The sequence below is a fragment of the Nicotiana tomentosiformis genome, chromosome 1 (genome assembly GCF_000390325.3).
Source record: "Nicotiana tomentosiformis chromosome 1, ASM39032v3, whole genome shotgun sequence".
Lineage (NCBI taxonomy): Eukaryota > Viridiplantae > Streptophyta > Magnoliopsida > Solanales > Solanaceae > Nicotiana > Nicotiana tomentosiformis.
In genome coordinates this window covers 37,192,901-37,264,669 of record NC_090812.1, presented here as the reverse complement: position 1 = coordinate 37,264,669, position 71,769 = coordinate 37,192,901, and the positions used below count along the sequence as shown (strand labels likewise).

General features: G+C 34.3%; 6 protein-coding genes across 8 annotated transcripts; 3 read left to right on the top strand and 3 right to left on the bottom strand.

The window, feature by feature from the left end:
- The first annotated feature begins 5,815 nt into the window (after positions 1 to 5,815).
- On the top strand, positions 5,816 to 8,576 carry LOC138905803 (uncharacterized). The gene is made up of 4 exons (XM_070194322.1): positions 5,816 to 6,218; positions 6,379 to 6,690; positions 6,871 to 7,189; positions 7,286 to 8,576. The coding sequence occupies exons 1-4, from the start codon at positions 5,816 to 5,818 to the stop codon at positions 8,574 to 8,576; spliced, it is 2,325 nt and encodes a 774-aa protein (XP_070050423.1).
- Positions 8,577 to 21,874: 13,298 nt separating this feature from the next.
- Positions 21,875 to 25,562, top strand: LOC104116091 (probable serine/threonine-protein kinase WNK9). Of its 3 annotated transcripts, none has more exons than XM_009626886.4 (7): positions 21,875 to 22,203; positions 22,346 to 22,378; positions 22,606 to 22,833; positions 22,949 to 23,169; positions 23,324 to 23,481; positions 23,565 to 24,024; positions 24,114 to 25,562. In XM_009626886.4, exons 1-7 carry the CDS (start codon positions 22,133 to 22,135, stop codon positions 25,193 to 25,195), a joined length of 2,253 nt encoding a protein of 750 aa, XP_009625181.1. In that variant the 5' UTR covers positions 21,875 to 22,132; the 3' UTR covers positions 25,196 to 25,562. The 3 variants fall into 3 exon arrangements, with proteins under 3 accessions (XP_009625181.1, XP_009625180.1, XP_009625182.1); XM_009626885.4 differs by having other exon boundaries at positions 21,914 to 22,203; positions 22,341 to 22,378; XM_009626887.4 differs by lacking the exon at positions 22,346 to 22,378 and having other exon boundaries at positions 22,062 to 22,203.
- Positions 25,563 to 38,789: 13,227 nt separating this feature from the next.
- LOC104116092 (FLUCTUATING-LIGHT-ACCLIMATION protein 1, chloroplastic) lies at positions 38,790 to 46,160 on the bottom strand. The gene is made up of 6 exons (XM_009626888.4): positions 45,303 to 46,160; positions 44,542 to 44,644; positions 42,589 to 42,644; positions 40,219 to 40,383; positions 39,142 to 39,255; positions 38,790 to 39,057 (listed from the first exon to the last, which is right to left on the bottom strand). Exons 1-6 carry the CDS (start codon positions 45,954 to 45,956, stop codon positions 38,965 to 38,967), a joined length of 1,185 nt encoding a protein of 394 aa, XP_009625183.1. The 5' UTR covers positions 45,957 to 46,160; the 3' UTR covers positions 38,790 to 38,964.
- A 5,906-nt stretch (positions 46,161 to 52,066) lies between these two features.
- LOC138905793 (uncharacterized) lies at positions 52,067 to 54,361 on the bottom strand. Its single transcript, XM_070194310.1, has 3 exons — positions 54,148 to 54,361; positions 52,602 to 52,771; positions 52,067 to 52,537 (listed from the first exon to the last, which is right to left on the bottom strand). The coding sequence occupies exons 1-3, from the start codon at positions 54,359 to 54,361 to the stop codon at positions 52,067 to 52,069; spliced, it is 855 nt and encodes a 284-aa protein (XP_070050411.1).
- A 36-nt stretch (positions 54,362 to 54,397) lies between these two features.
- Positions 54,398 to 57,740, bottom strand: LOC138905788 (zinc finger BED domain-containing protein RICESLEEPER 2-like). The gene is made up of 4 exons (XM_070194306.1): positions 57,667 to 57,740; positions 55,041 to 55,540; positions 54,683 to 54,878; positions 54,398 to 54,572 (listed from the first exon to the last, which is right to left on the bottom strand). Exons 1-4 carry the CDS (start codon positions 57,738 to 57,740, stop codon positions 54,398 to 54,400), a joined length of 945 nt encoding a protein of 314 aa, XP_070050407.1.
- A 4,781-nt stretch (positions 57,741 to 62,521) lies between these two features.
- On the top strand, positions 62,522 to 64,926 carry LOC104116093 (small ribosomal subunit protein eS24z). The gene is made up of 5 exons (XM_009626889.4): positions 62,522 to 62,677; positions 63,261 to 63,302; positions 63,406 to 63,576; positions 64,438 to 64,524; positions 64,614 to 64,926. Exons 1-5 carry the CDS (start codon positions 62,606 to 62,608, stop codon positions 64,641 to 64,643), a joined length of 402 nt encoding a protein of 133 aa, XP_009625184.1. The 5' UTR covers positions 62,522 to 62,605; the 3' UTR covers positions 64,644 to 64,926.
- Positions 64,927 to 71,769: the final 6,843 nt, after the last annotated feature.

The following is a 71,769-nucleotide window of genomic DNA, read 5'->3' as shown; positions in this document are numbered from 1 at the left end:
CCCATTGTTGAATAAACGGGCAACTTCTACTCTCAATTATGCGCAATCCTCGGTCCTGTGACCATAAGTGCCGTGATACTTACACATAGAGTTAGGATCTCTTTGGGTAGGGGTTGGACTACGATGGTCAGGGCCACTTAGTCTCTTTGATATGCCTGATGGCTGACACGATACTGGCAGCATCAACGTTGAAGTTATACTCTGATAATCTCGGTGCTTCCCTGCTCCCGAGCAGCCTGTCGAAACCATTTTTTCTCATCAGACCTCTGCTACTAGGCCCTCGATCGCCTCTCTTTTCGTCCCATGTGGGGTGATGCCCGTACCCATCTCCCCTTCGGTCTACACTGTATGGTTGGTACCGATCCTGGACCGGCCTTGGCTCGTGATCAACGGCTCTCTTAGACCTGTCTTCGGCCCTGATGGGATAAACAGACCCAGAAGGGGCTCCGAGTTGGTCGTCTTTGACCCTGATCTTCGACTGGTACCTGTTGTGGACGTCGGCGCAAGTCACCGCCAGTTACTCTACCAAATTTTATTTTAGATGCTGTGAAGCCAAAGGAGGTTTGGGGGTTAAGACCCTGAGTGAATGCCTGAACGGCCCAATCATCTGCAACCGGAGGCAGGTCCATCCGTTCCATCTGGAACCTTGACACGAACTCCCTGAGCATCTAGTTGTCTCTTTGTTTGACCTTGAAAAGGTCCGACTTTCTAGTCTCAACCTTGATGGCCCCGGCATGGGCCTTCACGAAAGCATCTGCAAGCATAACAAACGAGTCAATAGAATTTGGGGGTAAGTTATGATACTATATCATCACTCTTTTAGACAAAGTTTCCCCAAGCTTCTTCAGTAACATCGACTCGATTCCATCATCTTCCAAGTCATTCCCTATGATAGCGCATGTAGGAGGTCGCATGCTCGTTAGGATCCATGATTCCGTTATATTTTGGGATATCATGCATACGAAATCTCTTTGGGATCGGCTTCGCTGCTGCGCTAAGAGGAAAAAGCTTCTGGATAAATTTCTTAGAATCCGGCCCTTTTAATATCGGGGGTGCTCTCGGGATTTGATCGACCATGGAATAGTTGTGTCCACCTTCATGTCATTGGCCTCAATTTTCTTCTCGCATGACTCTACCCGCTTCGCTAATGCTTCAAGTATTTTCATTATTTCGGGATTGACTCCGGGCTCAAGTTCACCCGATCTCTCGGTGATCTGTTCGTTTCTTTGGATGTTTTTCCGGGATTGTTCGGGCTCAACCCTGCTGGGGGCGTGGTTTTGATTTTGTAGTTGCGCTATTGCCGTCTGTTGAGCCTGCAACATTTCAAAGATTAACCGCAGGCCGACCCCATCGCCTTCGCCTTCGGGCACTTCTCGAGATGTTGGTCGGGGTCCCACGCGAATGCTGTTTTCGGGATCAATTGGGATATTGACGTCGATGGCCACCTGTGAGTTAGCATCAACCGGATCTGCAACTGGGACTCCGTTGCGATCAGCAGGAGGCACCTCATTGCTAGGAACCAGATTATTGTTTTCGCCATGATAGCCAAACTCAGCGTCAACGTTCAAGTGGGGGAGACTGAGAATTTGGCATTTTTAAGCTGACCTGAAATTAAGACTTTAAAGAACAAGCGTAAAATAGATTGTGTTATGGAGATCTATATCAAACCACCACTATTATCCTTAGCCCTACATTGGGCGCCAAACTATTTACCCTTAAATCAGATAACAATTAAATTTATACGCGATTTTAAGGATATGTAGATTGATTCAACACAAATAATCAAGAATATTAGATAAACGAGTTAAAGACAAAATGAATGATCAAACCAGTTGTTGTGAGCACCTAATTTTTGACTATATTTGAATTTTTATCACCTTCTACTATGTAAATATTTTCAGAATTTAATATATATATTTTTTAGCTTTGTTACACTTATATATATATATATATATATATAAAATTATTTAAAAGGTAGAGAAAAAATTATTAATAATTTAAAAGGTAAATTATTATTATTAGTATTATTTTTATAATTATTTTTATCTTTATTTTTAAATAATATGAATTAAAAACCGAAAATAAATAAAAAATATTATTATTATTATTATTATTATTATTATTATTATTTTTATTATTTAAAAAAACAAATTTCGGATGGGAATTAATAAATAGGAAAAGTAGAAATATAAAATTAAAAAGTAAAAGTAAAAGTAGGTAGAAATTGTTTAATAAAAAAAAGTAAAAGAAAGTGGAAAATTAAAAAAATAAAAGTAAAAGAATGTGAAAATTTAAAAAATAAAAAGTAAAATAAAGTTGGAATTAAAAAATAAAAGTAAGGGTATCTGATTTTTTTTTTTTTTAAAAAGTAAAAGTAAGTGGGAAATAAAAAAAGAAAAGTAAAATAAGTAGGAAATAAAAAAAGAAAAGTAAAAAAGTGAGATTTTAAATATATTAAAAGTAAAAAAATTGAGAAATTAAAAAATAAAACTAAAGAAAAGTGGGGAATTATTTTTTTAAAAAAATAAGAAAAATGGGAAGTGGAAATTCTTTTTAATTAAAAATAAAAAAATAAATAAAAAATAAAAAATAAAAATCTGAAATTTTCGAATTTTTTTTCTATAAATAGAAGAGAAATGTGATGAAAAAGAGGGAGAGAGAAAGGAAAAAATAGGGAGGAAGGAATTGAGAAAAAATTATTTTCTTCTTCTAGGATAAGGAAATTTCTACTCGTGTCATTCTTTCTTTGGTTTTCTTTCAAAAAATCCAGCAATTCATCACCTAAACTCCAGCTCCGAACCAACTGGAAACCAAGCTAAAAAGCACCACAAAAACGAGCCGAAAACCTAGTAAAACAGTCCCCTTTTGTATAGAAAATAACAGCTCCAAAGTTGAATCGTCGAGTTCGAACTCCATTTGTCGATTTTGGTCGAGGCTCCATTTACATCCTTGTCCATTCTCCGAGCTTCAATATAGTCTTGTAAAGGTCCATTTATCTCATCATTGTTTTATTAAGATATTATGCTTGAATATATAATTTGATCTTATTTAGATTCATGAAGATTGAAATATTTTTTTTTGGTATTAATTGTTAGGTCTCATTAGCTTTTGTTAAATTTTGCTACTTTCTTGATGATTAATATGAAGATTTATAAAAAAAATAATTTTTGGGCACGTAGTAAATGTTTGAACTTTGGGGATAAAATCTATGTCTGCTAGTTGAAATTGAAAAATGAGGTTTGGATTTTAAAAATAATAATGATTGGGCCCGGTGGTTGGGTTGTACTTAATGAAACATGTACTACTGCAATCGACTAATTGATAAGGGAGTAGCTTGATAAACTAGTATCTGGGCATACTCATTAATTGGCTTTAAAGGACAAATTATACAACGATCCAATTTAATTTATCTTGTCCAAAATAGTTTCTGTGAGGCCCAATTTAGTAAGAGCAAAAGCTGACCCATTTTCCACAATTGATTTCCATAGCTCTTGACCTTACACAGATCTCAAACCCGTAAGGAAAAACAAATCATGAACACGTGCTAGTTGCTGTAGGCGTGATTAATAAATCATCATGACTATGAGTATGGTTCCTGTGGCATGGTCACGATACGTAAACCCCAACTCAAGTGCGCGTTTCATGCGACTTGACTTCACCTTTGAATAATAATAAAAATAAACATGTTGTAAATCGCGGGTGCGTTTCATGTGACGCGATTCGCAATATGTACAAAAACAAATGAGCTTGCGATATTGCGACTTATTCAAATAAGTTCCATAAATATTAAAAAGCGATAAAAGACCAAAATGCACAATAGGTTTAAAACATGTAATAAATCAGATAATTACGCTAAGTATTAATTGTTAAGCGACCGTGCTAAAATCACAGAACTTGGGAGTGCCTCACACCTTCTCCCAGATTAACAGAATTCCTTACCCGATCTTCTGTGTTCGCGGATCAAAAATAACAGTCAAATTTTCTCGATTTGGGATTCTAAAATAAACCGGTGACTTGGGATACCATAAATTATTCCAAGTGCCGACTCTGAATAAATAAATAATCTCATTTTGAATAATATCACTTAAATTGAAAAAACTCCCTATCCCCTATCCCCTCGGAAAAAAGGAGGTGTGACAACTCTGGCGACTCTGCTGGGGAACGAACCCAGAATCTCTGGTTCAGGGTTCAGAATTCGAGTTTAGAATAACTGTTATGCTTGGCTTTCTTATGATTCTATGATATTACACGTTTGGGCCTAATGTGCTAAATGTCGCTTTTTACCGCTTTGATATTGATTGAACTGTATATAAACTATTACGAAACCCTCTTCTCTCTGAGTCTTCTGAATCTTCTGGGAAGCGTGCGCTTCGTGTAGCTTCTTTTCTGTTAGAGTCATATCCTAATTTTAGAACGCGGTACGGATAAGTTGCAAAGCCGGTGAAGCTTCTGTATTCCTGGTACGCTGCCCCCCCGGCTCGAGTTGTCCGCTCGGGTAAGCCAGGTCTAGAACAACACACCTAGGATCTAAACCTAGAATAACATAGACTCATGCCGGATCCCTAGTAGGAACGTTTATTTGCATCACGTGCATTTGACTTTGGGGACTCAACATAGGGGTTGGGTCCGTCTAGGATAGGTATACCCAAATCAAAAGACCATCTTGATGCATTGTTACGTGCTACTTGTACATTTATTTGTTTCGACTTGCATGTTGACCGTCTTCTATAAAAGGGAAAGAAAATCAAGAAAAACCAAGAGTGAGGCAAGAGAGAGAAATTTATCCGATTTTCGAAAATCCAGGTATTTGAAAATCCCCAAACTCTGCCAACATTTTGAAAAAAATAATCATTTCCAAATATGCCAAATATTTTCAAAAATAAAAGGTCATGCTTTGCTTACCGAACTACGCGGGTCTGATTCTCACCGGATGTGAGATACGTAGGCAAACCTCATCGGTTCCGGCCCCAATTTTCAAAAATTTAAAAATATTTTCCTTTAATTCTTTCTTTATAAGTTTTTCTTTGACACATAAAATCCAAAAAATTTCCTTCTTTTGGAGAAGTTTTTCTTTTGGAAATTTAAAAAAAAAGTCAAAATCAAAAAAAATATTTTTCTTTAATTTATTCTTTAGAAGTTTTTCCTTAGAAAATCCCAAATAAAAAAAATTTTAAAACCAAAAAAATAATAATATTTCTTTATAGAAGTCTTTCATTTGAAAAAAGAAACAAATCAATTCAAAATCCAAAAATATTTTCTACCTTTTTTTTAGAAGTCTTTCTCCCAAAATATTTAAAACAAAAATCCAAAATAATATTTTCTTTCTTTTCAAAAATTCTCAAAAAAAAAAATCAATATATAAAAAAAATTCTTTCTTCTTTATAAGTCTTTCGAAAATTAAAAAAAAAAAAAAGAAAGAAAAACAAAATTTAAAATCAAGAAAAAAGAGTTAGTTTGTTTACTTTATTCCTGATCTTTTATGAACTACGCAAGATCTGATTCATGCGACGTCATGATACGTAGGCAATCCCCATCGGATTCGATCCTTGACATCAAATAAGCTGAGTGAAAAAAAAGAGAAGAAAGCAAAAGAAAGAAAAGAATGACAAAAATAACGCAAAAAAAAAAAAGCGAAAAATAAACAAAGAGCGAAAAAAAAACTAAAAAAAAAGGAAAAAAAAAACAAGAGTGATAAATCCAAAAAGAGAACTCTTTGTCCAGATTGACAAAGAAAACCGCGGAATATTTTTGTGAATATGTTGTCATATGGCGCGAGCAAGCCGCCAAGGGAAAGCCTCCAAAGGACGAAACAGAAATGGTTACGGTCTTCCTACAGGCCCAAGAGGTGAACTACTTCCAGAACATGATATCTGCAATGGGTAATCCGTTCGCTGAGACTATTAAAATTGGAGAGATGGTCGAAAATGGTTTAAAAACGGGCCAAATCTTGAGTCATGCTGCCTTTAAGGCCACATCACAGGCCGTTCAGAGTGGTTCGGAGGGTTTGATGAACAGAAATTGGATAGATGAGGAATTTGATACGGCACTGAAGGCCCTTACAGCCCTTGCCGAGACAGAGGAAAAGCCAAAAATGGTCGCCAAGCTTGAAAGTTCCCTATCAGACGGGAGTCTTAGTAGCCAGTCTTGCTATCCATTCTGCGTCTGGATTATCTCAGGGTGTGATCCGGATGTTTTACTTTATTGTCTTACTTTCCGGTGTAAATCCTTCTATTTTTAAAATTCAAAAAAAAAAAATCAATCGAAATCAAAAAAAAAAAAGAACAAAATCAAATGAAATTAATATTTCATTGTCGAGGAATGTCTTTTTTCTTAATTTTGTCACTTCTCTTATTCTTTTTTTAATTCTGCTAAATGCAGATTTCAATAATATGGCATGCTTGCGGACTTCGTGCCTCGATCCTAAAACGATGTCTAACTGTGAAATAATGAATCAAGATCCAGAATATGATGAAGATGAGGCTTTTAAGGAAATAAATCAAGAATTGGAACAATTTGAGAATAAGCCTAAGCCAAACTTAAATGAAACCGAGCCAGTTAATTTGGGCAGTCCAGAAGAGGTCCGAGAAACCATGATAAGCATTCACGCCGATGACAGAACTAGGGATGTATTGATCCAACTTTTGTTTGAATTCAAGGATGTGTTTGCATGGTCCTGTGATGATATGCCAGGTTTGAGCGTTGATTTAGTAGTACATAAATTGCCAACTTATCCCGGTTACCCACCCGTACAATAAAAGCAAAGAAAGTTTAAAACGGAAATTAGTGATAAGATCAAAGAAAAGGTCTCCAAACAATTAAAAATTGGTGTGATTCGTGTGGTCCGATAAACCACGTGGTTGGCTAATGTAGTCCCAGTGCCAAAGAAAGATGGGAAAACCCGAGTGTGTGTTGATTATCGGGATTTGAACAAAGCAAGTCCCAAGGACAACTTTCCACCGCCAAACATTCATATTCTTGTTGACAACTGTGCCAAACATGAGATACAGTCTTTCGTGGATTGTTATGCTGGGTATCACCAGGTTCTGATGGATGAGGACGACGCAGAAAAGACGGCTTTCACCACGCCGTGGGGCACTTATTGTTACAGAGTCATGCTATTCGGTTTAAAAAATACCGGGGCAACTTACATGAGAGCCATGACTGCCATCTTCCATGACATGATGCACCAGTAAATTGAGGTGTATGTGGATGATGTGATCATTAAATCCAGAACACAAGAAGGCCATGTGCAAGATCTGAGAAAGTTCTTTGAGCGTCTGCGCAGGTATGATTTGAAATTGAATCCAACCAAATGTGCATTCGGAGTTCCATCTGGGAAACTTCTGGGGTTTATAGTCATCCGGAGGGGTATTGAGTTAGATCCGACAAAGATAAAGTCCATTCGGGATTTGCCACCTCTGAGAACTAAGAAAGAGGTCATGAGTCTGCTAGGGAGATTGAATTACATCAGCAGGTTCATTGCTCAGCTTACTACCACGTGTGATCCTATATTTAAGTTGCTGAAGAAAGATGCAGTGATCAAATGGACAGATGAATGTCAAGAGGCTTTTGATAAGATCAAAGAATATCTGTCAAATCCGCCAGTGTTGGTTCCACCCGAGCCAGGAAGACCTTTGTTCTTGTATCTAACAGTCTTGGAAAATTCCTTTGGGTGTGTCCTGGGGCAACATGATGTGACCGGGAAGAGAGAGAAGGCCATATACTACTTGAGCAAGAAGTTTACCATTTATGAAGCCAAGTATACTTTGTTGGAAAGAACTTGTTGTGCCCTAACTTGGGTCGCCCAGAAGCTCAGACATTATCTTTTGGCCTACACCACATATCTCATAACTAGAATGGATCCTCTGAAGTACATATTCCAGAAACCAATGCCCACGGGAAGGTTAGCAAAATGGCAAATCCTGCTCACTGAGTTCGACATTGTCTATGTCACCCATACAGCGATGAAAGCTCAAGCCTTGGCAGATCATCTAGCTGAGAACCCGGTTGATGATGAATACCAAACCCTAAGTACTTACTTTCCGGACAAGGAAGTAAATTCAGTTGAAGTAATTCCAGAAGACACCAATTCTTGGAAAATGTTCTTTGATAGAGCTGTAAATGCAAAAGGTGTCGGGATTGGGGCAATTTTGGTTTCACCCACCGGTCAGCACTACCCGGCCACAGCCCGGCTTCGGTTCTTCTGTACCAACAACACCGCTGAGTATGAAGCCTGTATTATGGGCATGAATATGGCAGTTGATCTGGATGTGGAAGAATTGTTAATCATGGGAGATTCAGATTTGATCATTCGACAAGCCCAAGGTGAATGGGAAACTCGAGATATCAAGTTTATCCCATATAGGCAACATGTGGAAGATCTTAGCAAACGATTCAAGTCCGTCAAGTTCAAGTATATTCCTCGATTCCACAACGAGTTAGCTGATGCATTAGCTACTTTGGCCTCAATGTTGCCGTATCCGGGCAATATCCATATTGACCCGCTGGAAATCCAAATTCGAGAGAGGCATGGTTATTGTAATACAATTGAAATAGAACCAGATGTTCAGCCATGATATCATGATATCAAAAGGTTTATGAAAATAAAGAAATATCCCGAACATGCTAGTGGAGACCAAAAGAGAACCATTAGAAGGCTTGCCAGCGGTTTCTTCTTGAGCGGAGAAATCTTGTACAAAAGAACTCCAGATCTGAATCTCTTGAGGTGTGTAGATACCCTAGAAGCTGAAAAGATCATGAATGAAGTGCATTCGGGAGTATGTGGACCTCACATGAACGGATATGTCCTTGCAAAGAAAATCCTTCGGGCAGGTTATTACTGGATGACCATGGAAAAGGATTGCTTCAGTTTTGTCCGGAAGTGTCATCAGTGTCAGATACACGGTGACCGGATTCATGCACTGCCTTTAGAGTTACATCCTATGTCAGCACCTTGGCCGTTCGTTGCTTGGGGTATGGATGTCATTGGGCCAATCGAGCCGAAAGCTTCAAATGGGCACAGATTCATCTTGGTTGCCATTGATTATTTCACAAAGTGGGTTGAAGCAGTCACTTTTAAAGCCGTCACCAAGAAAGCGGTGGTGGACTTCGTGCATTCCAACATTATTTGTCGTTTTGGTATTCCTAAAACTATCATTACAGACAATGCTACAAATCTGAACAGCCACTTGATGAGGGAGGTATGCGAACAATTTAAGATTATGCATCGTAATTCTACCCCTTATCGGCCCAAAGCTAATGGCGTTGTTGAAGATACAAACAAGAATATCAAGAAGATCCTCAAGAAAATGATTCAAAGTTCTAGACAGTGGCATGAAAAGCTGCCTTTTGCATTATTGGGATATCGCACAACCGTGCGCACATCAGTTGGTGCTACGCCTTACTTATTGGTTTATGGCACTGAAGCCGTAATACCTGCAGAATTTGAAATTCCCTCTCTTCGAATCATTGTTGAAGCCGAGATCGAGGATGATGAATGGATCAAGGACCGATTGGAAAAATTAACTTTGATTGATGAAAAGCAATTGGCCGCAGTTTGCCACGGGCAGTTGTACCAACAAAGAATGGCCTGTGCCTACAACAAGAAAGTGCGACCCAGGAAATTCGAAGTGAGGCAACTCGTTCTGAGACGTATTCTCCCGCATCATGAGGAAGCAAAAGGAAAATTTGCTCCAAATTGGAAAGGTCCGTACATTATAAGAAAACTGTTGTCGAAAGGAGTGTTGTACTTAGGAGACACTAAAGGAAATGACCCCGAAATAGCTGTCAATGCAGATGCAGTCAAGAGATATTATGTTTGACCTTTTTTTTTTGTTTCTTTGATCACCTCTTTGGAACCTGGAAGTTACTACAAAAAAAAAAAAAAAAGTTTCTTGAACTACGTTTGACTTGATTCCGAAAGGATACGTAGGCAGCCTCTCTCTAGGGTTCAGTGACACCAAAATAAAAATCCAAATTCCCTCAAAAGTGAAACCGGGGCAAATGTTATAATGGTTTGGCGATGGTTTTTGTCTCAAAGGTTCCAAAGTTGTAATTCAATCCAAATCCTTTTCAAGTCCTTTCGATCAATCGACAAAGAGATTCAAAATGGGAGGATACAGTTACTCGGATCTGATACAACAAAATAAGAGAAATAAAATGAGAGAGTCTTATTGGTGAAAACCTCACGGGCATCATAAGGCGATGGTAAGCAGAGAAATTCGAAAATGAGAGAGTCTTGTTAGTGAAAACTCACAAAGAGCACTAGAAGGCGATGGTGAGAAGAGAAATGAGAGAGGCCAGCTGGTAAAAACTCGCAAAGGGCGCCACTAATCGAAAAGAGAATCCTCACAGTCACTGGCATCGACACAGTCCTAGGCAAAGTTTCTCAGTCTCAAAGCAAGAGTTGTGATGAATTTCTGAGAGTTGGACGATTTACACAGATCAGGCATCTAGTCCAAGAGGCATGTCATATTTATTGAAGTCTATATATACTCCAGATAAGTCCTTCTTTCTTTTCCCCGAAAGGGATACCTCTTGTCTAAATTCATTTGTCTATTCCATTGTTTGCTTTTCTTTGAATCCTTTTCGGTTTAACTCTGTTATGAAACTAAGACAAAGAAGGGAAGGCAGGACTAATTTACAGGGTTTTCACTTGATACAAGCCAATATGCAAAAGAAAAGGCACCCAATCTCGGCAAGGGCATCAAGTTGACTCCAACTGTCCATGTTGGCCGATGTTTCGAAATCAAAAACTATTGAAAGAGGAAATTCAAAGTCAAATGCCCATAAGGGCAAAATAAAAGTTGAAAAAGTTAAGTCCCACGTGACTAACCATCATGGCAAAATTCGAAAAAGCCAGAGGTTCTCCGAGGTTAGAAATGCAATCGATATTCAGGAAACAACCAGTTGCAACTGAAAGGACCGAGACCAAGTGACTGAAACAATCAAGGCCACAAAACCAACCACCGTTTTAAACTGACAAATTATTTTTTATTTGAAAAAAAAATAGGGAAACAGGTGCAATCCAAAAGAAACCTTGCAAGAAGCAGGTGCAACCAAAACGAAATTACGCAAAGGCTAGAAATAGTTTTGCAGCAACTACTACAAAAGGGAAGTCTTCTCCAAACTCTTTCTCGCATCTTACTCATTATCTTAAAAAAAATATATATGAAATTAAAAAGAAAGAAAAAAAAATCATAGTAGTATACGGTCTCCAATCCCTAGCTGTGTTTTCTAACATAGGGTCTCCACTCCCTAGTTGATAATTTTTAGACATAGGGTCTCCACTCCCTAGTCTCTTTTCCAACATAGGGTCTCCAATCCTTAGTTGATGATTTTTAGGCATAGGGTCTCCACTCCCTAGTCACTTTTCCAACATAGGGTCTCCACTCTCTAGTTGATTTTATTTTTATACATAGGGTCTCCACTCCCTAGTCGTCTTTTCAAACATAGGGTCTCCACTCCCTAGTTGATTTTATTTTAGACATAGGGTCTCCACTCCCTAGTCGTTTTTCCAACATAGAGTATCCACTCCCTAGTTGATTGATATTTTAGACATAGGGTCTCCACTCCCTAGTCTCTTTTCCAACATAGGGTTTCCACTCCCTAGTTGATAATTTTCCAACATAGGGTATCCACTCCCTAGTTGATTGATATTTTAGATATAGGGTCTTCACTCCCTAGTCTCTTTTCCAACATAGGGTCTCCACTCCCTAGTTGATGATTTTCCAACATAGGGTATCCACTACCTAGTTGATTGATATTTTAGACATAGGGTCTCCACTCCCTAGTCTCTTTTCCAACATAGGGTCTCCACTCCCTAGTTGATGATTTTCCAACATAGGGTATCCACTCCCTAGTTGATGATATTTTAGACATAAGGTCTCCACTCCCTAGTCTCTTTTCAAACATAGGGTCTCCACTCCCTAGTTGATGATTTTCCAACATAGGGTCCTCACTCCCTAGTTGATGATTTTTAGATATAGGGTCTCCACTCCCTAGTTTATTTTCCAACATAGAGTCTCCACTCCCTAGTTGATGTTTTTAGACATAGGGTCTCCACTCCCTAATCACTTTTGCAACATAGGGTCTCCACTCCTTAGTTGATATTATTGTAGACATAGGGGCTCCACTCCCTAGTCGTCTTTTCCAACATAAGGTCTCCACTCCCTAGTTGATTTTATTTTTGACATAGGGTCTCCACTACCTAGTCGCTTTTTCCAACATAGGGTCTCCACTCCCTAGTTGATTTGATCTTAAATGCAGGGTACGCCATTCCCCGATATCTTTGCCAATATAGGGTATCCTATTCCCTAGCCATATTTTCCCAACATAAGGTACACCAATCCTTAGTTGAGACATCTTTTTGACAATAAAAGAACACAATCCAAAAAAAAAAAAACATGACATTTTCAGGGTACACCACTCCCGACCTTTTATTGCTTTCAATAAAGAAGTAGTTTAGAATTTTGTTACAATAACCCACGAAATTTTTCTAGTGCAAACTGGGGCAGAAAAATTTCGTTCGATTGTTTGTTTTGGTGTCTGAGTAGGTTTTACCTCGAGGCACAGGGTTCGAGATGACCAAAAGAAGAAGTCTCAATTCAGAATAAAATAAAAGAAAAAAAATAAGTGAATCCAAAAGGCAAAAGCAATTGAAAAGATGTGGAATTCTAAGACATGACTGAAGCCATGAACATTGGAATTCCGTTTGATTAGAAGAAGCTATAGAACAATGAACTAGAACCTACAGCTAGTGAGCATCAAGGTTTAGATCAGAGTCTGCATGAAGAACCATTCAAGACTCAAGATCAAGTTTCTAAAGACTCATGGATAGGAATCTTGTAACTCATAATTGATAGGCTTGTTTAGTTTTTATTTTTATTTTTGATATAATAGCAGGACTGCGGATCGGAGCCTCGACGGAACCTCACTCGACTCCTCAACTCATCATTCCACCATTCTCCTAGAACTACACGCGACCTGATTCCCCTATAACCCGGGATATGTAGGCTGTCCAAAACCAAGACTCGGTTGCACCCTATCTTTTATTTCTTTTCCTTTTGAATAATGGTTTGGTCAAAAATTAGTCACGTGGCTCACCTAGTCTTTGCCTGAAAACTCTTCATGTTTCCAAGCAAAGAAGGGCAGCTGTGAGCACCTAATTTTTGACTATATTTGAATTTTTATCACCTTCTATTATGTAAATATTTTCAGAATTTAATATATATATTTTTTAGCTTTTTTACACTTACACACACACACACACACACATATATATATATATATATATATAGAGAGAGAGAAAAAATTATTAATAATTTAAAAGGTAAATTATTACTATTAGTATTATTTTTATAATTATTTTTTATCTTTATTTTTAAATAAAATGAATTAAAAACTGAAAATAAATAAAAATTATTATTATTATTATTTTTATTTTTAAAAAAAAACAAATTTCGGATGGGAATTAAAAAATAGAAAAAGTAGAAATATAAAATTAAAAAGTAAAAGTAAAAGTAGGTAGAAATTGTTTAATAAAAAAAAGTAAAAGAAAGTGGAAAATTAAAAAAATAAAAGTAAAAGAATGTAAAAATTTAAAAAATAAAAAGTAAAATAAAGTTGGAATTAAAAAATAAAATAAAGAGTATCTGATTTTTTTTTTTAAAAAGTAAAAGTAAGTGGGAAATAAAAAAAAATAAGTGGGAAATAAAAAAGAAAAGTAAAAAAGTGGGATTTTAAATATATTAAAAGTAAAAAAAAAAAGTGAGAAATTAAAAAATAAAACTAAAGGAAAGTGGGGAATTATTTTTAAAAAAAAAAAGAAAAATGGGAAGTGGAAATTCTTTTTAATTAAAAATAAAAAATAAAAAATAAAAAATAAAAATCTGAAATTTTCAAAAATAAATTTCTATAAATAGAAGAGAAATGTGATGAAAAAGAGGAGAGAGAAAGGAAAAATAGGGAGGAAGGAATTGAGAAAAAATTATTTTCTTCTTTTAGGATAAGAAAATTTCTACTCGTGTCATTCTTTCTTCGGCTTTCTTTCAAAAAATCCAGCAATTCATCACCTAAACTCCAGCCCCGAACCAACTGGAAACCAAGCTAAAAAGCACCACAAAACGAGCCGAAAACCCAGTGAAACAATCCTCTTTTGTATAAAAAATAACAGCTCCAAAGTTGAGTCGTCGAGTTCGAGCTCCATTTGTCGATTTTGGTCGAGGCTCCATTTACATCCTTGTCCATTCTCCGAGCTTCAAAACAGTCTTGTAAAGGTTCATTTATCTCATCATTGTTTTATTAAGATATTATGCTTGAATATATAATTTGATCTTATTTAGATTCATGAAGATTGAAATATTTTTTTTTGTATTAATTGTTAGGTCTCATTAGCTTTTGTTAAATTTTGCTACTTTCTTGATGATTAACATGAAGATTTATAAAAAAAAAATAATTTTTGGGCACGTAGTGAATGTTTGAACTTTGGGGATAAAATCTATGTCTGCTAGTTGAAATTGAAAAATGAGGTTTGGATTTAAAAAAAAATAATGATTGGGCCCGGTGGTTGGGTTGTACTTAATGAAACATGTACTACTGCAATCGACTAATTGATAAGGGAGTAGCTTGATAAACTAGTATCTGGGCATACTCATTAATTGGCTTTAAAGGACAAATTATACAACGATCCAATTTAATTTATCTTGTCCAAAATAGTTTCTGTGAGGCCCAATTTAGTAAGAGCAAAAGCTGACCCATTTTCCACAATTGATTTCCATAGCTCTTGACCTTACACAGATCTCAAACCCGTAAGGAAAAATAAATCATGAACACGTGCTAGTTGCTTTAGGCGCGATTAATAAATCATCATGACTATGGGTATGGTTCCTGTGGCATGGTCACGATACGTAAACCCCAACTCAAGTGCACGTTTCACGCGACTTGACTTCAACTTCGAATAATAATAAAAATAAATATGTTATAAATCGCGGGTGCATTTCACGTGACGTGATTCGCAATATGTACAAAAACAAATGAGCTTGCGACATCGCGACTTGTTCAAATAAGTTCCATAAATATTAAAAAGCGGTAAAAGACAAAAATGCACAATAGGTTTAAAACATGTAATAAATCAGATAATTACGCTAAGTATTAATTGTTAAGCGACCGTGCTAAAACCACCTAACTTAGGAGTGCCTCACACCTTCTCCCAGGTTAACAGAATTCCTTACCCGATCTTCTGTGTTCGCGGACCAAAAATAAGAGTCAAATTTTCTCGATTTGGGATTCTAAAATAAACCGGTGACTTGGGACACCATAAATTATTCCAAGTGGCGACTCTGAATAAATAAATAATCCCATTTCGAATAATATCACTTAAATTGAAAAAACTCCCTATCCCCTCGGAAAAAAGGAGGTGTGACAGTTGTAATGTTACGTCCTAGTATGAACTTAAATTGAACAGTAGTTTGCCTTCGATCGTACCATTGGTTCGAACCCAATCGTAAATGAAGAACAAAACAGTTAAGTAAGAACTTTTGCAGTAGCTAGAAAGCGGAAAATAAATTTGTATTCCCTTTATTCGCGTGTTACAATGTCCCTCAAAAGAAAAAACCTCCTCTTTATATAGTAGGAGAGTTTTTCCCTAGTACAAGTCTAAAACAGATAAAAATCTTCGTTTCTCGTTAATTACTGATCTGTAACCGACATCGAGCGAAATTCGGCCCTTGATATCCGATCAAGTACGAATATAACGGCCCTTTATCCGTCGTGTGTAACTGTTTACCATGTTTCCGAGGTTTTAGAACTCGTTCTGGGTCCAGGGAGCGTCACTTTATCACGCCCAGTGATGAACACATCGTTATTCTATCGTGGGTCTCGATACGAAAGGTTCCCGACCTCGATTTCAGTCTCGTGCGTCCATGCCTTTCTTCCATTTTCTTCACTGGAAAATCGGGATATGCTCTATCCCCTATTTTACCCGTATACACAATTAAAATAAATAATTAGGCTTTAAATAATAAATAAAGAATTTTATTTGGTTTAGGTGTACTCGGATAAAAGCATATATACTAAAGCACTTTGTTATAACGGAATAAGATAGTTTATTTATAGGTGAAAAGGAAAAAAGAATTTTATTAAATTTTTATAGCGTTTGAAACAACCAAAAATAAAAGAACGATAATACCAATCACTGGACTAGCTAGTAATACATGTGAAAAAATAAGAAATTTTCCAAGGGCAATTATAGTGTTTAACATGCAATTTACTTGATATATATTTCCTGCCGTTAAATATTTACAAATAAAAACACATCCGAAATATACTTCACACAAAGTTCAAATACGAAATCAGCATTTGTAGATATAAATGGACTTGATCTAAATAAAGAAAGAAAGTTCTACTACGTATTATGGCCAAATTTAAGGGGAAATTAAACTGTTGGAATGATGTCCAAGTTCATCTTATTTACACTTTGAGGCATCCAATGCACTCCATGTTAGGTTGGCTCCACTTTCTAAATAACTTCATTTGTAGTTTTCTTAGTTATATGGTACGGTATTCACGGAATCAATTGCAGTTTGTCAAATAATTGAAGTACGAAAACGAAAAACAAAGTAATTTAAGATTTTTTTAAGGCACTATAATCTTGATTACTTAAAAGTTGGTTAGAGTTTAATACTTCTTGGCTGGTTCTTTGTCTCTTCCATGAAAGACATGATGTGTTATCGATATGCCAAGGCAAAACCAAGAACTTAAGAAAAGCTATGAATTGAAACGCAAAACATTTACTATGATTTATTTCCCTTTAAAGTTCGAATCTAGTGGAACTGGTTACAAACTAAGTTAATTTTTTTTTTTACCTTTCTTCATAGAAAAGTAAATTGATTACCTTTTTTTTTGCAAATATATTTATAGTTTTTGTCGAAGTTTTCGCGCCTCAACCTATAGTGTGTCTGTCTCTAGACGAAAGGTTAGTATTTTTCTACCATTAGTTAGAAATTTCAAGATCACCCCATGAAAATAAAGAACTTTTTGATTAAGATCACTTCTACCCAATTCGAATTGAGATTAATTCAATCTAGTGAACTTCGGATGATTAAAGCAAAAAAGTATCATGAATACTTTCTTTTCACACGCATGCGCACACAGATTCACCTATATACATACGATTTGCAGGAAGTCTTTTAGCTTCTAATTTTTTTTATAAATTATGATATTTTTTCAAAATATTACCCCATTTATTAGAATGTATATTATCTCCCAATATGAAATTTGTTTATGCGAATTCAGATTTAATCTTACCTTAAAATAAAAATAAAAATAAAAATAAATATAAATGAATGACCCTACACAAACAAGTTTGCCATCCCATGTTTTGTCTTAGAGAGAGCACTGCCATATTCAAGCACACACCAATACATGTGGAATTGAAGTCTTCATTATCATTATTGTGCCCTAACTACCTCTATCTTACATGTGAGAGGTCCAATATTGCATGCTTTTTATTGACATTATTCATGTGCAGTCCCTATTTAAATAATAAAAACTATTGCTCTCATTTGTCTCCCTTGTTTTAATTTCTACCATCATTTTCCTCCTTTTTAGTAAAAGATCAACTCGCGTACACACATGCACTCACATTTATCAACTTACTATTTATAAACGTAAGTACACTTACCATTTCAATATGGCCTTGTCGATAACCATTTTAGTCTAATCATAATCAATTCATTTTTGCCAACAAGATCTTAGTTCATCTATAGATATTGTAGACATTCAGATCTTTTAGCTTGTGTCAATACAAATTTTGGCAACATTATGACTTCAAAAAATAGTGGCCCAAATGAATGCTACTGACTCTATAAAGTTCAATTAATTCTTTGATAAGTATAATTACCAAGGATTAAATCATGAACACAACTTTGTTTGGGTATATTCATCTAGTTGGGCTTTATATTCAGCCGAAGGACAAGGGAAAATCAGAAATAACCTGATTTACAACTGGTAATTGAAAAATAGCCACAATTTCAAAACTAATCGAAATTTAACCATTTTTTTATGTAAATATAAAATCTAAACAAAAATACCCTTAAAATCAGGAAAAATTCCAGCATAATAAGTTGAAGTTCGAATATTTTACATATGAGATTCTAGCATAATGTGTTGAAATTTTATAATGTGCTAGAGTTCCACTATAATAAACTGAAAGTTTATACATAGGAGCTCCACAATCTAGCATTTTATGCTGAAACTTTTTGTGTTTCAGGTAGGATATTTTTGTCCATATTTTATCTCTGCATAAAATAATGGCTATTTTTAATGACTTTGCAAATGCTGACCATTTTTCGATTGCTAGTTCAAAAATTGGCTAGTTCATGCTATTTTTACGAAGGACTATTTGATCGCTAATTGGTCCTGTAACTTAGCCTATCTCAAGAGTCAAGTGACAAGCAGGGACAAAGCTAGGGGGTCGAAAAGGTAATTCAGAATCTCTTTCGTCAAAAAATTATATTGTGGATAGTAGGTAAACTGTTGTATCGTATTATATATTAAATGTTTGAATTTCTTAAATTTTTGTTTTTACTTTTTTTTTTTTTAATTCCGTTGATGAATATCTTGACACGGCCACTAATGACAAGCCAATGTCCGGTCAAATTAAAAATCAACCAAAGTGTTTAATTGACAAGTTTCGACCAATAAAGTACTGTTTCATCACATGTTCAGTTTGATTGGTCTAATGACTCAAGCGAGTAAAATCAAGTAAAAGAGTAGTCCACAATGTGATGGTCTATCATCCACAGATAGAAATAGGATCACCCATAAACCAAAGGACATATTTGTTATTATTTTAATTTGCTTATCTTTCAAATTTCAGAGATTAAATTTTTGTTTATGTATTTTCATTAGTTATTTATTTGGGTTAGAAAAACTAGAAACCTTAAATTCTAGGAAATAAACGACCATATTTTATCTTTGTTAAAAAATAAATGGTGGAAGTTAAACAAGAATATCCTTTCATTCGTTGATTAAGAGATAGATTACGAGAAACGTTCTTCAGTACATGCCTGTCTACCAATATATAAACAGTTTAATATGGCCAGGCAAGTTTAGTGCTGTTCTTATAAGAAAAATTGGCTTCTACCTGTCACTTTCCAGATAAATAACAACTAACTTATTCATTAAAATCCAAATATTTAAAAAAGCGATCCACAAAAGGCAATGCTTATCAACTTAGTATTTGCATACTTTTGGTCAAAACTCATAAAGCATGCTTGATGCCTTTTGCCTGTTTATTTGTCAAGTTTACTAAAAGAAATCCAGCCTCTATCTAAAGATATACATTTATTTAGTAATTACTTTAATTTCAAGAAATATTGATTAATAAGCTACTAATATATGATGACGGGAGTACCAAATCCAGAAAAAAGAGTTGGTATGTGATATGTTTCACAAGCTAATTAAATTAGGATAATCGGGTAAGTGGATTCTCAAAACTAAATGGTTATACCTTCCAAGAATCCCCGAAGGAATGAGCCCATCATTATCAATAAGAGTTGTGATGAAATAATAAGTATTTCTTCATCTTTAACTAGAAATCTTGAATTCGATCATTAAGTTTGAAATCCCCTTAATTAAGAAAGCGTTTTACCTCAATATAGAATTTTTCTACACAAATTTCAGTTTAATAGTTTCAATGAAAATACCGGATACTGAGGAAAAAGTAAAATCAAAATCAATTACCAAAAGAAGTTGAGAAGATACATGGAAATTAGAGTACTTGGGGGCAAAATTAGGTAATGTAGAAAAAGGGGGTGGGGAAAAGAAGGGAAAGTGCAAAAACCGTACCAAATTCCGTACGCAAAAAACAAGTGGAAGTGTGTTGGCACGTTAGCATTAGTTTGTAAAATGCAAAAACGCTACGTTAATCAAAGCCATGCAAATGTTGCATTATGCAATTTGGTCCGCTCTCTTGACGCAACTTTTTTATTTTCACTGGGTCCTTTTCTTTCATTGTTATTATCATCATCTCTTTTCTTTTCTGTTTTTTTTTTCTCCTTTCTTTTTCTTTTCCTATTTTAAGTCTTTCAACTAATTTTAATAGGGTCTTTTATTAATCTTAAACTGAATATTTATCATCTTTTTTAACTTGATGTTAACTAGTTCTTCTATTTTTCCTCATTTTATATGAAGGTTTTTGATTAAAATATAGAATTTTAAAAATAAATTTTTAACGCATAAACTAAATGTATATAATATACTAAAAAAATTAAAAAAATGGAATCGATGGAGTAATGCTTTATACACACAGATTTACATGTTTATATTATGTTTGAAATGTTATTGGTATGGCAGATTTTTCTTTTTCTTTTTGGTCAAAGAAAAAGAATAGCGATGGAGAAAGTCAGAAAACTAAGCTCAATACTAATCAGCAAAACAGGAAATGTCAATTTGAGGTGCATTATAATGTAATAAGAATAGACTTGTTTAACATGTAAAAATAGCACGCGTTATCCAGTTTTCAAACTGGTCATTCAAAAATAACTAGCGTTTACCAAGTCATTGAAAAATAACCACTATTTTGCTGTAACAGAGACCGGTCCAACATAATATATTGGAGTTCGGTGCACATGTGTATGAACTTTCAGGATATTATGCTGGAACTCCAACACGCGGAAAGTTCCAGCATAATATACTGGAGATTCGAGCACCTCTGCATGAACTTCCAACATATTATACTGGAACTGGAACGGTATACTTTGCTGGAACTCTAATATATTATGCTGGAGTTCTAGTATACTTATGATTATGATGGAGTTCCAGTATACTTATGTTGGAACTTCAGTATAATATGTTGGAGTTCCAGTATACTTATGCTGGAACTCCAGTATAATATACTGGAGTATTTTTCGGATTTTGAATAGTATTTTCGTTCAGATTTATCTTTACATGAAAAGTGGCTAAATTTTGATTACTTTTGAAAGTGTGGCTATTTTTGAATGACCACTTGTAACTTTTTGAATTTCTCCCGTTTAACATTGTCAAATAATTATGTTAGTTAAAGAATTGACAACAAAAAATATGCTAATTTTAATAATTTTTAAAATGTTACATGAATCTAAAAAAGTTCATATTATCATATACATACTTGGAAATGTTTAAATTAGGTACTTGGAAATTTCATAATTTCATAAAACAGACACAACTGATTAAGTACTGATTGTACTCAATATTTAGATATCTAGAGACGCCTGCAAATTCTCCTCTTTTCTTTTTTTTTTCGTTTTAAGCATCATTAGGCAGTTAAGAGGAAAATAAATTACTATTTTATGAATCGAGAAAGTAACCAGAATTGTTTCGAACTCGATATATAAAGTATCGAACTCTAAATAAGTTGTTAATCACTACACCTTAAACCCTTCGTATTTTCTTAAGAGAATCTATAAATAAATATTACTCACAATTTTGGTCCCTCTCTTATATCTTATTCGTACTTTCCAGACTTAATTTGTGCAATAAACAGAGCATTCATTTATCAGATTAGTTTAATCTTAATTAAAACTAAGTAATTGACACTAATGTTTTATAGTAGTACACTTCATATGTCATGCCATCTGAGAAAATGTCATGCACAAGTTCGTAGGCACTCTCACAAACTAATTACTGTAATAATTAAACTTGATAAAATCTTTGACTATATTACCTCTTTTTTCTATTTCCCCTTTTCTTGTTCTTTTGTTTAGCTGGCTTGCTTTTTTCATACAGTTTGATGATTTCTCTATTGATAAGAAGCAAGAGATACCCCCCCCCCCCCCCCCCAAAAGCCAACTTTCTTTTTTTCCTCTTAATTTTGTGTTGAGTCACGTTTATTGTGGATACCCTTCAAGAAGTGTGGTTCCTTCAATAAAAACTCACTTTCCCATATTTTTATATCTCTCTGTCAAGAAAAGCTCCAAAACAAAAAGAAGAGTTTGCAGCTGCAAATACAGATATATTTTCTGAAGAAAAGATTTTGATTTTTATCTTTTTCTCCTTTCCACTGTCCTCACCAAAAAGACACAATCTTGGCAGCTAAATAGAGCAAATAGAGGGGAAAAATTGCAAAACTAGATTCATTTCTGGAAAAGCATGAATGGTCTTTCACATACAGAACCAGATTTTTCTGAATTTGTTGAAGTTGATCCAACTGGTAGATATGGCAGAGTATGTCCTCTCTCTATACCCTACCCCCCCCCCCAAAAAACCTACTTCAAAAAGAACAATACTCACCGTCAGCTTTTTAACTCCATTTAAGTTTTGAGGTTGATGTTTTATTCCTTTTTCTGCTTTATTTGATGCAGTACAGTGAAATTCTTGGAAAAGGAGCTTCTAAGACTGTGTATGAATCAAAATTCATCTCTTTTTTTTCTTGTAAAAATTTGGTATTTATTAGATCTACTATTAGACACCCATTTCGATATTTAGTGCAAATGTTGCAGCTTTACTGTGGTGTTATATAAATGGGGTGTTCAAAGATTTTTGCTTTTTCCATTTTTTGGGATAAAGGCTGTATTTTTTTAGGTGGATCAATTTGATTTGATTGGTTTCTATAAAATGATTATGCAGTTATAGAGCATTTGATGAATATGAAGGTATTGAAGTTGCTTGGAACCAAGTCAAGCTCTATGATTTCTTACAAAGTCCTGAAGATCTTGAGAGGCTCTACTGTGAAATTCATTTGCTCAAGACTTTGAAGCACAAAAATATTATGAAGTTCTATACTTCTTGGGTAGATCCTTCTAATAGGAACATCAATTTTGTTACTGAAATGTTCACTTCTGGAACTCTTAGACAGTGAGTTTTTAATCCTCATTCCATTCTAATTGTCATTTGATATATTTCTGTTGCTAAACCTGGATCTCCTTCACCAGCCACTAGTTCTTGATTTTTGTTTGTTGGGGTTTGGTAGGTATAGGCTGAAACATAAAAGAGTCAACATTAGAGCAGTAAAGCGGTGGTGCAGACAGATCTTGAATGGACTTCTCTATCTTCATAGTCATGATCCCCCTGTAATCCATAGAGATCTTAAGTGTGATAACATTTTTATCAATGGAAACCAAGGGGAAGTTAAAATTGGAGATCTTGGGCTTGCTGCTATTCTGCGAAAATCGCATGCTGCTCATTGTGTCGGTACGATTCTTACTGATTTTAGTCCCCTTAATATGTTTTTAGTCTCCTGTTCTTTTCTCTTGATGTTTGGAATGTGTGATCAAACTTGTGAGTATTTGTGCTACAATTTGGAAAATGGTTTGTGTTCATATATTTCTGTGGTTGTAACTATCAGGAACGCCTGAGTTCATGGCACCAGAAGTATATGAGGAGGAATACAATGAATTAGTTGACATATATTCTTTTGGGATGTGCATATTAGAAATGGTTACTTTTGAATACCCTTATAGTGAGTGCACTCATCCTGCTCAGATTTACAAGAAAGTGATCTCTGTAAGTACTTATCTCTCATACATCCCATTGTCCTTGCCCGTCTATGCTGTGCTCATTCCAATTGATTTTTCAATTTTTTTTAGGGGAAAAAACCAGACTCGTTGTACAAAGTGAAGGATCCTGAGATACGTCAATTTGTTGAAAAATGCTTGGCTACCGTGTCTCTAAGGCTCTCAGCAAGAGAGCTTCTGGATGACCCTTTTCTCCGAATTGATGATATTGAATCGGATTTAAGACCTATAGAGTCCAAGAGAGAACTAGATTATATGAACCCGCTACTAAGGCAGCCTATTCTAGGACTAGATTATGAAGGAAAATCTTTTGGTAATGGCTCCTATAGTGGATACTGCAATGATTATGGTTTCGATGATCTAAATGAATGGGCATCTGATCCAAATGAATATGAGCAAACTGGAATTGAACTTTTCGAGTATAATGAGGATGAGCACGACGAACATTCTGCAGATTTGGATATAACTATTAAAGGGAAGAGAAGAGAAGATGGTAGCATATTTTTAAGACTCAGAATTGCAGACAAAGAAGGTAAGCAGCCGCCATATTTTATTTCCTTGAACTGATTGTTTATGCTTATCATGAGCTGAAAATTGGGTTCTGGATTCGTTTTTTTGCAGGCCGTATCAGGAATATTTATTTCCCATTTGATATTGAATATGATACAGCATTAACTGTTGCAACTGAAATGGTGTCCGAATTGGATATAACTGATCAAGATGTTACAAAAATAGCCGATATGATTGATGGTGAGATTTCCAAATTAGAACCCGACTGGAGGCCAGGGCCAGGAATAGAAGAAACCCCTCGCTTTGCAAATTCTAACTTATGTCGTAACTGTTCATCCAACAATTCCTCTATTGGTTCGTTCATGAATTTCCTGTCCAAAAATCCAGCTTCTCAGAGTTTGCAGTGCAACGGATGTGCTGCTACACATGGTCGATTTGAAGAGGTTACATATCATTCAAACAGCCCTCGGCCTATTATTTCGACGTGTTCTGATGATCCAACATCATCTAGCCATATTAATGGTGTTCATTACAACTTGTTCAAAATGAATGGTTTCCATCACACAGAGATGTGGGATCGGCATGAAAGTTTTGAATGCAGTTCAGTGGGATCCGAGGAGAGTCATTCCCTTGAAGACGGTGAGAAATTGTATCCTGACCCTTCAACAGAAGATCAGAAAGAGGCTGGATCAAAGAGTGACCTGACATCAGGTGCAAAAATTTTAGGCAGATCGTTGTCAAATCCCCGTTCTTTAGGTGAAATTCCTGCATCATCATATGAAACTTCAGAGTATGAGCACGAAATTGAGCGGGAAATGAGATGGCTCAAAGCAAACTACCAGATACAACTGAGGGAGCTAAAAGATCAACACTTAGGACTTCCACCGAAAGCTTCAAAACCTCCTACAGGCTCCTCTAAAAGGAAAAAGAAAGCAAAGAATAGGAAATCATGTCTTGAAACACTACTCAAATCTTCCGATTGTGGTAAGAACTTGAGCTCAGAATCGAATGGACTTGTCAATAAAAGCTGCCCCAGTTCGGTAACCCCAAGGGCCCGAATATGTGAGGCGATTAAAGGTTCCCCAAATGTCAAGGACATGGTTAGTACTGCAAAGAGTTTCTTCACCAAAACATTGCTTCCAAATTCACTTCACAGAACAACATCCTTACCAGTTGATGCTGTTAATATATAGCTGTTGTAAGAAACTCCATTTTTCTTGTTTCTTAAGTTGTTTCATACTATTGAAGAGGCTGTAAAATTGTCTTTGTTATATATGAGGTTAGTTTATGAGGCATCCCATTTCACCCTACTATTCTCTTTCCCTTGTTAAATCTCCTTCCCCCCCATTTTCATTTTGGGGTTTGCCTATAAAATATTCTTGAATAGAGAAAATATGAATGATAGTGAGGTGTGACACATGAATTATGAGACAATGTAATTATTGAGGCTTTAGAGGGTCTTCCTCAAGTGGGAATTCAACCCTTTCTTGATGTACATGACTTTGTTGGAATTTTTTTGAGTTGTATGTACAATAATAACATTATCCTTTTGCCTTAAAATTGCCAAAAGAAGTGCATCTATTTGTCTCTTGTGATTGGTGCCTTTATTTTAAGTTGAAAGAGTAAGTTGAAGTGCATTATTTTCTGAAAGAGCTGACTTGATGATATAGATGCAAGTGATGAACTGACTAGTATTTTTTAGTGTGTCAGTTATTTGCTGGCCAATGAGAGCTTTTATTGAGAATTCTTACGTTACATATTGCACCCTCAACTTTGATATGTCATGTCAATGATAGAAAGTTGGTTTTTCAAAAGTGAAATTATTGGTCTATGTCCCACCCTCAATGCAGTGCAACATGCCTCATCCAACCAAAATCTATTCACAATCTGGCTTTTCTCATACATGGTCCAGAAGGGATAACTTCAATAAAATTCGGTCCACTATATGTTTGGTTGACCCTAGCTCAGTTGATACCAGCCAATTTTAGATCTACAAGCTCAGGCACCCACAAAATAAAGGAATTCAATAGAATTTTTTTTCTTCAAAAAAACATTCTTGTCTAATTCAAAAGGTGGAAGTAAAAAATGATATTTAAGTAAATAAAAACGTGTGAGTCACCCGAAAAGGGGGTGAGATCTGTGGATATTCTCTCTGACAATCATGAATGATTGATGAGTCTTTGAACACTCAGGTTGTTCTTGGATACAGTGAAAATGTTAGACAAGAATCTTAGTAAAAATGTTATTTTTGTATGCTTGTAATAGGACCAGATTCTTTCTATAAAGTCAATGTATTTTTTACAAATGAATATTTCATGTCCCCTATCATTGTGTCTCTTTCTATTTATAGGGAACATGTTTCTAGAAACCCTAATAGTACAGGTGCAGAGAATATCCACTAGAATATTCTCTTTTGTGTCTTATTTTAAAACTAGTTGTTATAACTCCGTCTAAGATGCTCGACCTCGACCTTGAACTTCGATGACTTCACGATCTTGATCTTTGTTGACTCTTCGACCGCACCCTTCATCGCTTTGAGGCTACTACAACTTGGGGCAAATCTTTGTGGAGACCTTCCTCATAGCACGTGGCAGCCCAATGAAGGCTATCATGGTGCTAACATGGCTTGCCTATATCAAAGATATTTTTTTGGCTCATACAATAATTTGATCATATTGTACACTAACCTTCAGATATATATACCTATCTATAGGTGTAAAACCATTGTGATTGAAAGTGTTAAATGAGAACGTTATAGACTGAAAATCACACCCAAGGAAGTTATTTCGAAACATCTACAAACTCTTAAAATCCATGCACACCTAACAAAAAAATAGGGTACTACAAAAGATTATATAAGCGATATCAACTAGCTGATTAAGGTTTTGTCATGTTAGTATATTTACTCGAAATACAATGTTCACTAGGAGTCTTAGTCTTGAGAGAGCCCTGTACATCAACAGAAGATATAGCAAACTTCTAGTGTTAGAAAAGCTAAAATTTTATAATATTAGACTAATGTTATGAAAATAATTATTGTGGCTGTCTATTTATTACTCCGCTATAGATAATCTTCCTGAAGAAGATTATCCATTTAGTACTCGGTTGAAGTTTATCTACAAGCAGCTGATGCAGGCAGGTTGCAAGCAGCTCAATGAAATGATTTGCAGCAGCTTCTTATTAAACAAGCAGGTTGCAAGCAGCTCATGCAGACAGCTTACAAGCAGCTAAAGAAAAGCCTTGCAGCTGCTTCCTAAAAAGCCTCGCAACTGCTTCCTTTCTTCTATAAATAGAGGAGTTTTCAGTTCATTATGTACATAAGTTTGAAGTTTGAATAGTATATCAGTTTCTCTCTATACTTGTCTTTACTTTACAAACTTTATTTTATAACACGTTATCAGTACGAGACTCTGCCATCTCGAGAAAATACTTTGAAAGTATCAGAGGTACGAACTTTCTTTTTCTAAATAATGTCAAATCTTTCTAAACTTGAATTTGTAGCCCTCGATATATCGGGCAAAAGCTACATGTCTTGGGTGCTTGTTGCCGAAATTCATCTTGATGCGATGGGTCTGGCAGACACCATCAAAGATAAAAATCGGGCATCAAACCAAGACCGTGCCAAAGCAATGATATTCATACGCCATCACCTTGATGAGGGGCTGAAAATGGAATATCTTACTGTTAAAGATACAGCCATGCTGTGGAATAATCTGAAAGATAGACATGACCACCTGAAGATGGTCGTTCTTCCACAGGCACGTTATGATTGGACTCATCTAAGGCTATAAGATTTTAAATCTATCAGTGAATATAATTCTGTTATGTTCAGAATTATTTTCCAATTGAAACTATGTGGTGATAATATTACTGATCATGATATGTTGGAGAAAACTTTCACCACTTTTCATGCCTCGAATATGCTCCTACAGCAGCAATATCGAGAGATAGGATTCAAAAAGTATTCTGAACTTATCTCACATCTTCTTGTAGCCGAGCAACATAATGGGCTATTAATGAAAAACCATCAAAGTCGACTTATTGGTTCTTGTTCATTCCCTGAAGTGAATGAGACGAACTTCCACCAAGCTAAGCGTGGAAGAGGACGTGGCTCCAGTCGTGGTCATGGACGTGGTCGGGGAGGAAACTCTAATCGTGGTAATAATAATGCACCAAAGAACCCTCCTCACCACCAGCAGTGGAAAAGGAAGGAACAAAAGCATGAAGCGGTGCAAGCAGCAAAGCCAGAAAATACATGCTATAGATGTGGAGGAAAAGGGCACTGGTCACGTACATGTCGTACGCCAAAGCACCTGGTTGAGTTGTATCAAGCCTCCCTAAAGAAGACAGAGAAAAATGTTGAAGTAAATTTTATTTCTGAAGATAATTTAGACTTCATGTATTTGGATGTAGCTGATTACTTTGCACTCCTAGAAGGAAAAACAAGTCATGTGATCGGTAGTGAATATGTAGAAATATAAATATTTTAATTTTGGTTGTTTGTAGTAGATAGTATGGTTATGTAATTATTGTACATAAATAAAAGTTATGCTTTGACAATGATGTTTACTATAATATATTTTATTTATGCATTTTGAAGAATATGGATAATTCTCAAATTATGTTTGGATCAAAGACCAATCATGAAGATATTTGTATAATTGATAGTGGAACAACCCATGCCATATTCAAGGATCAGAAATACATTCCCTATTTGCATAAGGAAAAAGCAAATGTTTCAACAATTTCTGGTAATATAAGTTTGATTGAAGGCTCCAGAAGAGACATTATATTTCTGTCTAAGGGACAAAACTTATTATCGATAATGCATTGTTCTCCTCCAAGTCCCGAAGAAACTTATTGAGTTTTATAGATATCCGCCGAAATGGATATCATATTGAGACAATAGATGAAATGAACGTGGAATATCTTTGTATTACAAAGAATATTTCTCGTCAGAAATGCATTGTAGAAAAGTTACCAACTTTATCTTCTGACTTATACTATTCAAAAATTAGTACAGCTGAAGCATACTCTATCGTAAACCAGAAGTTTGCGGATTCAAATACTTTTGTGTTATGGCATGGCCGTTTGGGCCATCCTTGATCAATAATGATGAGATGAATTACTGAAAATTCGAGTGGGCATCCATTAAAGAACCTAAAGATTCTTACAAATAATGAATTTTCTTGTGATGCTTGTTATCAAGGCAAAATGATCACTAGACCATCACCAATGAAGGTTGGCATTGAATCCGCTGCCTTTTTAGAACGTATACATGGGATATATGTGGACCTATTCACCCACCAAGTGGGTTATTTAAATATTTTATGGTCCTAATAGATGCGTCTTCAAGATGGTCTCATGTGTGCCTACTATCATCTCGCAATCTAGCGTTTGCAAAGTTATTAGCCCAAATAATCGATTAAGGGCACAATTCTCAGATTATACTATAAAGGCTATTCGCCTTGATAATGCTGGAGAATTCTCATCTCAAGCTTTTGATGATTATTGTCTATCAGTTGGGATAAAAGTTGAACATCCTATAGCTTATGTCCATACTCAAAATGGCCTTGCAGAGTCATTTATTAAACACCTGCAGTTGATAGCAAGACCACTACTTATGAAAAAAAAATTGCCCACTACTGTTTTGGGTCATGCTATCTTACACGCAGCATCACTTATCCGTCTCAGACCGATACATTATAATAAATATTCTCCGTCATAATTAGTTTTTGGTCATGAACCAAATATTGCCCATCTACGAATTTTTGGATGTGTTGTATATGTGTCAGTAGCACCATCACAGCACAGTAAGATGGGCCCGCAGAGAAGGTTAGGAATATATGTTGGGTTTGAATCACACTCTATTATTCGCTATCTTGAACCATTGACGGAAGATTTATTTACTGCTCGATTTGCATATTGTCGATTTGATGAAACAAATTTTCCACAATTAGGGGGAGAAAAAAAGGAAATCAAAAGAGAAATTGTGTGGAAAGTTTTATCATTATCTTACTTTGATTCACGTACCCCTATATGTAATCAGGAGGTCCAGAAGATCATTTATTTACAGAACATAGCAAATAAAATGCCAGACGCATTTGCTGATTTGAAAAGGATAACTAAGTCATATATCCCTGTAGAGAATGTGCCTATCCGAATTGATGTCCCAGCAGGACCATCTACTAGCATGAGAGCTAGTGAACCTAAAGCACGCCTGAAGCGTGATAGGCCTTTGGGTTCTAAGGATCGAAATCCTAGAAAAAGAAAATCGACAAATGATCAAAATGATATTATGAAGGGATCTCCTGAAGAGACCCAAGATCTGATTAGTTCTGAGATTCCTGAAGAAATCAATGAACCCGAGACTCAAGTGAGTGAGGAACTTTTAATAAGTTCTACTAGTGATGGGATTAATTTAAATCAATCTGAAATAATGGTGGATAATATTTTTGCATATAATATTTCACTTAACATTATGTAAGATAGTGAGAATCTTGAACCCCGATCTGTCGAAGAATGTCGACAAAGATCCGATTGGTCAAAATAGCAAGAGTCAATTCAATCGAAATTGAAGTCACTTGCTAAAAGAGAGGTCTTTGGACCAGTAGTCCAAACACTTACTGGTATAAAGCCAGTTGGTCATAAATGGATTTTTGTGCGAAAAAAGAATGATAAAAATGAAGTTGAAAGATACAAGGCTCGCCTTGTTGCATAAGGATTCTTACAACGACCTGGAGTCGATTATGAAGAAACATATTCACCCGTTATGGATGCCATAACATTTCGATATCTCAGCAGTTTAGCCTTACGTGAAAGGCTTGAAATACATCTAATGGATGTGGTTACAGCTTATCTATATGGGTCATTTGATAATGAAATTTACATGAAAATCCCTGAAGGATTTAAAATACCTGAAGCATATTCAAAATCTCGAAAAATGTACTCAATCAGATTACAAAGATCTTTGTACGGTTTAAAGAAATCTGGGCGCATGTGGTATAATCGCCTCAGTTAATATTTACTGAAAGAGGGTTACATAAATGATGTTATTTGTCCATGTATTTTTATAAAGAAAATGGCTTCAGAATTTGTTATACTTGTTGTTTATGTTGATGACATAAATCTTGTTGGAACTCCAGAAGAGCTCCAAAAGGCAATTGAATATCTTAAGAAAGAATTTGAGATAAAAGATTTTGGAAAGACAAAACTTTGTCTTGGTCTGCAGATTGAACATTTAGCAGACGGGATCTTTATCCATCAATCTGTCTATACAGAAAGGGTCTTAAAATATTTTTACATGGACAAAGCGCACTCATTGAGTACACCAATGATTTTTTGATCATTTGAAATGAATAAAGATTTGTTCCGACCTTCAGAAGAGGATGAGGAACTCATTGGTCCTGAAGTACCCTATCTCAGTGCAATTGGTGCACTAATGTATCTTGCTAATGCTACAAGGCCTGACATAGCATTTTTTGCTAATTTACTTGCAAGATATAGTTCTTCTCCTACACGGAGACATTGAAAGGGGATTAAACATATATTGCGATATTTAAAACTCTTGATATGGGTTTATTTTATTCTAACAAAGGTAGTGCAGATCTTGTTGGTTATGCAGATGCAGGTTATTTATCTGATCTCCATAAAGCTAGATCTCAAACCGGGTACGTGTTTACATGTGGAGGTACTATCATATCATGGCGCTCCACAAAGCAATATATTGTTGCTACTTCTTCAAATCATGCTGAAATAATAGCTATTCATGAAGCAAGTAGGGAATGCGTATGGTTGAGATCAATAATTCATTTTATTCGAGAAAAATATGGTTTGGAATGTGAGAAAAGACTCACAATTTTATACGAAGACAATGATGCATGCATAGCCCAATTGAAGGGAGGATTTATAAAAGGAGATAGAACGAAGCACATTTCACTAAAATTATTCTACACACATGATCTTCAGAAAAATTGTGACACTGATGTGTAACAAATCCGTTCAAGTGACAATCCGGCAGATTTATTCACTAAATCTTTGCCAACTTCAACTTTTGAGAAGATGGTATACAAGATTGGAATACGGAGACTCGAATATTTGAAACAAGGTTTTCATCAGGGGGAGTAAAATACGCGATGTACTCTTTTTTCCTTACTAAGGTTTTTAATGAAGCAACTAGAAATGCGTATTACTAAATATGTGTACTCTTTTTCCTTCACCAGGATTTTTTCCACTGGGTTTTTCCTAGTATGGTTTTAACGAGGCACAATTCCTTTTAATGAACATCCAAGGGGGAGTGTTATGAAAATAATTATTATGGATGTCCATTTATTACTCCGCTATAGATAATCTTCGTGAAGAAGATTATCCATTTAGTACTCTGTTGAAGTTTATCTACAAGCAATTAATGCATGCAGGTTGCAAGCAGCTCAATGAAATGATTTGCAGCACTTTCTTATTAAACAGGCAGGTTGCAAGCAGCTCATGCAGACAGCTTACAAGCAGCTAAAGAAAAGCCTTGCAGCTGCTTCCTGAAAAGCCTCGCAGCTACTTCCTTTCTTCTATAAATAGAGGAGTTTTCAGTTCATTATGCACATAAGTTTGAAGTTTGAATAATATATCAGTTTCTCTCTATACTTGTCTTTACTTTACGGTATTTATTTTATAACAATTAAGACATAGTTAAATAAAGTAGCATAAAGGATAACCATTCATGCAGTCAATTCCACAGCTTGTAATTGTTATAGTATTTGGGCAAAAAGGCAAAAACTTTCGTGCTTGTGTTTTTCTTATCTTTGGACAGCAATGATGAGGTTGGACTATATACTTTGAGAAAGAATCTCAACTTAAATTGTTACGTACACATCTATTGAATTTTCTAAAATTGGACCTATTCCTAAGGTCTAAAGGCAAAAGCTAAAAAGATTCCATAGCCATATGGGCACTGGCCAAAATTTGTTGATCTATTCAGAATAGGCTGTCTCATTCAATAATTGTTGCCTTTTTTAGAGGTATCTTTCTAATCATTCTTCTCTCTTTTTTATTCTTCTGTTGAAATCAATACATTAAACTAACTATACCCCCACAAATTAAAATTTTCCTACCTGTAACACTGTATCACTGTCATAGTATCATGATAATTCATTCGTGTATCTGTAACTAGTTTAAGATTTCAACCATCATAAATTTGAAAGAAAAAAAAATCATATGATAATTTATTTTTTTTATTTTACACTGAAATTTCTTGACAGGTATATTTGGTTATGCTTGTTGAATAGATTAAACGTCAATATTATGTGTAGTTATTTGGTCACCGGTTAAAATTTAGCTTTTTTGAGAAATTTGATGATGTACGTTATTATTGACATATTCTAGTTCATATTTCATTTTCACGACGTCATTAATAAATAGAAAATTTGCTCGAAGGATTTTATTTTTTGGAAAAAAGATGGTCTAGCTCCAGAAATGGAAATTTTCCATATATTAATCATGATCTTATGGTACCTTGGTTTATGTAATAGCTTCAAGATTTTCAAATTTTCCAAAAACAATGAAAATAAGTTTTTCAGAATTAATTTTAAAAAGTATTTAAAGAGGGAAATCGCACGTGAGTCATCACTGTTGAATGTTGATTTCAAAGTTACGGTATACTTTATCTATGTAGAATTTCTTCTCCAAATTCGTCATCGGATCTCTTTATTAAAAACATATCATTCTCCTTCCTTTAACCTACACAATATCTAATTTACCCTTGTCATTTTCAAATCCTTCCTATATCTAATACTCTCTTTTTATTTTATATGTTATTTTTTATGGTTTACCTATAATTTAAATTATGTCATACTTTATTATAAATTATAATTTAAATTTATTAAAATTATAAATAGAATAATCCTTTTATAAAATTATCACATGATCTAAATACTTTTATGATTCTTATATAGGTAAGTTCATTGCATAGGTATTAGAAAAGAGAAAAATATCATGATGATAAAAAAAATAAAAAATCAAAATCAAAAAGAGATAAATATTGATAATGTAGAAGTTAAAATAGACATTTAGAAAGTCAATTGAATAATGAGGGGGAGAATGATAATTGTTCAAAGTAGAGAAGGAAGTTTGATTTTTAAAGCAAAATTTGAGAGTGTAAATTATTTTTCACCCCTTTATTAAAGGATTTGACTGAAATATGTAAATTTATTGCTAAAATAATTACAGTGAATAAAATAATCTAGCAAAAATTTCTAGCGAAAGGAGTTCGTAAAATACAAATTTGATTAGTCTAAAGAGAAGTAGAAATCGTAAGGGTAGTTCTCTGCAGAGGCGAAACTACACTTTGGTTATACTGTATATATAGATAAAATATCAGATTTTTGAGGTACATAACATATATTGAATATCTTCTGTCGGGATTTTTCATTACTACTTTCAAGTTTGAACACCTTTGAGAAAATTTCTGGCTTCGACACTACTTTGACCCATCACATAACAATAGGAAACAACGTAGCATGGCAGGTTCAATTTTGTTGACTATTAAAGGTCAAAACTTTATCAAACTTTATAGCTTTAAAGTCCTACCAATTAGAAGACAAAGACTGGACTATTATTTTAATATAATGATTTCAAACATCAAATTAATGTTAAGAAAAATTGGTCAAGAATTTTTGGTTGGTTATTAACTCTGTTTTATTTCAAGTCCCCTTGACAGCTGTTTTGATTCAAAAAATCTCTAAAGAGTATTTTGAAAATAAATATTTAGCTTATTGGAGGTTGCAAGAAAGCATTTAAATGCTTCCAGATGTTGCAAACTCTAAACATATTGACCAACTATGTTAGTAATTAAAAAGAATTAAAGTCCTTCCTTTTTAACTATTTGAAAGTAAAATTATACATTACTTGTATAATTGGGAGCCTAACAAATTCTTAATTTTGATTTTCTTTCGTTAAGGTGATCGTTGGGCATAAAGGATTTAAAGTAGTTCTTTTTTCGCGAATATATTGGCGGATAGTTCAAGTGCAATTAAATAGAGCAAAAGGAGTAACACTGCTGTCAAAATTTGAAGGTCTAAAATTGCTCTTGAACTATCAGCATACATAGAATAGTTTTATCTTTTGTTAAATTAGTATCATATATTTGCCCTTTTTTCCTCCAACTCAACAAACACTGTTGATTTGTATCGTTGTTTATGTAAATTGACACATAAATGATTATTTTTCTATCCTATAATGTAAGAATACACTGGATATATTATTTTTCTATCCTATAATATCAGAATACACCGGATATATTATTTTTCTATCCTATAATGTAAGAATACACTGGATATATTATTATTGTTATTATATGTCTCTCTTGTTTTCCCTCGGCATGCAACAAGTTAACAACCTAACTCATATTGAACTTAATTAAGTACTTAAGTTTGACCCAAAGAATAAAAGTAACACAAAAAGGTCTTATAATCTGAATTCGGTGGCAAGCACTTTTCATCACATAAAAGCGCACAAATATTTGATGAGATATTTAATTAATACCCTAATAATGCCACAATGATAAATAAAAGTTACGTTCTTTTTCTCCATTTTTCTTTTTCTCCTTTGTTTTCCTTGATTGATCAAGATATTATTGATGATCCCTTTAGATTTTAGAAGACAAGTTAATATATTGACTTCTTAATCATCACAATTTAAGCTACTCATATTTTTTCCACGAAACATACTCCATTCATAAACTCAATTCTTACTGAAAAATATTCTTATGATTGTCAAACTTTAAATAATAGCAAAATAAAAAAGAAGTAACAACCAGAAAATGTTGTTTAATGGGTTATCAATCTCATTCAAAAAATGAAGAGGTAATTTTTTTTCGAACTTTAAAAATAAGGATATTAAGTGTAATTTACTCATCTTTTTATTTAATAGAAAATGCTTGAATTCTACTTAGATAATCCACCACACACATTCTTTTATAACAAAAAAGGGGTAATTTCTCTAGTAAGGAAGTTAAAGTCAATTAATATGGAGTATTGCCAAACTTGAAAGCACGAATAGTTGACTGTATCTTCTTGAGTAAAATTAAAAGTGAGAATAAAGGTAGCTGATGAATTCCCTTTAGGCAAATACACATCTTCGTCAACAAATTTAACTTTATTAATAAAGTGTAAAAACATGAGAAGAAAAATTTTCAATCATTTTCAAAATCCTTATCCTTAATTTCCACTAACTCAATAGCTTTTCATTAATCTTATCAACCACCATTTTTTTTTTTGCCACGCACTATCTTTAATTTTCGATTTTTTGTCCAAGAATAAAAGGTTAATTCGTCATTATGGACAGATGATTGAAAATTTTCCTACTAACTATTGGTATTAATTAGTGTGCTTCTTGAATTCCATCCGTACTTACAGATTTCAACTCTTTTGAGAAAAAAGAGGGGGGGGGGGGGGGGGGGAAGTTGGAGGGAAAAAAGAAGATAAATGATCGTTACATAATATTCTTTATCGGTTTCTGATCTTTGTTTATATCCAAAAAAGCAATTTAATTACTTAGGGGTGTTCATGGTTCGGTTTGAATCGGGTTTTTCCTAAAAAGAAACCAAATCAAGTAAGTCGGTTCTTTAAATATTGGAACCAAATCAAACCAATTAAGTTAGTTTTTTATGGATTCGGCTTTTGTTGATTTTTGTCGGTTTTTCGGGTTTTTCGGCTATTTATCAAAAAAATTCTTAAATATGAGACATACACTACCAAACACATATTTCGGCGACTACATTTTCAACGTAACACTATAAAAACCAATTATTTTTAGAGAAATCTATCATTTACCAAGATATATTGATGATAATTGAATCAAATACTAGTGATGAATAATTTAAGTACTCAATTAAAATCGTTTATTTTTAACATGAAATAAATTCTTGTACTTATCAAAAAAAAAACTATCAAACAAACTAGAATGTAAAGGCAAAGAATTAGATTATTATAATAGCAAAAAACTAGTCTAAAAATATAAACGACTAATATGTACCATAAAATTTTAGAAACTTTATATAAAAATATACATATATACATAGGTCTAATGGTAGAGAAGAGGGGTTGCTCTGATGGTAAGCAACCTCCACTTCCAACCAAGAGGTTGTGAGTTCGAATCACCCCAAGAGTAAGGTGGCGAGTTCTTGGAGAGAAGGATGCCGAGGGTCTATTGGAAACAACATCTCTATCTCATGGTAGGGATAAGGTCTGCGTACACACTACCCTCCCCAGATCCCAATACAGCATATCAACCTTCCACTTCCAAAAGTTCCTTTAAATGATCTAATAACAATTAAGATAATTACAATGTGGAAATATTTATCCTACTTGTATAGAATATATAGTAATAACAATAATAAGAATAAGTTATTAGCTATAACAATAATGATAGTTATGATAATAATTGTAATAATATGATAGCTAGAAAAATGTGGCTTTCTTCAAGTGGACTAGTCCAACACATTAGAAAATTTGCATTGGATTCCAATAGTCCTAGGATACTCAAATTGTACTCTTACTGTAAAGAAATAATAATAATAATATAGATAGATGAAAAATTAAATATTCCAATGAAACATGATCAAGCACTTCCATGTGCACTTTCTCCTACATACATTGCTAATTGCTTTGATTTTCATCCTATTCGACTATTACACAGATCCATTAGTTTAAGCAAAACACAAACACTTAGAGCTGATATATGAGAGAGTTAAGACTAAAGTGATCCCGAGTCCCGACCATGCCATTAGAATAGTAATTGTAATGAACTTATATTTCTTTGTGTGCGTGCCTCTTATGTTAGTTGAGTTAATACTTGAAGTGGCCAACACCATAATTTATATAGGACAGAGCACCAATCGTTTGGTTTGCAACCTTGTTATCTTTCTTCTAAAGTTGTATTGTAGTCAATTATTAGGACCTGACTAAGATAATCCTTGAGGAAGAAGAAAAAAAAATAGTCGAGTGAACGATTGGTGCTCTGTCCTATACAAAAGCAACAACCTGCGAGTGATTTTGACACAAATACAAAAACTTGATATTTAAGTGACTAAGAGCAGAGAAACAAACCCATTATCCACCGAGTTTCAAACAAGGATTTCTCGGTCATTTAAGAAAAAAATCTCTCCAAGTGACCGTCTAATTACAGTTGTACTGATGTATCTTACAAAAGAAGTGATAGAGACCGGTAAAATAGCAAATCTCAATCTAATTTTGATTTCAAGAATCCCATCAAATATCACTACCTCATCTTACCTGGCAAGTCCACTAATTGGATGTGACAGCTCTAAAAGATTATATCCAATAATAATGTGATTTGAAGATTCATAGTTCAAAGCCGAAAAAAGCGAAAATCATAAAGGTAAAACAATGAGATAATTCTTATGTCAAGCAAATCTAAAAAGAGGCCCGGTGCACGAATTCACGCACAGGATCCGGAGAAGGGTCACACCTCGAGGGATGTGATGTAGTCGGTCTACCCTAATACAAGCATCCGTGGCTGATTCTACGGCTCCAACCTATGACCTTAGGTCACACGGAGGCAACTTTACCGTTGCTCCAAGGCTCCTAGCAAATATATCTTCCATATTTAATTAACAAAATATGCAAAAGGTAATGCTGATCAAGTGCAGCTCCACAGTGCCACTATATCACCTTTAAAATCCTGAAAGGACATGTATTTCACTTGGCTTCTCTTTTCTTTTGAGGGGTGGAGAAGAGTTTTAGGGGTGAATTGTGGAAGTAGTGATTGCTGAGGAACTCAAGGAGAAACTGGTCTATTTATATAAACAACTTTACTAGTACATTTAGGAAGATTTACCTCATTCTTACACAAATATTATCGAGCTATATACATGAAGATATAACAAAAAGGGGTTGACAGCAGGCTATATGATCTTTAGAAAGTAAAAGAAAAGCATGAAATCCCAGTTTTCTTACAGAGGCCGCAAGAGAGGGTAATCCTCAAGGAGTTCTCGTTCTGATAATGTGTCGTTTTCGTTCTGTGGGGTCCATAAAATCTCAACTGCCTGCAACAAGTAAATATCAAAAATAAAAAAAACTAGAAGTAGCAGAAAACTTGTTGCTTCTGGTTGACCATTTCGTTTGCTTACTAGCGTTCTACTGGAAGGAATGGACGCAATCTTTTGCAAGGCTTCTTTCAAGTCTCCACTTCCATTAATAGTAGGCAATTTATAAACGCCTTCAGCAGCTACCAAGATTGTAACCTGAAATTGCACAAATGCAGAAAAGAATAATCATCGTGGAAAGAGAACATCAGATATATTCAACTAAAGGATGGATCATTAGTGTATAAAGCCAATGGCGAAAATTTGACTCCAGAAGAAAATGAAAGCGATATAGAAACTAAAACAGCAATTAAATGATAGAACAATAAATCCATTGCAGTGTATAGATCCTCTTGAAAATATTGAAGGTAGACATTTGTCTTTCACATCAAATGCAGAGATCTCAGTTTTTTCTTCTCGAGAGCGGCATCCAGATCAACAAAAGTCCACCTTGACATATCATTATGCCCTAAATAAGAAACAAAGATATATCTAAACAAAGATAATTCATTTACGATCCATGTTTTCTTTAATTGTTAAATCATTATTTTCCAACGACCTGCAAACTACAGAAGAGTTTTTACACTAGTCAGCAGCAAACATCAAGTATAAGAGGAAACTTCTTTCAGTAGATAAAATGGAAGAATCTTTGCGCTCGAAATATTTTTCACTAAGCAAATAAACGAGTATTCTCTTCATGCAACATCTACCAAAAGATAACTTGGCAAGTGTCATGCAGCGATGATGAAGGGGAAAAGAACCAGTCATATTAAAAGGAAATAAAGAAATCACAACAGATAAGGTTAAAGACCTACATCTCTATCCAATTCAGAGATGCCTATACAGAAAATCTTATAGCACACTTCTTTATAATCTAACTTATGTTATTCTCAATCTTCCTTTGGAGGTAGGGAGGATGTTGTAGTGCTATCGAAACTTAACCCTATAGTCCTAATACCAACAACACTAAGATAAGACCTTCCGACATTTAGAAAGCTTTAAGCTTTCCCTAATGGAACTTAGGAAGCCACATAAGCCAAAGCAGGCCTTCCCATTTTCCACAATTCAGCCCAAAAATACCTATAAAATTAAAATGGAAAGGCTATACAAGGTCATCCTTACCACTATGTATTCATTGCTAAATCCATTTGCCCTCTGGCTCATAGAGCTTTTCCGTTTAATGTTGTTCACATTCACAAGTGTCTCTTCATCAAATTTACCACGTTCCTCAATGGAAAGTTGATTGAATCGGTTCTCGCCTTCTTCCATGCTCCTCTTGACATCAACCTGCATGGCAGACACAACAAATATACTTAGTGGAAGGAAAAATGTGAGAGACCTTCCTGATATGCATAGGTGTGAAACTGCCAAAGTGGAGAGAGACAACAAACAAAGATACTTAAGAAACTTAACAGACTGGAAACCCACCTAATATATCGTGTTTGGATCCAAAAATAAAGATCATTAAAAGACAGCAATTTACTGTTACCAATATTCCCCAAATTATAGCAAAACGATCAGTTCTGATCTATAAAATTAAGATGAAGCAGCTTTTTCCCCCTTTATGTAACAAAACCAGACACACTTTCACGAAAACTAGCTCCAAATACTACCGATTAAAAAAAGACTAGCTCCAAATATCTAAAAGGAACTAGAAGGATCTTCTAGCCTAGCTGAAGAAAAAATAATCACTGATCCAGAAATCAAATTAATAACACAGATCGTCAACCAAATACTGAGAAAGAACTGTGATCCCTCAAGACAGCAAAAACCTTCGCCAATCATGATTATTATAAGAGAGAACCAAAAGTCTATGCTTATTCCATCCTTACTGCTTTGGTCATTATAAACTTCCCCCTAATTCTTCTCAGACACTGGTGCTGCAGCGCAGAGCAGTTCTAGAATAGCACAGTCAAGGTACTTGATAAATGTCGATGCTTGGACCAGACCTATACAGTTCAGCATATGTATAGTCCGGAAGTCGAAGGAAATATGAGATCTTAAAATAATTCATACAGGAGTTACTTCATTGCATTTGTACATTTCGCAAAAAACTAGAATATTAAGGTATTAAGTTTTCTATCTTGCACGGCTAATGCGTAGGTAAATATAGCAGCATATATGCACTAAAAATAAGAAGTCTTGGGCGTGATAAAAGCTTGTTCATATAAGGATTATGATTCTTTTTCACAAGTTATGAAACAAAAGCAAAATATTGCAACTAGAAATGAGAGGGACTCAAATATCGTGAAATTCTGATAAATGTATCAGAATTGTACTCAGCAGAAGGATACACCGAAGAAACAAGCACCAATATGATGAAACTAGAAGGACGCAACCATGATTACAAGGTTTCTCAAAGATGCAAGGGATGAATACCAGTCTACTTCTGATAGAATCAATGGCAGTAGATGAAATAATTAGGAGCTCATCCACGATATCATGATTTCTCTCACATTTTAGGTTGGACTACTGAAATTATCTGTCCAGAAACTAAGAGAGTAAAGAACTGTATTCTCCCTAGCCAACTAAAGCATACTTCTAATGCTTTTATTAGTTCATCATAATCATCCCATGTCTCTATGCATCTCGATATTGAAGACTAGTAACCAGATTTTGGTTGCCCGCCCACCCTAGTATCAATCAAACCAGAGATGCAAGAAGCCCCGAGGAGTCTTCTGGAATCCGCACCGCACACATTAATAGGCTAAAATCTTATCTTCCACTCACCGTTCTGAACTGGATGATATTCTTTGTGACTTTGCTTCTGATTTGGACATAATATATAGCTGACAGGATTTTGACATTTGTACATTGAAAGTACCTCCTTATGCAAATTAAGGACATGGTTTTTTAGCAGTTCCATGATTATGAGATTTTTAAGTCTCTCTTCCACAAAAAGGAGAGGAGGGCTAGGTGACAGAGATGGCAGAACGAGCTCAGTAAAGGATATCAATCAAGAAACAAGAGAGTGCACAAAGTCTCGTTGTTCTTTACAAAAATCTGAGCTCTACCAATACAAGATCATAAACCGAGATTTTATTGGACTTGATAATAGTGCATGACAACATTATTATATGAAGAGTCAAACATTTTTCTAGATAACAGCTTTTCCATATAGTACTTTTTCTGTAGTTTCGAAATAAGAAAATTTCATCTTCCAAAAATTAAGAATTGGTGTCAGAAAAGAGACATATAATTTGACCGTTTTACTTAGAACCCATTCATTCAATTTTTAAATGGACAGGCCCCAAACTTCACTTTAAAACCAGTTTTACGGATTTTAATTTTTAGCTGATTTAAAAAGTAAAACTATCATAAATTCAAGTCTGACTCGATCAAAATCAGGAGCAAAAATGAGAAAAGAACAAAGGGAACTGATGCTGTTGCAGAGAAAAAAAGGGACAAAAGTTCATTGTTATGTCACTACCACAATTTAAAACCACATCGAACAGCAGAAAGCAGCATAAAGGAAGTATTGCTTTTACTCACAGATGAATAAGCTGAGATGCAATAATCAGGGTGTCGAAGCAAAGCTAATGTTGTCTCTGCAACACGGAAACCCAAAATCGATCAGCTTATGTAAGAAATAAATAATCCCACAGGACACCAATAGAAAAATATAGCCAAATTTCTAGTCTTTAGATTAGAAGGTGTAAGCAATTTCAACAAGAAATAAAAGGATTGAAGCCAAAATTTAAACCAATCCCTACGGTTGTAACACCGTCAGATTAAATCTTGAAGGGAAAAAAAAAGTAAGTCTTTTCTGGACAACACCGTTGTAAAATAAAAAATTTAAAAAAAAAAAGTTTTTCTCGACCTAATAAGGAATTGGAATGAAAATACTGAGAAATCCAATGTAGGGAAGTTATTTTCACTCAAATAATCTACTACCCCCATAATAGCAGATTATAAAGTCCAGGATTCATGGAAAGATAAAGGCTTTTTTCCTTTTTGGTGGATGATACGAAAGAAAGAAATTGTATCAAATATAAATGCTATAAAGGATATGTGTGAAGGAACCGTCACAAGTGTAAGAGAACCATGGGAAGAAATCTATGTACTCCATAACCGTGAGCTTACACCACCCTAATTATGGATGAGCTAACCAATAGTATTCAAGATTGTCCTTTAGTGCATGCTATTTGCAAACAATATTGTGTTAATCGACGAAGCTATTAAAAGAGTCACCCAAAAGTTTGAGTTATGCTCTAAAGAGTAAGGATCTGAGGATAAGGAGAAGTAAGACAGAATATACACATTACAAGTTTAGCCTGCCTAAGAAGAATGAAGTTGAAGTAAGATCTGACAGGATTACCGCCTAAATACAAACAGTTCAGATATCTACGCTCAGTTCTTCAGGAGAATGACACAATAGATGAAGATATGATAAAAAAAAATGAGATAGGATGACTTAAATGGAAAGCTACAATAGTGTCATGCGATGACAGGATACCTATCAAAGTAAAATGTAAGTTCTATATAAAGTTTGGAAGACCAAGAATGTTATATGTAAGTAAACATTGGACCTCTATGTCCTAATATATCCACAAGATGAGTGTTGTAAAAATGTGAATTTTGAGATAGATGTGTAGTCATAAACAAGGTTAGACACAACTATAAATAATTACAAGCGATAGAAGGTGAAAGGAGGAAACGTAGAGAATACAATCACAGACAATGGCTTGAGATGGTCCCGTAATGTCCAACTTAGACATCTGAATGCAACAACATAGGTGTGAAATTAGGATGATTGAAGGTGTTAGAAGAGGGCCAAGTAGACCTAAAAATACAGACGGAAGCTATCCCAAAAAACCTACAATTTCTTGAAATTAATGCAGACTTAACAAAGTACAAAACACAATGAGAACAAAGTATCCAAATAAGTGATACCAACTAGTCCATATTAAGGTTTAGTCCTTGTTTGTACTCTAACATTAGGTCCGATTTTGCGAAGAATCTTTTTTATTTGATTAGACTTCTTTCTAATCATAACAAAAGAACTTGACTAGGGGCTTATAGTTGTATGTCAGTATAGATATAAATGTGAGATTAACAGAATCCCTTTTTTTGATCCTCTAATTTGTCTTTAAAGAAAAGTTATTATCAAGTATTGCAATGGAACAGCCCCAAATGGGCTGGAATAGATACAGGGATTCATTTAGCAAGCCCAACTAGTTCAAATTGAGGCACAGGTGTTGTATTATTCGTTTCTTCTCTTCTTTCCCTTTTGGGAAAGGGTGAGGTGAGGAAGGGGGAGAAGACATGTTGGACAAATTCAACAGCATTAGCAAAGATACTTTCAAATTTCTTCATCAATAAGAAAAATTTAGATAGAATATTGGTAACATAAAGATGGGAACTAGTCGTCATTCCTATATTTGCACACATACTATAGTTTAAAATATCTTTTTTTGGGCTTCAATCTGCACAAATAAGTTTTACCTGTCAACACATAGCTTAAACCCTCCGATGTGGATGTATCTGCCACTTCTGCAATCCGGTTGAGATCCTTTTGGAGTGATCTACCCAAGCCCAACAACCCAACCTTCAGGAAAAAGGAGAAAAGGCAGTTAAACACTAGAGAAGAAATTGTAAGAACAATGCAAATGCAAGGCAAACAAAATTTTCAGAAAAATGGCAACAACAGAGCACTATGACAAGAGCTCAACATACTGAATCAATAGTACTCAATCTCGCTACAAGAACCTTAGATACCAAGGTCATCATAAGCATGTCTGAGGAATTTAACAGTGGATACGCTGAACCAGGTACTGCAGATATTCCTTCTTTACTTCATTGGATATAGCATTACATCATTATGCCGTTACCAATAACCTTCCCAGTGCAGAGTTACACCTATCACTAATCTCAAATTTCTCCATAGAATTCAAGAGCAACTCAAAGCTCAAAACAACCATCCCAATTCAACTTCTTCTTCATTGCACATATAAGTAAACTGACCAATCACCCAAATGTCAAGAACTAAAGCAAACAACTTTTCACCACTAAACTAGGCAAGAATAATTACTACTTAATAACTTCACTAAAACTATAACCAACCAAAGGAAAGCAAATCTTAAAGTAACCTATGAAAAATAATGTTTTTCAACACTTTTACATGAAATTTGTGCTCTTTTACAATAACCACTAATATTAATCATGAAGATGAAAATGCTTTTTATGTAATCAGTTCAGCTAATTACCTGAAGCTTGAGAACACTAGTTTTGTCAGTAGCAGTAAGCACACTGCCCCCCTCGGACCGATCAGAGAGAAACCCAGAAACCAAAACAAAAGCAGCAAAACCCATCATGATAAGAAAGGCACTGGACCCAAACCCAAAACCAACAGCTGGGCCAACATAAACCCCACCACCACCACCAAACCCAAAAGGAGAAGGCGCATAATACGGAACTGAATACGAAAAACTAGGCTCTGCTCTCCTCGTAGAATACCCCCTCGACGAAGATGAAGAACCCCGCGAAGAAGAGAATGACTTGCCACCAATTCTCCCACCAGAAGCAGCCAATGCTGAATTTGGATCATACATCAATAACAACCCCACCAATACAGCCGCTACAGCTGGCTTCTGCAATGCTTTGATGGCTTTCATTACAGTTTTAACAACTTTATCAAATGGGGTTTCTTCGTTTTTCAATTCTAACCCGTTTTTATCATTATAGTTACCATTTTTATTGTTCTTGAAGAAGCATTTGACGGTCAGCTTGGAGGGTTTGGAGAGTCTTGAGGGTGTAAGCTTTTGATAATGGAGGAAACGGGTATACTGTATTGGGTTTGGATTATAAAACAAAGGGTTCCATTTGAGGTTTGACTCAGCCAAGAATGGAACAGTGGCCATGAATGAGCTAATTTTGTTGAATTGCAGGGGAATAATTAAGAGAGAATTTTGTGTTGGTTCAGAGTTTGTTTGAATTAGATATTTTTTTGCGGGGGTGAAAGAGAAGTGTGTGCAATGAAAACCAGAAGAAGGAAATCTAGGGGGTGGCCCAAGGGAAGGAGAAAGAATGGTGAGTTTTAGACCAACGTGTTGGGGTTGCGGGGTCTGAACGAGAGAACCTCATCTCTTAAGCTGGTGGTTGTTTTCACTTGAATTTTGAGCCTGTAAAATGAAGAAATGTTAAATTCGCATAAATATAATTATGAAACGTAGCAATTGCGGGTGTGTATATTTTGTTGTAAATTTAATCTTTTGCGTGTAATGTAAAAACAGCTTATAACTTAAATTCTTGATAAAAGCTTTTTAAAGATTGTAATCGTTTGCTTTACATAAAAATGGAATAGATGTTGGGTGTGTTTGGTACATGTAAAATGAGATGTTTTATCGCTTATTTTTTCATGTTTGATGGGTAAGTGAAAACCTTTTTTCGAAAAATATTTTCTAGTGTTTGGTTAGAAAGTAAAAAATATTTTTTAGGAAAATAATATTTTATACTACTCTCCTCACGTATTCTCCCAAGTCCCTTAGTTTCCTTGTGCTCATCCCCCCCCCCCCCCCAAACCCAAAACCAACCCAAATACTCAACATTTTCATAACTTTATTTTCTTCAAAAATTTAATTATTCTTTTAAAAATTCATACAAACCCAAAGGAATTAATGCGTTGCTTTACTTTTTTACGCAAAAACAACGTTAAAATTTGTGCTCCATAACTAAAAATAAATCTCTTTTTTTTGTTGAAAAAGAAAGTACTATTTCTACAACACGAAAATAAAGTATTTATTTTGTTGAAATGAAATAAAATACTTTTTCTACATCATGAAAAATAAATACTCTTTTTGTTGCAATAAAAAAAAATACTTTTTACTACATTGTTTTGTTGAAATGAAAGAAAATATTTTTTACTACATCATTTGTTGAAATGAAAGAAAATATTTTTACTACACAATGAAAATAAAGTAATTTTTTGTTAAAATAAAAAAAAATCGTGAAAAGAAAATACTCATTTGTTGAAATGAAAAAAAAATACTCTATCTATAACATGAAAAGAAAGTACTATTAATATTATTTATTATTTAGGGTGGGGTGGGTGTGGCGAGGTTGGGGTAGGGATTGGGGTGGGTGGAGTTGGGGTGAAAAAAATTGGGTGGGGGTGGTAGGAGTTGGTGGGGATAGGGAATGGGGGAGGTTGGGAAAGAGTTTTGAAAAATATTTTTCCTTATCTTATAGGAAAAACACTTTCCTCTAATTGGAGGAAAATGAGTTCATGAGAAAAATATTTTTCAAAATATTTAAGCCTACCAAATATGGAAAAATTTAAAAAATATTTTACGAAAATATTTTCCTTCGTACCAAACACACCCGTTATAGCTTGAGATGTTATGTTAAATATTGTGGAAAGAATAGTTTAGTTCATCCTATTCCATCTATGTAAAAGAATATACCTTTTAATCTTACCGATAGTTTATATATACATGTCGCGCACATAATCACTCACAAATTCAGTATCTTTAAATTATGAGTGTTGAACTATTTTTAATTTGTAAATTATTATTGCAAATAAATGCTCACGTAATATATTTATATGAGTTGTTAGCTTTTCTGTATAAATAATAGTATGTGGATCCAAAAGTAATGGGTGCTTGAATATCCATAACCCATAACATACATCGGCAATAACTTATAAATGAAAAGAGAAAGATGAATATTAAGAGTTCAAAAAGTAAGAGAATAAGTATTGTAATTATACGATAATAGCACAACTAAATAATCTAAAAGAATTGAATACATTTGAGCCAACAATTTTGTTATTAATAGGATATATGGTTAGAGAATTAGCTCTAGCATACATGGCATAAGCAAGGGATGCCAAGAGGATTGCTTACCATATTATTGTCCCAATGGGATCTAAAGCGTGGGAACTAGAAAATTTAGGTGTGTATTGAATAGTGTCTGTCAAACTTAGTAGTAATAAAATATTCTGCCTTAAGTATTAATTATTTTTTTTGGGTAACAATGTAAAATTACCATTGACATAAAAAACAATTACACTTTATAAGGCAACCTTAATCTGACCACAAATCAAGGCCCAACTCCACAATATCTAGGTACAAAGTAACCGTTAGATAAAACTCCTACACCTATAGGTTTTCTTTGACATCCTCGTATGATCTACTCTCTCTGCAATTTTCCTCTTAATTTGTGTCACTATCTCTAATCTATGTACATTTTTCCTTTGAAAATTTTTAAAATTCTGAGCTCTCCAGGTGTGGTATATCACTGCTCCATTGATTGCTGCTATCACCTCTTTTTTAAACTGCTTCCAGTGCTTTCTTTTATCATTTCCAGCATCAGCTTGAAATCTCCTTCTTGTACAGACTATCCTATCCACTGGTTGATCTTTTGTCTAACTGCTTTGATCCAGCCACAGTCGACAAACAAATGCTCCTTTGTTTCCAGTTGCTCCTCTTCGCATAAGGTGCAATTTATGTTTTCCACAGGAATTTGCATCCCTATTAGCATGTCTTTGGTAAGTAGTCTCCCTTGAATTGCCAACCACATGACAAATCTGTATCGAGGTAGAGCCACAGTAGTCCATACCAAGTCTGTTGTCTCTAAACGTGGTCGCTAATTTATCATAGCAAGATAACTGTTAGTTATAGAGTAGCTACCTCCTGAAGTTAGGTTGTATCTGTCTTGTGAATACCATCCTTGCATCTCTCCTTTTAGTGAGTTTAACTTCCTCCAATACCAACTACTATCCATAGGAGTCATATGTGTCCAAATATTATGATCAACTTTTATGTATACACCATGAACCTATCGCACCCAAAGGGACTCTTTGTTCATTACCAATTGCCACAATAACTTTCCTACTGATGTCATGTTCTATATTTTACATCCTTTCACATTCAGACCTCCAAGTTTCTTTGGGCGGCAGACTTTCTCCCATGCAACCAATGCTACTTTCTTCTGACCCTCAGTCTTCCCCCACAAATATTCTCTACACAATTTATCCACCTCTTTTAATACACTTTGGGGTAAAATAAAGACATCCCCCCAGAAACTATGTATAGAAAAGAGCACTACATTAACAATTTGTAATCTCCCCCGCTTAGGACAACTACTTAGAACAGGTGACAATTATCATATGTGTGATCTTCCTTATCACCAGTTGGCAATCAATCGTGTTCTATTTTCTTGGTGATAAAAGTAAGCCTAAATACCTGATAGGAAATGTGCCCAGTGCAAATCCTGTATTTGCCAACAACATGCACATCACTCATTCTTCTACTCCAGCTAGAAACAAGCTAGATTTTTCCATATTGGCAATTATGCCCGAGACTTTGCTGAAGTGATCTAATGCTTCCATGACTCTATTTACTAAGTTCTTAGTACCTTTACAAAAAATTATCAGATCATCTGCGAAGATGAGGTGTGTCAGCTATAACTCTTTGTACATAGGATGGAATCTAAAATCAGGCAACTTGCTGATAGTCTTCAAAGTTCTAGAGAGGTATTCCATAACTAAAACAAATAACAAATGAGAGATTGAATCTCCCTATCTCAATCCTCTTTTCCCTGCAAAGTAGCCATGCCCTTCTCCATTTATCTTTACTATGAACATAGTGGTAGTCACATATACCATAATCTATTGTATGAATCTGTCAGGGAACCCAAAACCTATCAATACTTCCTCCAAGATTTTCCAGCTCACCATGTCATAGGCTTTCCTAAGATCTATCTTCATTAAGCATCTTGGAGATGTTTTCCTGTTGTAATGCCTTGGCAGGTCATTACAAATTAGCACATTGTGCATCATAGACTTACCTTGAACAAAAGCTGATTGGATAGCTCACACTATATGGTGCACTGTTAGTTTTAGTCTCTCACATATCATTTTGAAAATGCTTTTATAAATGACATTACGGCAAGCAATATGTCTATATTGAGTTGCATTTTCTAGTACTTTCACCTTAGGAAATAATGCTATATTAGTTGAGTTTATTTGCCTCAACATCTTTCCAGTTTGGAAAAATTACAACACAGCATTAGAAACATTTCTTACTATTATTGACCAAGCTGATTTATAGAATACACTCCCAAAGCCACCAGGACCAGGGCTCTTATTGTTGTCAATTTAAAACACAACATGTTTAACTCCTTTCTAAGTAAATGCCTTCATTATCTCCAGTTGTTGATTCACTGATATCAACGGACCATTATCTAATATCCATTTAACTGCATGTATCCTACCATTGGGTTTCCTCCCTAGTAGTTCTTCATAATAATTAACAAACATACCAGCTATGGTATCAACGTCAGTTTGCCAATTGCCACTGTTGTCTCTAAGTTGTATAGTTGTTTGCTTTAGCTTCCGATGCTTGATGACCGAATAAAAGTATCTGGTATTGTCATCACCCAGCTTGATATGTGTTGCCTTGCTTCTTTGTTGTATAAACATCTCAGCTAAATATGAAGATTGCATAAATCTGTAATAAACTTCACTTTCTGTTTGTTGATACTCTAGATTTGATGGGCTCCTTTGAAGTTGGACTTTTGCATGTTTTAGTATCATCTTATTCTCATTTGCTTCAGTAATAATATTATGAAAATCCTAAAAATTCAAGTCTTTTAGCTTTCTCTTTAGTGCTTTCAACTTCCTAACTACTGCAAACATTTTGCTAGTTCCAGCCTTCACTAACTCTAGACAAGAATTGTGAGTGCTGAGACCACACATTGCAAAATTGGAAAGATCTTTTGCCTCTCTGCCTATCAGTGGTTAAGAACACTTTGGCCGGGAAATTATCACTTTTTTCTTCTGGAAAGAATCTGGCTGCACAATCTGGCATAGTGTCAAACCATTTTTCATTCATGAATATCCAGTCAATTTTTGAAAATATTCTTTGCTCATCATGTTTGTCACTCTAAGTATATTTGTTACCCTGTGCAGGGAGTTCCAACATGCCACATACAATTATACAGTTATTAAAATCTACCACATCAGCCAAAGTCACTTCGTTTCCTCCAATTTTATCCTCAACACTCAGTATTGAGTTAAAGTCCCCCAAAACCAACCAAGGCTTCGTGCATGTCCTCCTATGAATGACTAGGTCCTCCCACAAACTTTTTTTCTCCTCTTTTGTATTAAAAGCATATACAAAATATTACCTCAAAGGATAACTTGAGTGGGAAACTCAACACTTCGCAAGTAATCAACTGAGTTGACTTGTATTTCAACACAATCTGGTAGTAATCTGGCCTCCAGGTGACCCAGATTCTCCCATTATAGTGACAGTCCAAATTAGTAATATATTGCCACCCTGTAAACAATTTATCTGTTATTCCCTCCATCTTCTCCTTTTTTATTTTGGTTTCTAGCAGGCCAATCAAGCCTACTTTTTCCTCATTACAAAGGAGTTTCGCCTCAATTTGCTTATTAGGGACATTTAGCCCCCTAATATTCCAGCTTAATAAACTAATCATTCACACTATATGGAATAGTTATTCCACCCACCTTATCACCTACTATCCCTTCCTATTTAATGTTTCATATTTGTGCAAAATATAGAATGGATTAGATTTTTTCAGTTGCACATTCTGCTTTGGAATATTTTTGCCAAACTTATGTGGAGTTTTCCAACCTAATGTCTCCCCTCTTTCCTTTGCTGCATTTTGATCTCTATCTTCATTCTGTTGTGGTATGCTTGATGTAGTTCTAGGAAATGTATCCTTTATTTTTGTGGAAGCTTGCTGGTCCTCATGCCTTTTACCATTTTTCATTTGAGATTGTTTTCCCTCACGTGTTACCATTTGGCTTATCATTATTCTCATTTGTTGGTACCTTTTTTTTTAGTCTACATACTACCTCATCATGACCATATTTAGCACATGGGCACATAGAGTTGGTTTCCAATCATAACTTACCCTCTGCTCTATTATTCTGCCCTTTTCATTCCTAAACTTCACCACATCTAGTAGTTTAGCACCAATTTCCACTTCCACTAGTAATCTAGCAAAATTCAGCACATTCCTTTCTCTCTGTATTTTGATCTACCATCAATGGTTTACCCACCAAACTTCCTATCTTACTCAGTCCCCTTGGGCTCCAATGTTTGAAATCCAAACCTGACAATTTAATCCATATTGGTACAGTTTGTAATTCCTCTCGTGTGAACTCTAGCTCAGGTGTCCAAGCCTTAACAATAAAAGGCTTATTATCAAAATGGTAGATACTCCCTTCGATAACCTCCTGCTTACCCATTATTGTGTTAAATCGTACCACAATTACTCTATTTTTCAACATTGCAATCCTATCAATACTTAGTTTACCACATAGCCTTTGAATGTAACCTTGTATCACTGAAAATTGAGGGTGAGCCTCTAGGACATAGCAAATAACTGCATTCCCCCAATATTCTACTTCTGTTTTGATATCATCTAGTTCAATTTCATCAAAAGCTGACTCACCGTGAGATTTAGGCTGCACATACTCCAATTTGTACCCAACATTTGAAATTTTTTGTAATATCGAAGTTGTCCCATACTGAGCTCTTCCTCCCCTGCAATTCTGTCGCCTCTTCTATTTCATCAACCCATGATTTTCTTCCATTGTTCACATGTACAGATTGATCACTGGTCATAGAGGCTTGCACCTCATTCCACAATTGAATTGCTTCGATTTGCTTGAGATTCTCATTCTCGTTGCTTTTCGCTACTGTTCCATTGAAATTAGGGCTCAATTGCGTTTCACTCGGCGTTTCTTTATCTAACTACTTTGTCCTTTGTTCCTCGTCGAGCATTGCTTTGAGAAGCAACTGATTCTCTCGCCATTAAAGCTTTATGAGATGAGATACGAGCTCTCTTACCCATGGTTAGGGCTGCTTATCGGGCGGATTAGGCGGTTATATACTTTTAACGGTTCAGCTTATCGGTTATCGGCTTTTAAATATATTAATCCGCTAGCCACCCGATAAGATATCGGGCGAATTGATATCGGTTTAGCTATTATCGGGCGGTTTATCGGCCTAGTTCAATCTGTATTATAGAGGACTATTTTGGTCCTTCATGTTACAGCCTATTAGTTGTTACACCAAAATTAATACCTCTAAACACTAGAGAAATCTGCTAGTGCCCACTGACGCTGCTTTTAGTTCACTACAAAATATTAGAGCAATGGATGCAATTGCACATGACGCACATACCATTTTCATACAGATCATATCAATACTAATTTAATATGTAAAGACCTAGATAAAAAATATCTAAAGGTAAAGCTGTAAAGATATTTAATTTACACATGCTTAAATCATTATTTGCTAGTACGTGATTAATCCATACACAGAAATAACAAATAGTACAAAACTTTATACACATATTTACGCATGCTTATTAATCAATAATTTACTATCCATATATAATAACCACTTGAAATCTTAACTGTTTTATAATAATGATGAATGAAGATTCTATTAACACTTAACACTTTCTAACATGGCAATTAGCCTATTCCACTTGTCAAAATGAGTCCAGAATATAACTAGAGATAAAATGGAAATTTAGACATAAACTCTATAACAATTGGAGACATCCACAAAATACAACTGCTGCAACTAACGCCTTACAGTGCTTCAATTTCTGCAGCTTCAAAGTTCAAACAACAACCTAAGAGTCTTTGGAATCACTCTGCAATGGTAGAACCATTTGCATTATTAATAGCATTCAAGAAATAACAAACTGCTAACATCCAACAACCTAGCACTATATAACTCAGATGGTAGCAGGCTTGAAATATGACAGCTTGAGGGCATAATGAGTTTGCAAATACACCTGAAAATTTGAGCTAATTAGTAGAATTATATAAGCTGTTGATCTAAAAATTCATGTTTGTTGTTATTATATTAACATATTAATTAACATTGTATTACAATTCGAATTCTTATCAGATATATTAACACTACACGTCAATTACGGAAGGGTCTTTTCCATCGCTGGCTAAATCTGAAGAAAACAAATTAAAATAATGAGTCGTGTGATAAATATAAGCATATCCACAACACTTATATACAACAAATATAGTAGCAATATTATTACCTTGTTCAAGCTGCTCGATTTTATCAATATCTTCCTTAACACTAACAAGTTGTTTTAATTTTTCATTTCGAAGCCAATCTTGAAGACACACTAGAGCTTGCACCAATTTAGGAGTTAATGAACTCCTAAATGAATCAAGAAGGCGCCCTCCCGTACTAAACGCGCATTCGGATGCCACGCTTGAAACCGGAACCGCTAATACATCACGAGCCATCTCCGCAAGAACAGGAAATCTAGATGAGTTCAATTTTCACCAGAGAAGAACATCAAATTCTTTAGTGTCATCCTCAGTTTCTTCACCAAAATATTTATCTAACTCTGTTTTAGTATCCACACCTCCACTCCCACTTTTATATTTTTTTATATCTTGCATTACTGATTCCAAAAATCCTGTATTTTGGGTGCTTACTTGACTGTCAGAAAGCCTGAAAGTAGAAGTGTCCAATGAAGAACAATCTGAAGATGAAGCAAGCACGACACCTTTTGAGCTGGACTTTACATACTCACAAAATAATGAAGTCATGTACTTCTTCACTTTTGCTTGTATAGTTGCCCCGGATCTTCACCAAACATCTTTACAAGTGCATAACTAACTGACTCGAGCTTGTAACGTGGATCCAAAATACATGAGATAAAAATTATCTTGTTCATTTTCCCTGGATCACCCCAATACTTATTAAACTTTTCCTTCATCTTCTTTGCCATTTCACTTAAAACCGTATCTTCATTTGCTATCAATTACTTCAAATAAATAGCAACCGCACAAATTTCAAGAAAATAAATATTCGATGTAACATAATGTGATCCAGATATTTTCAAAGTAAGAAGATAGAAGATTTCAAGAAACTTTATAATTCTTTTTACATTCTCCCAATCACTACTCAAAAGTTCACCTGTAGGAATTACAACTTCAATATAAGAATGCTCAAGATAATGTCTTAGGCCAATTTCACTAGATGCATAATGTGAAAATGTACTTTCAAATTCAACAGCCCTACGCAATATCAAGTAGGTGGAATTCCACCTAGTTGGAACATCCCAGCACAAAGTTTTTTTATAATTGAGTTGTTCATCATCAAAACATTCTTGAAACCTCTTCAACCTCGCAGGAGACTGCCTAACATATCTCACTGCATGCCTTACACGTTCAATAGACACTGAAGATTCTTTTAAACTATCCTGGACCACAAGATTCATGATGTGAGCCATACATCTCACGTGAAGGTGATTACCGTTCATCAAATTAGTTCCCATTTTTGTTAATTGCTTAGACAATTCTTTTACTATCACATCATTGGAGCTTGCATTATCAACTGTGACAGTGAAGATCTTATTTATCCCCCACTCACGTAAGCATCTACCAATACCATTTGCCATATCTTCGCCTTTATGACTAACAATAGGGCAAAAATTAATTATTCTTTTATGCATATTCCATTCAATATCAATACAATGGGCAGTGATACACATATAATTGATTCTTTGTATAGAAGTCCAAGTATCGGTGGTAATACATACTCTTTGTTTCGTTTCTATAAAAGACCTCTTCAACTTTTGTTTTTCTTCATGAAAAAGATCAAAACAATCCCTAGTTACAGTACTACGGGAAGGGATCCGAAAATAAGGTTGCGCCACTTTCATAAAGTCTCTAAAACCTTCTTTCTCAACAAAGCTGAAAGGAAGCTCATCAACTATTACCATACGACATAACGCCTTCCTACACTCTTCTTGATCAAATTTCCAAGTAACAACAGCTACGTCACCCTGACTACCCCCCGGAACAGATTGAAAACCTAAATTTGATTGTTTTTTATCAACAATAGCAGAGAGTTTAGGACATTTAAACATATGAGAAAGAAGTGTCGACGTACCGTCTTTGGTCTTAAAACAATACTCAATAAAGCAATAGTCACATTTAGCTTTTGTACTCCCTTCGGAAGTAATAATTTATGTAAAATGATCCCACACAATAGACTTTTTTTTTCCTTTTTTTGGTTATATTTGACTCCGTTGTTTCAGTTTGGCTTATTGCATTTGAATTAGAAGCCCCACTTTCATCCATCATCTTATCACTTTGTATATTTTCTGCCATGCTATGAGTCACTACAACAAGAAAAGAAAAGGAATGAAAATAACCATTTCCTTAACAGATATTTAAACAAAAACTGTCAAAATTGATCTCAAAACAGTACAAGGCAGAGAAGGCAACGGTTGGAATTTCAACAAGAAAAGAAACTTACCATCTGCTGCTCTGGGCTCTGGCTATGACAACAGGGAGAGGCGAGACGACGAGTTGGCGAGAGGGAGAGGCGAGATAGAGAGGCGAGTTAGCGAGAGGGAGACAATGAGTTTGCTGCTCTGGCTGCTCGGTGTAATACTGAAATTAACACTTTTAGATGTTAGGGTTTCTATTTTCTAATGTCTCAAATCTGAGTGCCTAATAGAGTATTAGTAAAGAAGGGTACTGGACAAGTGGACAACTGTAAAGAAACACTTTTAAGTTTTAACACTTTTGCTTGTATAATGCCACGGCCCACGATAAGAAAGGGATTTTTATTACTTATTTAATATACATATTATATATATATATATTCTTAACTGGTTAACGGATTATCCGTTAAAAAAATTGAATAATCCGTCCCCAAACCGATAAGCCGTTAATAAAAAAAATTCAATCTGTTCCCCATCCGTTAAACCTTTAACCCGATACCAATAAGCCATTAAGCCATTTTTGCGGTTCGATTTTCGGTTTCGGTTCGATTTTGAACACCCCTACCCATGGTAGGCACAAGTTAAGCTAACTTGCACCGAGAAAGAAGATAGGTCATTCAAAAGCTAAGTAATAATTGTTAATAATTAAAATTACAATAAATTTTAAGAGATTATAGAAAGTGTTTTGCATTATCAAACTAGGGGTTCTTCATCTTTCACGTGCAAGTCAGATGCTAAGAGTTATATTTGATAGACAAAATTAGACTATTCACAAAGATATGCAATAATTTTGGCAAAAACTATATTTTTATTATCGGATTGTCTGAAACGATTGGTGCAAAACTGTAAATGACCAAAAGAAAGTAGAAAATTAAACTTTTGAAAAGAAGAATTAACTTAAATAGTCGTTGATCAAACCACTTGAACTAAAAATAATTGATAGATATATAATGTAAATATAATTTATGTATAATATGTGTATACAACAATAACAACAACCTAGTATAATCCCACAAGTGGGGTATGGGGAGGGGAGGATGTACGCAGCCTTATCCCTACCCTAGAAGGGCAGATAATATATTTAGAAAGCTCAAACCAAGATAGCAATAGAGACTACGAAAGAAGTACATATAGCAAGTATCAACAATACAAAGGTATGTAGTGATAGCAAACTATGGAAGTACTTGTGGCAAGTAATAACACTACACGATATGCGATAATAGCAAACTAAGGAAAAAGAAGTACCATACTAACACTAATACTATTGAAATAATGAAAACAAGGAGAAATACTCGGCTACTCACTAACCTTATATCATAATCCTCAACCTCCAGCACCCTTCTATCAAGAGTCATGTCTTCGGTCAGCTCAAGTTGCGGCATGTCCCGCATGATCACTTATCCCCAAGACTTCTCTGGCCTACCTCTACCCTTCCTCTTAACCCCAAGGCTAACCTCTCACACCTCATGACTGAGTCATCTGTGCTTCTCCTTATAATCATGTATAATTAATATGTACCAGCAAAAAAAAAAAATAATAATAAATATATATATATATATATATATGTACCAGCTAAAAAAAGTAAATAATGAATATGAGGCTATTTTATGTAAAGATTCCAAAAAGAAATCAAATTAGGGCATTGGAAATCAAAAGAACCGACCCGGACAATCGGGGCCAAGAACCAAGTTAGGGCAATACTATCGTATATATAAAATCTAGGGTTTTAGATATCTCCTCCCTTCTCTCTCACTGCATACATCGCTACTGCCTCACTCTTAAGATATAAAATTGAACAAGTAAATATCTTTAGTCATGTAAGTCTAATTCATATAAAATTGAACAAGTAAATATCTTTAGTCATGTAATCCTATTACTTTAAGATATACTTCTTAAAAAATCTTATTACTAATTTAATTTAAAAACGTGTTATAATGTCCTATTACTAATTTAATTTGAGAATGAATTATATTGTCCAAATCCATTTAGAAAAAAAGCAGAGCCTATATTATTATAAATACACAAATACAATATTAATATACCAAAATAACCCTAAAATATTAAACGGAAGAACTCATAGGGAAAGGGCATAAATGTAATAACTTATTTTTTGGACTACAATACCTTCTATGCTAATTTTTAATATTTAATATTTTAAAATTAATAAAATTTGTTTATTAAATTATTAGTAAAAATATGTAGGAAGGTTTAATAAAATCAATTTAATCAGAATCCGCCATATTGACAATACATTACCACTCTATAATGTCAAATACCAAAACAAATAAAAAAATATTAATGCCCAAAAGTCACATGCCTTTCTTGGTTGGACCAATCCAACCGGCGATTTCCGACAAGTCTTTCTGAATTGGAAGAGTAAGAAGCAGAACTAGAAGAAAACTTTCTTAATGGACTACATAAAGAGTTATAATTGAGAAAAAAATACCCCCACGATAATATATTTTTATATTATATTTGAATTATGTTCTTACTCAAATAATATTTTTTTAATCAATTTTCCATGTAATATTAAAAAATATCCAATTATTAAACAACAACTAAGAAAATATTTAAGAATATAAATGTGTGAGAAACAGGAAAAGCTGGTAGGTACGAGTTAATACCACTAATGATTCTATAGACATAAAAATCTAAAAATGAAATGTCATATCAATCTTTTATTCTTTGAAAATAAAATTTATAGTGGATAAAATTATAATTAAGATTAAATATTCAAAACAAGAGATGAACTAATATTAAGATCTTAATTAAAATAGAATAAATTATTTTTATGTCAAAATTAAATAATTAATTATTTAATTAATTATTGTCACAACCCAAACTCCCTCTGTATAACGTCGTGACGGCACCTAGTCTCTACGACTAGGTAAGCCTAATAAATTACGGAAAAATAATAATAATAGAAGCAAAACTAAATAACTAACTGCATTAGATACTGAATAACCAATAATAATGCCGCTCGGCATATACAATAACCAAAACACTAGACATACACAGTTTTCCAAAATCCGGAACATCATAAGTTACAAGCTACAAAAGAAAACTAGAATCTCTATACACTAGAGTTTAATAAAAGAAATACGGGAAGTATATGACATAGAAGAGAATAGAGGGGGGCTCCGAGGTATGCGGACGTGACAGATATACCTTGAAGTCTCCGTACAACAACAAGCACTCTCAGCTAGTAGTGGGGCTAATAAGAAGTACATGGATCTGCACACAAAACATATACAGAAGAGAAGCATGAGTACACCACAACGGTACCCAGTAAGTGCCAAGTCTAACCTCGGTAGAGTAGTGACGAAGTCAGGTTCGGGCCCTACTAGTATATAATAATAAGACATATGATATAATAAACATGAAGTAAAAACGGAGAAGACAACAACAAGTATTCACAAAGCAATAACAATACCACACAATTATATAACAACATGGGCGCTCCCAAGATACCGTCTTGTAGTCCCAAAAGTAAATATAAAGGGAGAACTCCTGAGGAACACCTCGTAGTCTCAAAAAATAATATGCAGGGAGAACTTTCGAGGAACCATCTTCTCCTTTTTTATTTTGGTTTCTAGCAGGCCAATCAAGCTTACTTTTTTCCTCATTACAAAGGAGTTTTACCTCATTTTGCTTATTAGGGACATTTATCCCCATAATATTTCAGCTTAATAAACTAATCATTCCCACTATGAGGAATAGTTAATCCACCCACCTTATCACCTACTATCCCTTCCTTCTTTAGAACATTTTTGCCAAACTTATGTGGAGTTTTCCACCCTAATGCCTCCTCTCTTTCCTTTGCTGCATTTTGATCTCTATCTTCATTCTGTTGTGGTATGCCTGATGTAGTTCTAGGCAATGTTTTCTTTATTTTTGTGGAAGCATGCCGATTCTCCTGCATTTTACCATTTTTCAATTGAGCTTGTTTTCCCTCATGTTTACCATTTGGCTTATCATTATTCTCATTTGTTGGTACCTTCTTTTTTAGTTTACATACTACCTCCTCATGACCATATTTATCACATGGGCACATAAAGTTGGTTTTCAATCATAGCTTACCCTCTGCTCTATTATTCTGCCCTTTTCATTCATAAACTTCACCACATCTAGTAGTTTAGCATCCATTTCCACTTCCACTAGTAATTTAGCAAAATTCAACCCATTCCCTTTCTACGTATTTTGATCTACCATCAATAGTTTACCCACCAAACTTCCTATCTTACTCAGTCTCCTTGGGCACCAATGTTTGAATTCCAAATCTGATAATTTATTCCATATTGATACTGTTAGTAATTCCTCTCGTGTGAACTCTAGCTCATGTGTCCAAGCCTTAACAATAAAAGGCTTATTATCAAAATGGTAGATACTCCCTTCGATAACCTCCTGCTTACCCATTATTTTGTCAAATCGCACAATTACTCCATTTTCCAACATTGCAATCCTATCAATACTTAGTTTACCACATAGCCTTTGAATGTAACTTTGTATCACTGAAAATTGAGGGTGAGACTCTAGGACATAGCAAATAACTGCATTCCCCCGATATTCTACTTCTGTTTTGATATCATCTAGTTCAATTTCATCAAAAGCTGACTCACCGTGAGATTTAGGTTACACATACTCCAATTATGTCCCATACTGAGATCTTCCTCCCCTGCAATTATGTCGCCTCTTCTATTTCATCAGCCCATAATTTCCTTCCATTGTTCACTTGCATAGATTGATCGCTGGTCATAGAGGCTTGCACCTCATTCCACAATTAAATTGCTTTGATTTGCTTGAGATTCTCATTCTCGTTGCTTTTCGCTACTGTTCCATTGAAATTAGGGCTCAATTGCGTTTCACTCGGCGTTTCTTTATCTAACTACTTTGTCTTTTGTTCCTCGCTAAGCATTGCTTTGAGAAGCAACTGATTCTCTCGCCATTAAAGCTTTCTGAGATGAGATACGAGTTCTCTTACCCATGGTAGGCACAAATTAAACTAACTTGCACCGAGAAAGAAGATAGGTCATTCAAAAACTAAGTAATAATTGTTAATAATTAAAATTACAATAAATTCTTGAGAATAGAATTTTAAGAGATTATAGAAAGTGTTTTGCATTATCAAACTAGGGGTTCTTCACCTTTCACGAGCAAGTCAGATGCTAAGAGTTATATTTGATAGACAAAATTAGACTATTCACAAAGATAAACGATTATTTTGGCAAAAACTATATTTTTATTATCGGATTGTGAGAAACGATTGGTGCAAACTTGTAAATGACCAAAAGAAAGTAGAAAATTAAAATTTTGAAAAGAAGAATTAACTTAAATAGTCGCTGATCAAACCACTTAAACTAAAAAATAATTGATAAATATATAATGTAAGTATAATTTATGTATAATATGCGTATACAACAGTAACAACAACAACCTAGTGTAATCCCACAAGTGGGGTTTGGGGGGTAGAATGTACGCAGCCTTATCCCTACCCTATAAGGGCAGAGAGGCCATTCCCGATAGACCCTCGGCTAAATAAAAGACGGAAGAAGCACTAATAACAAGACAATATATTTAGAAAGCTCAAGCCAAGATAGCAATATAGACTACGAAAGAAGTACATATAGCAAGTATCAATAATACAAAGGTATGTAGTGATAGCAAACTAAGGAAGTACTGGTGGCATGTAATAATAGTACACGATATGTGATAATAGCAAACTAAGAAAAAGAGAGTACCATACTAACACTAATACTATTAAAATAATGAAAACAAAGAGAAATGCTCGGCTACTCACTAACCTTATATCATAATCCTCAACCTCCACACCCTTCTATCAAAAATCATGTCTTCGGTCAGCACAAGCTGCGCCATGTCCCGCCTAATCATTTCTCCCCAAGACTTTTCTAGCCTACCTTTACCCTTCCTCTTAACCCCAAGGCTAACCTCTCACACCTCCTTAGTGAGTCATTTGTGCTTCTCCTTATAATCATGTACAATTAATATGTACCAGCAAAAAAAAGTAAATAATGAATATGAGGCTATTTATGTAAAGATTCCAAAAAGAAATCAAATTAGGGCACTGGAAACCAAAAGAACCGACCCGGACCATCGGGCCCAAGAACCAAGTTAGGGCAATACTATCGTATATATAAAATCTAGGGTTTTAGATATCTCCTCCTTTCTCTCTCACTGCATACATCGCTACTGCCTCACTCTTTGCCCCAAGAGACAGAGCCAGCTAACCATGGCGGACAAGGCAGTCACTATTCGTACCCGCAAGTTCATGACCAACAGGCTTCTCGCCAGGAAGCAATTCGTAAGCCTTAGCAATATTTTTTCCGCATATCTACTAATTTTTCATTGCTTAGTTGAATACTTTAAGATCTGATGTTAGGTATAAACCCAGTAAAAATATATTATTGCATTTATTGTCTGTTGGAATCAATGAGTTAATCATTAAATGTTAGAATAGTATATACTCACAGGCTATACCAACTAGTGGGAAATAAAGCTTAGTCATGTTGATACGCTTGCGTTGGGTCGTGATTTGTTTGCCAGTAGAAAATGTAGAGAAACTTGTTGGTTTATTACTCCCTCCATCCAAATTTATGTGATGATGTTGACTGAGCTCAGAGTTTAAGAAAGAAGGAAAAACTTTTGAAACTTGTAGTCTAAAACAAGCCAAGCTATAGATACTTGTGTTATAAAATCTCATTAATGGTAAAATGAATTTTTTAAAGTTAAAATTGTTTCTAAATAATGGAAGGCGTCCAACTGTAGAACATATAGTTAGTGTTTATAGCCTAACTAGCTAGTTTTGGATTGAAGCAATGTTGTAGTACTTAGTATTGCTGCTTTCTGTGCATTTGAAGTGATAATAAATATTTCTACTTTTGTAGATTATTGATGTACTTCATCCTGGAAGGGCCAATGTCTCAAAGGTAAGTATTTGATTTTGTTGATGCTCCTTATGTGATTTTATATTTCATGGTTTGAGATAATCTTTTGGGATGCGGCTGATTAATGTCTATTGCTTATGTGAAGGCTGAGCTGAAGGAGAAGTTGGCTAGGATGTATGAGGTGAAGGACCCAAATGCTATTTTTGTTTTCAAGTTCCGTACACACTTTGGAGGTGGGAAATCAACAGGATTTGGTCTGATTTATGATTCTGTTGAAAATGCCAAGAAATATGAGCCCAAGTATAGGCTCATCAGGGTAAGTTATTCTTTTACATTTTGAGTGCCTGAGATTTTCTTTGCTCATTATGTGTTTCATGTCTGGTTTAATGTTGTTGATAAATTCCTAAGAGGAAGATATTCTTTTTGGCTCTTCTTATGTTTTCTTCCTCTAGTGAATAAACACTTTGATCAGTTTAATAAACAGAACAGCATTATGACTGCGTACATCTAAGGATGCCTACTGAGATTGCCCATGTACTATGACCATTTTAACTTTTGTTTTTCACATGTCAATTGGTTTCGTTTACAGTTTACTTAAATTCTTTTTAGAGCTGTCCATACATTATATTCTTCTTTGGGTACGCTGAAGCTTTCAGGAAAATTCTTCTGGTCAAAGTAGGAAAAGAGAACTATCTAAATTTCTGGCTATCAAATCACACTGTTATTTTGCTGTGTTCAATTAAATAATTGTGAATTACTGTATCTGGTTTGGAGTTCAGGTAATAAAGTTGGTTCCATGTGAATTAAATACGATGTTGAAATCCTTCATTTGGTGAAACCGTATCAGATTTTTTTACTGCAAGTTAAGTAGGACAAATGATTTGAAGAGAGAACTACATAAAGTCTGTGACCAGCTTGTAGAAAATTGAATAGGAAGAAAGCAGACTTGGTCACTACAGTTTTTTAATGCCTTGGATAGTTTGTTGTGTTTATCTAGTTCTGTCAGGATCACTTAACCTAGTGCTTTGCTTCCCCCCGCCCCCCCCTAAATAAAAGTGGAATGTGGTTTTTACTGTCTGTTGAAATGCAGAACTTTTGCTCTTGCCTGTTAGTGGAAGTCCTCGCTCACCTTTTCTACTTGGGTTCTCATCTTTAGTTCAATGCTTTTGTATTGCAGAATGGGCTCGACACCAAGGTTGAGAAGTCTAGGAAACAAATGAAGGAAAGGAAGAACAGGGCCAAGAAGGTCCGAGGTGTAAAGAAGGTGTGTCATCATTACTGTTTTAGGTCTTTGTTCTATTTTCAGTATCATGTTTTTCACCAAATTGATTTGTTGCTATTTCTTTGATGCAGACCAAGGCTGGTGATGCTAAGAAGAAATAAGTCTTATGCAAACAAAAAATCTCATTTTGGGATTCTTTTGGTGGCGTATGTGTTTTTCTTTTGGTGTTGAGCCATAATTTACTGTTGATTTTGACTTTGATTTTGGGGCAATTCAGCTGTCTTCTCATAGGGATATCATGGAGGGTTTAGAGTACTTGAGATTTCTTATTAATTAGTGTTACTTGTTACTGTTATTTTAGTAGAGCTTTTTTCCGCACCAGAAGTTTTGTTTGGATTAACTTTTGAATGACAAATCTTCAATATATTGGTTGTTCCGCCTTTATGATTGTCTTTTGCCGATTGCAATCTTTTGGCTGTTCTGCCCTAATTGTTTGTCTTTTGCTGGTAGCAATCTATTGGTGCATCATGCGCTGGTTGAGTAATTCATTGTCCACCAGCACAACTGTTGATAATCTTTCTTACTATGATTGGAGTAGATGAGCTCATACTAGGGGTGGGCAAACGTGCGGATCAGATAAGATATGGATGGGTCAAGATGTGTAATATAAAAATGGATAAATTATTTGATCCTATCCATATTTATTATAGATAGAAAATGGGATAACTTGAGGATCCATGATATGATATTCATAGCTTCTTGAATGAGCATTTTTCGGACAATTTTTAGTTTTAGTAACTTGAGGGACTTTAAATTTGAGTTTTTACAAATATAAAAATTAAATCATTAGTTATCTGTTGATTGTTTATTTTTTAAGTGCATATTATAGATTTTATCTATATTTTATCCATTTTTAAAAAGTTTATTATTCAACTTACTTTTTTAGTGGATAACATGGATGTATAACTGTTTTTTTTATTATTTTGCCACCACTAGAAGCTCCTATGCTTTTGCCACTTAGCCATCCTTCAGCTTTGAACAGCGTGGAAATGAAATAGGTGCAGAATTTCAGTTGGGTTTATGTGCTTTATACCATACTTTCGTTACCTTTGTAAGGAAGGAGATTACTACCAAGTCTTTTTCATGAAAATACAAAATTAGGTAGGATCAGCTTTCTTCCATATTTAGCTAGTTCATTGCTTATTTGAATATATGTGATTGTACCTTCACATCCCTCAACTTAATTAATGTTTCCTCTACTTAACATGTTAATAACCTCTTTTGAGTCAGTTTCAATTTGAGATATTATATGTTAACAAACAATGAAATCTCACTATCAATCTTAAGTGCATTAGTTTCGATTTTCACCATCGGTGTTAGTTGTAAAGGGAATATTTTTGGTAGACCCAAAAATCCCTTCCCCATTATAACTCTTCCAGAAAATTTTTTATTTTAGAAATTATTAAAAGACGCACATGAGTGGTGTAGCGTGCATTACTAAACTTCTAACTATACATTCTCTTAATATTTTATGGTTAGTCTTATCGTCTTTTTCCTCTTCATAGGTGTAAGTGTTATCACTTAAAGATATTGAAGAATAACATGGTTTTTCCTTCCCCATTATTACTGTATTATTAGAAGTTCTTTGATTCTGGTAATTATTAAAAGACCCCATGGATAATACAGCCAGCAACTAAACTTCTAGCGATACTCTATTTTCTTGATATTTTACGGTTAGTCTTATCGTCCTTTCCCCCCTTCCGTAGGTGTAAGTGTTATCACTTAAAAGATATTGACGAATAACACTCCTTTTTACCCCTATTTTCTTGAGGAGACCTAAAAAATAAAATGTTACAAGTCGTGTGAGGTATGATAAAGATTAGGGGTGGGCATAGTTTATTCAGATTTTTGGTTTGGATTTTCGGATTACAGATTGGATTATCGATGTGATTTTAAAAATTTTTGAATTTCGAATTAGATATTGAATTTGGTACTTCGAATTTTTGGATATCTGAAAATCCGAAATTTTATACTTTATATTTAGTCAATTATCCATATGCTAATAGTAATAAGTTCAACACCATACCTATTAGATATTCAATATTAATTAGTAAGTTTAATACTTTCGATTTGGATATGGTTTTACTATAACTACTTATATGCCGTATTAATGTCTGTGTTGCATTTCTTTGATAATAGTTTCATTACTTGAATACTTTATTTGGATGATTACGGTGAGGATGTGGAACTTTTCAGGCAATTTAACATGAGTAGTTCATTTGGATATTTATTTTTGTAAAAAGAAAAATATCTCAACTTATAATCTTAAAATCGAAAATCTAAAATATCCAAACCGATTAATCCAAAATCGAACTTAAATCTGATCCAACTCGAGCTTATTTGGATTAGATTTGGATTGTCATTTATTCAATCCGTAAATCAAAAATTCAAACGGAAATTTTTATATTCAATCCGAACTGTCCAAACACCCGCCCCCAATAAAGATCTTCATCCTTAACAGAAATCTCAATCCAAATATCGAATACTTAGAAGAGAAAAAAGGGAAATAGCCGACAAGAAAGTAGTTAGCCGTACAGAGATGCTAATTTTATTTTAAACGTGAAAAACATTCTATATGTAGGTTGGATTAAAGCAACTCACATCCTATTTGAACTAAAGCAAGGTTAAACTTAAACAATTTCTTGTCAACTTTTAATTAGTTAAACCGAATGAACATTGTGAGATCATTTCAAAACTGAGCATAAAAAAAATAGGAGTCTTCTTTTCTCAAACAAAAAGAAGCATAGGTTGGATTTTGAATTTAAGGAGGAAAAAAAATGAAATCGCATCAATCCAAGCCAAAAAATTTGTGTTTTCTGTTCATAGAGTTTTACTACTTGATTTAATTATTGTCAATATTTTTAATATGAATTCTTATTGAAATTTAACACTTTCGTTTTTTATATTTTATATTCCAGAAAAAAGACTAGACTAAAGTCAGATGTGAGGCCTAAACAGCTTATCCACCCTATATTAAGGTACAAATTTGATTCTCTGCCCCTTTCCATTTGTCGTCTAACTAAATAATGCATGGAAAAAGAATTTTTATTTACGAGATTCGACCTCGTCACGTGGTCTAATATATACATTACCTGGTACGTTCTTATTACTAGATCAAAAACTTTGGGACATAAGAAAAAATATTAAATTGAATGTATATTTTTGAAAGTGATTTTTTTTTTCCAAGTAAAAATTTTATTTGAAAATTGGAGTTGTGTTTGGACATGAATATAATTTTGGGTTGTTTTGGAGTTTTTGTGAGTGATCTAAAGTGAAACTTCTGAAAAAATAGTTTTTGAATTTTTTTATTTTTTTTTTGAAAAATTCCGAAATTCATCTTCAAGTGAATATGGCATTTCGAAAAAAAAAAGAATTTTTTTTGAATTTTTTTTATATAGCCAAACGGACCCTAAAAAAAGGGTAAGAAACAATAATCAAATGTGAACGAGGTATTATCACTTTTAGCCCGCGTCAAAAACTATTTGTATTCGGTAGCAAAAAATATGTATATATATAATTTTTGTATATATAACATAAAATATATCTATATCTATATTATTATAAAAGCACGAATGTTAAAACGCTAAATGTTGAACGACTAAAATATCCTGAAAATGTTAATTGACTTTTATGTCCTTGAAAAACTAACGTACAAATAAGTTTATATAGGATAAAATTGTAATTGCTTTTAAATTTTAATAGCATGATTGCACTAGAATTTTGACTTCTACAAAAACTACCATTCCGAACATTAACATTAAGCCAACTTTAAAACTATTTTTGGGACTTTGAAACCAAATAGATCTCTTCGTAATTTTATTCCCATAAGAACTAAGCAATTAACCTTTTATCAAAAAATAGGAATTCTTAGTGCTATTTGCTAGGTTGAGGTACCAAGTTTCAAGATGTATTTTTTTTCTCCCCTTTTTTTTTTGGATTGCAGTTGAAAAATATTTTATAATTGGATTCCAATTGATCATATCGCTACCAGTAATGTATTTAATATTTAGACTAAAAATATTATATGGAAGAGAAAGTAATGGTTTTCGAGGTGAACCATCAAGTACTACTAATAGTTTCAAATTTTATGAGAATATAGACAATAAATACATATATGATAGAATTATACTTATGACATCAAATAAAAATTATTCAGCTAATAGAAATTATGAAAACAAAAATAAATCCAACATTCAACGATTTTTTTCATCATTTCGAAAACGGAGAAAATCACACAATAAGAGAATTATTAAGAAGAATTGGTTGTCAAGCCCAATGATGTTAGTGATGAAGGTTGCTAAATAAATAAAGTATTTTATATCATCAAATAATAATGCGAGTTATGCAAAATACATGATGAAAAAAGTAATCTTAGCTAACACAATATGTCGATCAATTAAATGAGATATTGATTGTCAAGATGATACGAGCAACTATTGTACTATTACTAGGAAGATACTTAAATACTTTGCAACAAATGACCCGTCACCACATAAGGTCCTTGTGATAAGATAATAACTTAATAATTGGATGGGCAAAGTGACATAATAAAGCGAAAAACATTTGTTATATGAAGTTATGGAAAGAAATATCTTTTTAATTTATCTTTTAATTATAGCGAGAGATATACGTGCAATGCACGTACATAGAGACTAGTTATTATAAAAGCATGAATACAATGTCAGTTTATAAAAATAACCTTATAATATTAAGCATAATAACTCATAATAAAAGGATATAACCGGAATTCTTGATATTAGCCTTATAATCCTATTAGTTTTAGGACATAATACTACACGTTAGGAATCCTACTAGTATAATTACTTTTCGGATGTCTAATTCATATAAAATTGAACAAGTAAATATCTTTAGTCATGTAATCATATTACTTTTAAGATATACCTCTTAAAAATCCTATTACTAATTTAATTTGAGAATGTATTATATTGTCCAAATCCATTTAGAAAAAAGCAGAGCCTATATTATTATAAAAGCATAAATACAATATTAATATACCAAAATAACCCTAAAATATTAAACGGAAGAACTCATAGGGAAAGGGCATAACTGCAATAACTTATTTTTTGGACTACAATACCTCTATGCTAATTTTTAATATTTAAGATTTTAAGATTAATAAAATTTGATTATTAAATTATTAGTAAAAATATGTAGGAAGGTTTAATAAAATCAATTACATCAGAATCCTCCGTATTGACAATACATTACCACTCCATAATGTCCAATACCAAAAAAAAAATAAAAAAATATTAATGCCCAAAAGTCACATGCCTTTCTTGGTCGGACCAATCGAACCAGCAATTTCCGCTAAGTCTTTCTGAATTGGAAGAGCAAGAAGCGGAACTAGAAGAAAACTTTCTTAATGGACTGCATAAAGAGTTATACTTGAGAAAAAAATACCTTCAAGATAATATATTTTTATATTATATTTGAATTATGTTCCTACTCAAATAATATATTTTTAATCAATTTTTCGTGTAATATTAAAAAATACTCAATTATTAAACAACAACTAAGAAAATATTTAAGAATATAAATGTGTGAGAAACAGAAAAAGATGATAGGTAAAAGTTAATACCACTAATGATTTTACATACATAAAAATCTAAAAGTGAAATGTCATATCAATCTTTTATTCTTTGAAAATAAAATTTATGGTGGATAAAATTATAATTAAGGTTAAATATTCAAAACAAGAGATGAACTAATATTAAAATCTTAATTAAAATAAAATAAATTATTTTTATGTTAAAATTAAATAATTAATTATTTAATTAATTATTGTCACGACCCAAACTCCCTCTGTATAACGTCATGACGGCACCTAGTCTCTACGACTAGGTAAGCCTAATAAATTACGGAAAAATAACAATAATGGAAGCAAAACTAAACAACTAACTGCATTAGATACTGAATAACCAATAATAATGCCGCTCAATATATACAATAACCAAAACACTAGACATACACAGTTTTCCAAAACCCGGAACATCGTAAGTCACAAGCTAGAGAAGGAAACTAGAATTTCTATACACCAGAGTCTAATAAATGAAATACGGAAAGTAGATGACATATAAGAGAATAGAGGGGGACTCTGAGGTATGCAAACGTGGCAGATATACCTTGAAATCTCCGTACAACAACAAGCACTCTCAGCTAGTAGCGGAGCTGATAAGAAGTATCTGGATCTGCACACAAAACATGTGCAGAAGAGTAGCATGAGTACACCACAACGGTACCCAGTAAGTGCAAAGCCTAACCTCGGTAGAGTAGTGATGAGGTCAAGTCCGGACCCTACTAGTATATAATAATAAGACAGATGCTATAATAAACATGAAGTAAAAATGGAGAAGACAACAACAAGTATTCACAAAGCAATAACAACACCACACAATGATATAACAACAGGGGCGCTCCCGAGATACCGTTTCGTAGTCCCAAAAGTAAATATAAAGGGAGAACTCCCGAGGAACGCCTCGTAGTCTCAAAAGTAAAAATGCAGGGAGAACTCCTGAGGAACCACCTCGTTGTCCCAAAAGTAAATGTGTAGGGAGAACTCCCAAGGAACCGCCTCGTAGTCTCAAAGTAAATATGTAGTACAGGGGGATCTCCCGAGTAAACGCCTCGTAGTCTCAAAGTAAATATGCAGTACATAGCGATCTCCCGGGATACCGTCCTGTAGTCCCAAAATAAATACGCAACTCAAACAAATGAATATAATAGTTACAACAAGAAAACCTACAATTTAGGCTAAGTACAAGTCAAGAAAGAAACATGACTTACTAAACATGATGCAAAGAGTTCAAATAGGCAATTAGGACACAAAGACATGCTATTCTAGGCTAACAGGATAACTACACATGCTAGTATACTCAGATAAGATGAAAACATGCTATTACTCAATAAAAATAAAGGTTTTCCACAAATAGCCCGTGTACGCACTCGTCGAGTACACAACGCTCACATATCATAACAACACCAAATCCTAAAGGGATTTCCCCCCACAAGGTTAGGCAAGCCACTTACCTCAAATCAAGCTCAAATCAATCCGTAACAATGCTTTTTCCTTGATTATCCGACTCCGAATGGCCCGAGTCTAGAAAAAAATAATTGCATATCATAAATACAACTATAATAGACTAATCTAATTAATGAAATCAAAACTTTAAGAGAAATTTCAAAATTGGTCCTAAAACGTCGACCAGG

Coding starts and splice junctions, on each gene's coding strand:
- LOC138905803 (XM_070194322.1), top strand. CDS start 5,816: ATGGTTACGGTCTTCCTACAGGCCCAAGAGGTGAACTACTTCCAGAAC. Junction 6,691..6,870: donor GTCCTGTGATGATATGCCAG/GTTTGAGCGTTG, acceptor TGGCTAATGTAG/TCCCAGTGCCAAAGAAAGAT. Junction 7,190..7,285: donor TTCCATGACATGATGCACCA/GTAAATTGAGGT, acceptor GCGTCTGCGCAG/GTATGATTTGAAATTGAATC.
- LOC138905788 (XM_070194306.1), bottom strand. CDS start 57,740: ATGCCGCAACTTGAGCTGACCGAAGACATGACTCTTGATAGAAGGGTG. Junction 55,541..57,666: donor GTTGAGGATTATGATATAAG/GTTAGTGAGTAG, acceptor CCCTATTGTTAG/TCATAAAGGCGAAGATATGG. Junction 54,879..55,040: donor TGAAGTTGTAATTCCTACAG/GTGAACTTTTGA, acceptor AGTAATTGATAG/CAAATGAAGATACGGTTTTA.
- LOC138905793 (XM_070194310.1), bottom strand. CDS start 54,361: ATGGCTCGTGATGTATTAGCGGTTCCGGTTTCAAGCGTGGCATCCGAA. Junction 52,772..54,147: donor AATCGAGCAGCTTGAACAAG/GTAATAATATTG, acceptor TCAATGGAACAG/TAGCGAAAAGCAACGAGAAT. Junction 52,538..52,601: donor TGCAGGGGAGGAAGAGCTCA/GTATGGGACAAC, acceptor GAGTATGTGCAG/CCTAAATCTCACGGTGAGTC.
- LOC104116092 (XM_009626888.4), bottom strand. CDS start 45,956: ATGGCCACTGTTCCATTCTTGGCTGAGTCAAACCTCAAATGGAACCCT. Junction 44,645..45,302: donor CTAGTGTTCTCAAGCTTCAG/GTAATTAGCTGA, acceptor TTTTTCCTGAAG/GTTGGGTTGTTGGGCTTGGG. Junction 42,645..44,541: donor TTTAAGCTATGTGTTGACAG/GTAAAACTTATT, acceptor TCCGTGTTGCAG/AGACAACATTAGCTTTGCTT.
- LOC104116093 (XM_009626889.4), top strand. CDS start 62,606: ATGGCGGACAAGGCAGTCACTATTCGTACCCGCAAGTTCATGACCAAC. Junction 62,678..63,260: donor TTCTCGCCAGGAAGCAATTC/GTAAGCCTTAGC, acceptor CTACTTTTGTAG/ATTATTGATGTACTTCATCC. Junction 63,303..63,405: donor GAAGGGCCAATGTCTCAAAG/GTAAGTATTTGA, acceptor GCTTATGTGAAG/GCTGAGCTGAAGGAGAAGTT.
- LOC104116091 (XM_009626885.4), top strand. CDS start 22,129: ATGAATGGTCTTTCACATACAGAACCAGATTTTTCTGAATTTGTTGAA. Junction 22,204..22,340: donor CAACTGGTAGATATGGCAGA/GTATGTCCTCTC, acceptor TATTTGATGCAG/TACAGTGAAATTCTTGGAAA. Junction 23,170..23,323: donor GCATGCTGCTCATTGTGTCG/GTACGATTCTTA, acceptor TGTAACTATCAG/GAACGCCTGAGTTCATGGCA.